This window comes from Fringilla coelebs (genome assembly GCF_963513975.1).
Source record: "Fringilla coelebs genome assembly, chromosome: 33".
Taxonomy (NCBI): Eukaryota; Metazoa; Chordata; class Aves; order Passeriformes; family Fringillidae; genus Fringilla; species Fringilla coelebs.
The window spans coordinates 621,929-687,590 of record NC_140059.1 but is presented as its reverse complement, the minus strand read 5'-3'; the positions used below and the strand labels follow the sequence as shown (position 1 = coordinate 687,590).

The 65,662-nt window shown below is 64.8% G+C and overlaps 7 protein-coding genes across 10 annotated transcripts; 2 read left to right on the top strand and 5 right to left on the bottom strand.

Moving 5' to 3' along the window:
• Positions 1–2,202: 2,202 nt before the first annotated feature.
• MRPL11 (mitochondrial ribosomal protein L11) lies at positions 2,203–4,532 on the top strand. Its single transcript, XM_084224073.1, has 5 exons — positions 2,203–2,628; positions 2,721–2,816; positions 2,892–2,985; positions 3,622–3,781; positions 4,328–4,532. Exons 1-5 carry the CDS (start codon positions 2,491–2,493, stop codon positions 4,437–4,439), a joined length of 600 nt encoding a protein of 199 aa, XP_084080199.1. The 5' UTR covers positions 2,203–2,490; the 3' UTR covers positions 4,440–4,532.
• Positions 4,533–15,313: 10,781 nt separating this feature from the next.
• On the top strand, positions 15,314–19,869 carry B4GAT1 (beta-1,4-glucuronyltransferase 1). The gene is made up of 2 exons (XM_084224015.1): positions 15,314–17,534; positions 18,259–19,869. Exons 1-2 carry the CDS (start codon positions 15,465–15,467, stop codon positions 18,448–18,450), a joined length of 2,262 nt encoding a protein of 753 aa, XP_084080141.1. The 5' UTR covers positions 15,314–15,464; the 3' UTR covers positions 18,451–19,869.
• A 1,880-nt stretch (positions 19,870–21,749) lies between these two features.
• AHNAK (AHNAK nucleoprotein) lies at positions 21,750–42,608 on the bottom strand. Of its 4 annotated transcripts, none has more exons than XM_084224066.1 (6): positions 42,485–42,608; positions 39,403–39,500; positions 38,677–38,827; positions 37,804–38,024; positions 25,774–37,288; positions 21,750–25,551 (listed from the first exon to the last, which is right to left on the bottom strand). In XM_084224066.1, the coding sequence occupies exons 3-6, from the start codon at positions 38,825–38,827 to the stop codon at positions 21,764–21,766; spliced, it is 15,675 nt and encodes a 5,224-aa protein (XP_084080192.1). In that variant the 5' UTR covers positions 39,403–39,500; positions 42,485–42,608; the 3' UTR covers positions 21,750–21,763. The 4 variants fall into 4 exon arrangements, with proteins under 4 accessions (XP_084080192.1, XP_084080193.1, XP_084080191.1 ...); XM_084224067.1 differs by having other exon boundaries at positions 21,750–25,558; positions 25,781–37,288; XM_084224065.1 differs by having other exon boundaries at positions 21,750–29,346; positions 29,569–37,288.
• A 4,049-nt stretch (positions 42,609–46,657) lies between these two features.
• EEF1G (eukaryotic translation elongation factor 1 gamma) lies at positions 46,658–55,392 on the bottom strand. The gene is made up of 10 exons (XM_084224070.1): positions 55,324–55,392; positions 54,078–54,236; positions 52,924–52,987; positions 52,381–52,523; positions 51,468–51,611; positions 51,050–51,179; positions 50,665–50,878; positions 49,895–50,067; positions 48,642–48,766; positions 46,658–47,622 (listed from the first exon to the last, which is right to left on the bottom strand). Exons 1-10 carry the CDS (start codon positions 55,336–55,338, stop codon positions 47,464–47,466), a joined length of 1,326 nt encoding a protein of 441 aa, XP_084080196.1. The 5' UTR covers positions 55,339–55,392; the 3' UTR covers positions 46,658–47,463.
• Positions 55,393–55,577: 185 nt separating this feature from the next.
• On the bottom strand, positions 55,578–60,234 carry POLR2G (RNA polymerase II subunit G). Its single transcript, XM_084224078.1, has 8 exons — positions 60,126–60,234; positions 59,859–59,968; positions 58,080–58,239; positions 57,429–57,479; positions 56,925–56,990; positions 56,374–56,445; positions 55,923–55,956; positions 55,578–55,752 (listed from the first exon to the last, which is right to left on the bottom strand). The coding sequence occupies exons 1-8, from the start codon at positions 60,135–60,137 to the stop codon at positions 55,739–55,741; spliced, it is 519 nt and encodes a 172-aa protein (XP_084080204.1). The 5' UTR covers positions 60,138–60,234; the 3' UTR covers positions 55,578–55,738.
• Positions 60,235–60,934: 700 nt separating this feature from the next.
• On the bottom strand, positions 60,935–64,602 carry INTS5 (integrator complex subunit 5). The gene is made up of 2 exons (XM_084224068.1): positions 64,520–64,602; positions 60,935–63,732 (listed from the first exon to the last, which is right to left on the bottom strand). Exons 1-2 carry the CDS (start codon positions 64,573–64,575, stop codon positions 60,978–60,980), a joined length of 2,811 nt encoding a protein of 936 aa, XP_084080194.1. The 5' UTR covers positions 64,576–64,602; the 3' UTR covers positions 60,935–60,977.
• Positions 64,603–64,764: 162 nt separating this feature from the next.
• LOC311164576 (uncharacterized protein C11orf98 homolog) lies at positions 64,765–65,519 on the bottom strand. The gene is made up of 4 exons (XM_084224080.1): positions 65,434–65,519; positions 65,196–65,260; positions 65,025–65,113; positions 64,765–64,946 (listed from the first exon to the last, which is right to left on the bottom strand). Exons 1-4 carry the CDS (start codon positions 65,467–65,469, stop codon positions 64,852–64,854), a joined length of 285 nt encoding a protein of 94 aa, XP_084080206.1. The 5' UTR covers positions 65,470–65,519; the 3' UTR covers positions 64,765–64,851.
• Between the last annotated feature and the right edge of the window lie 143 nt (positions 65,520–65,662).

Sequence of the window (65,662 nt, the reverse complement as noted above, 5' to 3'; positions counted from 1 at the left end):
GGGAGGGCTCAGGGGTCCCTGAGGGGGTTTGGGGGGGGGTCCCTGAGGGGGTCTGGGGTGTCCTGGGGGGGTTTGGGGGGTCTCAGGGGTCCCTGAGGGTTCTGGGGGGGGGTCCCTGAGGGGTCCCATAGGGACTGGGAAGGTTTAGGGGGTTCCTGCGGGTCCTTGAGGGTATTGGGGGGGGGTCCCGGGGTGGTCTGGGGGTCCCCGAGGGTTTTGGGGGGGGTCCCGGGGTGTCCCTGGGGGATTCTGGGGGTCCCTGAAGATTTTGGGGGAGTCCCTGGGGGGGTCCCGGGGGTCCCTGGGGGTTTTCGGAGGGTCCCTGGGTGTCCCTGGGGGTGGTCTGGGAGTCCCCGAGGGTTTTGGGGAGGGTCCCGGGGGGTCCCCGAAGGTTTTGGGGGGGTTCCGGGGGGTCCCTGGCTGTCCCTGGGGGGGTCCCGGGGGGTTTCTGGTGGTCCCCGAGGGTTTTGGGGGGTCTGGGGGCTCCCGAGGGTTTTGGGGGGTCCCGGGGGTCCCAGCCGTGCCCCGTCCCCAGGTGGGAGCAGGAGAACCGGCGGTACCGGGAGGAGAACCGGCGGTACCGGGAGGAGAACCGGCGGTACCGGGAGGAGAACCGGCGGTACTGGGAGCAGTTCCGGCCCCCCCGGGCCGCCCCCCGCGCCCCCCACCGGCGGCTGCTGGGGCTGCTGGTGCTGCTGATGGCGCTGGGGGGGCTGGCGCACGGGCTGGCCTACAGGTGGGACCCCCGAAATGGGGCTGGGGGCTTCCAAAGGGGGCTGGGGGATCCAAAAATGGGGCTGGGGGCTTCCAAAATGGGGCTGGGGGCTCTGAAATGGGGCTGGGGCACGGGCTGGCCTACAGGTGGGACCTGAATTGGGGCTGGGGGCTCTGAAAGGGGGCTGGGGGATCCAAAAATGGGGCTGGGGGATCCAAAAACGGGACTGCTGGTGCTGCTGATGGCGCTGGGGGGGCTGGCGCACGGGCTGGCCTACAGGTGGGACATGAATTGGGGCTGGGGGCTTCCAAAGGGGGCTGGGGGATCCAAAAATGGGGCTGGGGCACGGGCTGGCCTACAGGTGGGACCCGAATTGGGGCTGGGGGCTCTGAAATGGGGCTGGGGGCTCTGAAATGGGGCTGGGGCACGGGCTGGCCTACAGGTGGGACCTGAATTGGGGCTGGGGGCTTCCAAAGGGGGCTGGGGGCTCTGAAATGGGGCTGGCGCACGGGCTGGCCTACAGGTGGGACCCCTAAATGGGGCCGGGGGCTCCCAAATGGGGAAGACACCCCAAAAATGGGGTGGGATTAGGGGTAAATCCCCAGATTTCGGGGTGGATTTTGGGGTGAATCCCCCCGATTTCGGGTGCGTTTCGCCCCCCCAGGTACGTGGCCGGGGCTCACGCCGCCTTCCTGGACCGGCAGGACCGGGAGCTGCGCGCGGCCTACGAGAGAGCCCGGAGCCGGTGGGGACCGGGAACCGGGGAAACGGGGGGGGAAACCGGGAACGGGGGGGAACCGGGAACGGGGGGGGAACCGGGAACGGGGGGGAACCGGGAACGGGGGGGGGAACCGGGAACGGGGGGGAACAGGGAACGGGGGGGGAACCGGGAACGGGGGGGGGGAACCGGGAACGGGGGGGAACAGGGAACGGGGGGGGAACCGGGGGAACGGGGGGGAACCGGGGGGGAACCGGGAGGCGGGAAAGGGGGGGAACCGGGGGTCACGGGGGGGGCACCGGAGCCGGTGGGCACCGCGGGGGGGGCACCGGGGGGGTGTGGGAGGGGGTCCGGGGGGGCTGAAGGGGATTTGGGGGAGTCCGAGGGGTCCTTTGGGGACTGGGGGGGTTTGGGGACATTTTGGGGGTCCCTGGGGAGGGGTCTGGGGGGGTGGGGTCTGTGTCCCCTCCCCCCTCCGTGACCTTTGACCCCTGGCACGCAGGGCGGGGTCTCTCGAGGATCTCCTGAAGCGACTGCGGGAGCGGGGGAGGGGCCGGGCAGGGGGAGGGGGAGGGGGGAGGGGGCGGCGAGGGGGGAGGGGAGGGGCCCTGACCCGCCCCCCCTCCTGCCCTCGGACCCCTCCCCCCCTCCTGCCCCTCCCCCCGCTGCCCCTCCCCCTCCGCGCCCCCCAGGGAGCCCCCAGGTGAGGTCGGGATGGGGGAAGGGCGGGGATCCCCCCGGGGGAATCCCCGCGTGGGGGAGGGGTGGGGATCCCCCCGGGGGAATCCCCGCGTGGGGGAGGGGCGGGGATCCCCCTGCGCTTCCCAAGCCCCGCCCACCGCGCCGTTAGGCCACGCCCCCTCTCCAGCCGGAGTTTTCGCGCTCTTTTCTCGGCCACGCCCCCTTTCCCCTTACGGGCTCTCCTTCCCCTGCTCGGCCACACCCCTTGGCACTCCCATTGGCTCCCTCCGGCCCCGCCCCTCCCTCCCGCGCCTCTGATTGGCTCCGCCGTGTCCCCCGTGCCACGTGACCGCCGGTCCCTCACGGAGCCGCCGCCATGTCGCGGGCGGCGCGCTCGGTCCGGGCCGCGGCCGGGGCCAGGTCGGGCCAGGCCGCGGCCCCGAGGCCCGTCCGGATCCTCATCCCGGCCGGCGGGGCAGCGCCGGGGCCGCCCCTGGGGCCGGTGCTGGGGCAGGTGCGGGGATGTTCGGAGGGAACCGGGGGGGTTTAGGGGTGTCCCCGTGGCCCGACCCGCCCCGCCCCTGACCCTCCCCGCTGCTTCCTCAGCGCGGGGTCTCCATCGCCGCCTTCTGCAAAGACTTCAACGAGCGCACCCGGGACATCAAACCCGGGGTCCCGCTGAGGGTCCGGCTGCTCGTGCATGTGAGTGGGGGGGGGAGGCACCGGGATCCCCCCGGGGCACCGGGACCCCCCGTGACCCCCCCCGTGCCCCCCCAGCCTGACCGGACCTACTCGCTGACCATCGGGACCCCCCCCAGCTCCTACTTCCTCAAGGCTGTGGCCGGAGTGGAGAAAGGATCGTCCAGACCCGGTCAGGGAGGGCTTTGGGGGTCCTGGGGGAGAACGGGGGGCTGCTGGGGGGGTCCTGAGGGGGGATTTGGGGTCCTGAGGGGGATTTGGGGGTCCACAGGGGGGATTTGGGGTCCTGAGGGGGATTTGGGGTCCTGAGGGGGGGATTTGGGGGTCCTGAGGGGGGGATTTGGGGGTCCTGAGGGAGAATTTGGGGATCCTGAGGGGGGAATTTGGGGATCCTGGGGGGGATTTGGGGTCCAGAGGGGGGATTTGGGGTCCTGAGGGGGAATTTGGGATCCTGAGGGGGGGATCTGGGGGTCCTGAGGGGGGATTTGGGGATCCTGAGGGGGATTTGGGGATCCTGAGGGGGATTTGGTGGTTCTAAGGGGGATTTTGGGGTCCTGAGGGGGGGATTTGGGGATCCTGAGGGGGGAATTTGGGGATCCTGAGGGGGTTCTGAGGTGCCGGGGTCCACTTGAAGGGTTCTGGGGGGATTTGGGGGGGATTCTGATGGGGATCTGAGGTGCCTGAGGGAGTTTGGGGGATTCCTGGGGGTGATTTGGGGATTCCTGGGGGTGATTTGGGGTTCCTGGGGGTGATTTGGGTATTCCTGGGGGTTCTCTGGGGGGTCCCGTGGCGCTGACCCCCGCCCCAGGCCAGGAGCCGGCCGGGGTGGTGTCCCTGGCGCAGCTCTTCGAGGTGGCCGTGGCCAAGCAGAGGGACCCCGCGGTGGCCACCCGGGGCACGCCGCTGCCCGCCCTGGTGGGCTCCCTGGTGGGCTCTGCCCGCAGCCTCGGCCTGCTCGTGGTGCCCAGGTGGGAGCCCCAAAACCGACCCTGGGAGCCCCAAAACTGACCCTGGGAGCCCCAAAACAGCCCCCCAAAACTGCCCCTGAGCCCCCCAGCCCCCTTGTCCCCCAAGTGCTGGCTCTGAGATCCCCAAACCCCCTGAACATCACTTGGAAACTGATCCCAAACCTGGCCCTGAGCCCAAGGATGGCCCCAAAACAACCCCTGATCCCCCCAGGGACTGCTGATGTGCCCCAAACTGCCCCAAAACCATCACAAAAACTGCCCCAAAACTGGTCACCAAACCTGCCCCAGACTGACCCCTGCCCCCTGCCCCCCAGGCTGACCCTGCCCCCTGCCCCCCAGGCTGACCCCTCCCCTCCCCCAGGCTGACCCCTGCCCCCTGACCCCCAGGCTGACCCCTGACCCCTGCCCCCTAGGCTGACCCCTGACCCCCCAGGCTGACCCCTGCCCCCTGCCCCCCAGGCTGACCCCTGACCCCTGACCCCCGGGCTGACCCCTGCCCCCCAGGCTGCCCCCTGACCCCCAGGCTGACCCCTCCCCTGCCCCCAGGCTGACCCCCCAGGCCGTGGCCGATGTCCAGCGCCGCCGCCGGGAGCTCCTGGAGGCCGCGGCCGCCCCGGCCGGGCAGGAGGAGGACGAGGGGGGGGCCAGGAGGAAGTGACCCCTCCCCAGAGACCCCAAACCTGGGGGGGGGACCCCAAACCTGGGGGAGACCCCAAACCTGGGGGAGACCCCCCCAAATAAAACAACTCCTCCCCCAGGCCTGTGTCGGGTGTGTAACTGGGGAGGGGTCTCGGAATGCCCGGGGTCTTTTTGGGGCTGGGGTCTCTTTTTGGGGGGGCTGGGGTCTCTTGGGGAGATTTCTGGGGGTTGGGGTCTCTTGGGAGGGATTTATGGGGGTCTCTTTGGGGGGCTGGGGTCTCTTGGGGGGATTTGGGGGTCTCTTTGGGGGGTTGGGGTCTCTTTGGGGTCTCTGGGGGGATTTGGGGCCCCTCTCAGGGGGGTTCCCTCAATTTGGGGCTGATTTTGGGGAGGGGGCGAGTGGGAGTCCTTTAGGCCTTCATCCTCATCCTCCTCTTCATCTTCCTCCTCCTTCCTCATCCTCTACCCCTTCCCAGCTCCTTCATCCTTCTCTTCCTCATCCTCCTCCTCCTTCATCCTCCTTCCTCCTTCATCCTCCTCTTCATCCCCTTTTCCACCATCCTCATCTTCACCCTCCTCACCCTCTCCCCTTCCTCATCCTCTCCCCCTTCCCAGCTCCATCCTCATCCTCTCTCTCCCCTCTCCTTCATCCCCCCTCCCTCCTCATCCTCCCCCCCCAAACGCTGCCGTTGCCATGGAAACGCCGCCGGGGGGTGGGGGGGAACCCCGGGAATTGGGGGGGGAGGGGGGGACCCGAGAATTTGGGGGGGGGGGTCCCGAGAATTTGGGGGGTTCTCGAGCCTTGGGGGGGCTCCCGAATCCTTGGGGGGGGGCCCGGGGGTCTCCCCCTCCCCAAATCTCCCCCAAAAGGCCTCGGGGGGTCCCGAATCTTTGCGGGGGGGGGTCCCGGGGGTCTCCCCCTCCCCCGATCCCCCCCAAGGCCGCGGGGGTCCCGCCCCGCCCGGCGCGGCCCCGCCCCCCGCGCTATTTTGGGCTCCCCGCGCTATTTTTGGCTCCGCGGCTTCGGCGCCCAAATTTGGCAGCGGCGGAGCCGGGGGGGGGAGGGGCGGGGGGCGGAGCCAGAGCCGGGGGCGCCCGCGCTGGGGGGAGGGGAGGGAGGGGGAGGGGGAGAGGGGGTTCCCAAAGGCCCGGGGGGGGAGGGGGAGCTCGGCTCCTCCCCCCCGGCTCGTCCTGGGGCCCCTCCGGCCGCGATGACCCCTCCGGTGGTCACTCTGAGCCCCCCGTGGTCACTCTGAGCCCCCCGTGGTCACTCCAACCCCTCCTGTGGTCACTCCGAGCCACCCATGGTCACTCTGAGCCCCCCGTGGTCACTCCCAGCCCCCCATGGTCACTCCAACCCCTCCTGTGGTCACTCCCAGCCCCCATGGTCACTCTGACCCCTCTCTGGCCGCGCTGACCACCAGGGACCGCCCTGACCATCACTGGACCCTCTCCCTCTCCCCATTGAGCCCCATTGGCTCCTCCCTCTCCCCACAGCCCCCATTGGCTCCTCCCTCTCCCCATTGAGCCCCACTGACTCCTCCATCTCCCCATTGAGCCCCACTGACTCCTCCATCTCCCCATTGACTCTTCCCTCTCCCCACTGATCCCTTCAGCTCTTCCATCTCCCCATTGCCTGCTCCGTCTCCCCACTGACTCATCACTGACTCCTCCATCTCCCCACAGCCCCCATTGCCTGCTCCCTCTCCCCATTGCCTGCTCCCTCTCCCCACTGGCTCTTCCATCTCCCCATTGACTCCTCCCTCTCCCCATTGATCCCCATTGCCTGCTCCCTCTCCCCATTGACTCATCACTGACTCCTCCATCTCCCCATTGCCTTCTCCCTCGCCCCACAGCCCCCATTGCCTGTTCCCTCTCCCCATTGAGCCCCATTGACTTCTCCATCTCCCCATTGAGCCCCACTGGCTCCACCCTCTCCCCATTGCCCGTTCCCTCTCCACTGATCCCCATTGACTCCTTCATCTCCCCACAGCCCCCACTGCCCGCTCCATCTCCCCATTGACTCCCCACTGGCTCCTCCATCTCCCCATTGATCCCCTCAGCTCCTCCCTCTCCCCATTGATCCCCATTGACTCCTCCATCTCCCCATTGATCCCCATTGCCTCCTCCCTCTCCCCACCGACCCCTCCGACCCTCTCCCCCCTCCCCACCCCCCTGGGGCGTGTCCCTGCCCCTCCCCCGCCCCCCGCCCCGCCCCCTCTCCCCTCTCCATCTCCAATTTCGGTGCGATCCCCTCCGCGCTCGCCGCCCCCCCGTCCCCCCTCGTGCGTCAGCGTCACCGGTGACGCTCCCGCCGCGTCCCCCCGTGTCCCCCCCGCGCGGGGGGCGGCGCGGGGCCGGTGACGCGGCGCTGACGCGGGGCCCGGGCCCGCATAAAGCGGCGGCCCCGGGCGGCGGCGCGGGCGGAGGATGCTCCGCTCCACCAAAGGCGCCTCCAAGGCGCGGCGGGACCAGATCAACGCCCAGATCCGCGCCCTGCGCGACCTCCTCCCGCTGCCCGACGGCGACCGGCCGCGCCTCTCCTACCTGCACGTCATGGCCCTCGCCTGCATCTACACCCGCAAGGGCGCCTGCCTGCGGCCAGGTGCGGGGAGCGGGGACGGGACCGGGAGCGGGGACGGGGATGGAGCGGGGACGGAGCGGAGATGGGACCGGGAAGGAGCGGGGACGGAGCCGGGAGCGGGGATGGAGCGGGGACGGGACCGGGAACGGGGACGCAGCGGGGATGGGGATGGGACCGGGGATGGAGCGGGGACAGGACCGGGAGCGGGGACGGGACCGGGAGAGGGAGTGGGGATGGAGCGGGGATGGGGACGGGACCGAGGATGGAGCAGGGATGGGACTGGGAAAGGGAAAGAGCGGGGATGGGGATGGGACCGGGAACGGGGATAGAGCGGGGATGGGGATGGGACCGGGAGAGGGAGCGGGGACGGAGCAGGACCAGGATGGGAGCGGGACCGGGGACAGGACCGGGAGCGGGAATGGAGCAGGGATGGAGCGGGACCGGGGACCGGACTGGGAGAGCGAGCAGGGATGGAGCCGGGACCGGGGATGGAGCGGGGTTGGAGCCGGGAAGGGCACCAGGAAGGGAGCGGGGACCGGGGATCGAGCCGGGGACAGCACCGGGATGGGAGCAGGACCGGGAGAGGGAGCGGGGATGGAGCCGGGAAGGGATCGGGGACCGGGCTGGGACCGGCCGTGGGCACAGGATCGGGGATGGCACCGGGAACGACACCGGGAAGGGACAGGGAATGACACGGGGCTGGCAGCAGGGACGGGAGCGGGGACCGAGCGGGACGGGGACAGGGGCAGGGACAAGGACCGGGGCCGTTCAGCACCGCGGGCAGGGACCGCGGCCGGTGCAGCACCGCGGAGAGCGGCCGGAGGTTCCCGTTCAGCACCGCGGAGAGCGGCGGGGACCGGGCGGGGCGGCGGGACCGGGATCGGGGACCGGGATCAGTGACAGGGATCAGGGACCGGGATCGGGGACCGGTGACAGGGACCGCGGCTGGGACAGACGAACCGGGACAGGGACCGGGACACGGGGAGGGCTCCGGCTGCCACCGGCGGCCCCGCGGGTGACGCCTCGGGGGCGGGCGGGCTCTGACCGCTGTCCCCGCGTGTCCCCACGCCAGGCCCGAGCCGGGGGGCGCCCCTGGAGCTGCTGGGGGGGCCGGAGCTGGCCGACCTGGTGGCCTCGCTGCCCGGCTTCCTGCTGGCCGTGACCCGCGAGGGGAAGCTGGTCGGGGTCACCGACAACGTGGCGCAGCACCTGGGCCACTCCATGGTGAGCAGCGGGGCCGCCGCGGCGGGCGGGGGTCCCGGGGGTGCCGGGGGGGCCGGGGGCTCACCCCGGCCTCCCTCCCTGCCTGCCCCCCCAGGTGGACCTGGTGGCACAAGGGGACAGCATCTACGACCTGCTGGACCCCGCCGATCACCCCCTGGTGCGGCACCAGCTGAGCCTGCCCGGGCCCCCCCAGGCAGGTGGGTGGGGGTCCCGAGGGGTCCGGGGGGGTCTGGGGGGGTCTGGGGGACGGGGGAGGAGGGATGGGATGGGATGGGATGGGATGGGATGGGATGGGATGGGATGGGATGGGATGGGATGGGATGGGATGGGGCGGGATGAATGGGGAGGGATGGACAGCAGGACAGAGGGGTGGACAGACAGAGGGGTAGGCAGAAGGACAGAGGGATGCACGGATGGACAGAGGGGTGGATGGATGGACAGAGGGGTGGACAGAAGGGCAGAGGGATGGACAGCAGGACAGAGGGGTGGACAGAAGGGCAGAGGGATGGACAGAGGGACGGACGGTCGGACAGACGGACAGACGGCCGCCCCTGTCCCCGCAGAGCGCCTCTTCCGCTGCCGCTTCACCACGTCCCGCGCCTCCCGCCGCCCCAGCGCCGGCCGCAAGCTGGTGCTGCTGCGGGGGCGCTTCCAGGAGCCCCCCGGGCCCCCCGGCCCCGCCGCGCCCCCCGCGCTCTTCGTGGCCTTCTGCGCCCCCCTGGACCCCCCGCCCTGGCCCTGCCCCGACTGCCTCCTGCTGCCCGCCTTCCAGAGCCGCCACGCCCGCGACCTCGCCCTGCTCGACGTGTCCGACAGGTGGGCGGGACGGGCGCACCTGGGCGGGGGGGGGGGGCTCAGCTGGGCGGGGGAGGGGGCTCAGCTGGGCTGGGGGGCTCAGCTGGGCTGGGCTGGGGGCTCAGCTGGGCTGGGGGGCTCAGCTGGGCTGGGGAGGGGGCTCAGCTGGGCGGGGGAGGGGGCTCAGCTGGGCTGGGGAGGGGGCTCAGCTGGGCTGGGGAGGGGGCTCACCTGGGCGGGGGAGGCGCTCAGCTGGGCTGGGGGCTCACCTGGGCGGGGGGCTCAGCTGGGCTGGGGAGGGGGCTCAGCTGGGCTGTCCGTGCGGTCAGTGAGTGACCCCGCCCGGTGTCCGCAGTGTCCTGGTGCACCTGGGCTACGGCCGGGCCGAGCTGCTGGGCCGCTCCTGGTACCGCCTGCTGCACCCCGAGGACCTGGGGCACGTGGCCCGCCAGCACCTGCGCCTCGGTCAGTGTCCCTGGGGTCCCCTGGGGGTCCCTGTGCCCCCCCCCATTCCCGGGGTCCCCTCTGTCCCTCCCCTGTCCCTCTGTCCCTCCCCTGTCCCCCTGTCCCTCCCGTGTCCCCCTGTCCCTCCTGTGTCCCCCTGTCCCTCCTGTGTCCCCCTGACCCTCCCGTGTCCCCCTGTCCCCCTGTCCCTCCCCTGTCCCCCTGACCCTCCCCTGTCCCCCTGTCCCTCCCCTGTCCCCCTGTCCCTCCCGTGTCCCCCTGTCCCTCCCGTGTCCCCCTGTCCCTCCCCTGTCCCCCTGTCCCCCCCCGTCCCCCTGACCCTCCCGTGTCCCCGCAGCTGGCGCGGGGCCGGAGGCGCGGGGCGAGGTGGTCACTCGGCTGCAGCGCAAGGACGGCCTGGGCTGGACGTGGGTCTACGCCCGCCTGCGGCCGGAGGGGCCGGCCCTGCTCGGCCACAACTTCGTCATCAGGTCAGTGCCCAGTGGTCAGTGGTCAGTTCCCGGTGGTCAGCGCCCGGCCGCCCCTGGTGACCCCCGGTGGCCGCAGCCCCGCTGACCGCCGTGTCCCCCCGCAGCGAGGCCGAGGCCTGGTGCCTGCGGCAGCAGCTGGCGGCCGAAGCCCCCCCGGGACCCCCGGAGCCCTTCGGGCCCGGCCTCGACTTCCCCGGCGCCGACCTCGGGCCCGGCCTGGAGCTGCCCCCGGGGCCCGGCCTGGGCGGCGGCGTGGGAGCGGCGGGGCTGGCGGTCAGCGGGCTGGGGGCCGACGGACACGGCCTCGGACACGGCCTCGGACACGGCTCTGCGGCCACTGCTGACCCCGGCCTGGGGACCGCCCTCGGACACAGCCTCGGACACGGCTCTGCGGCCAGCGCTGACCCCGGCCTGGGGACTGCCCTCGGACACGGCCTCGGACACGGCACTGCGGCCACCGCTGACCCCGGCCTGGGGGCTACGCTTGGACACGGCCTCGGACACGGCACCACGGCCACTCCTGACCCTGGCCTGGGGACTGCCCTCGGACACGGCCTCGGACACGGCCTCGGACACGGCACCACGGCCACCACTGACCCTGGCCTGGGGACCGCCCTCGGACACGGCCTCGGAGCTGCCCTGGGCAGCGGCGTGGAGCCCGGCCTGGGGGCTGCCCTCGGACACGGCCTGGCAGCCAACGCCACAGCCACCATTGACCCCGGACTTGGGGCCACCATCGGACACGGCCTTGGGGTCACCGCTGTGGCCACCACAGACCCTGGACTTGGGAGTGGCATCGGACACGGCCTTGGGGTCACCGCTGCGGCCACTGCTGACCCCGGACTTGGGGCCACCATCGGACACGGCCTTGGGGCCGCCACCACGGCCACCGCTGACCCCGGCCTCGGGGGGTCAGTGGCCGCCAGCGTCGGCCACGGCCTGGGCTCGGATGCCGGCGTGGGCCTCGGCGTTGGAGGCGGCCTCAGAGTGGACATTGGCCTGGGCGTGGCGGCCGGAGCCGAGGTGGGCCCCGCGCTGGGGGCCGAGCTCGGGCCGGGCGGCGCGGCCGAAGTGACCGCCGGCGTGGCCCTCAGCATCGGGCCCGGCGCCATCCGGGCCAGCGTGGGGCTGGGCATCGGCGCGGCCGCGCTGCCCCCGGACATCGGAGTGACCGTCGGGGCCGGGCCCGCGGCCGGACTCGCCCTCGGAGCCGCCCTGGGAGCCAACGCGGGCTCGGCGCTGCCGTCCGGCACCGGGCTGGGACACAGCGCTGGGCTGGGACAGAACCCTGGGCTCGGACACAACGCTGGACTTGGACAGAACCCTGGGCTGGGACAGAACCCCGGGCTGGGACAGAACCCCGGGCTCGGACAGAGCCCTGGCCTTGGACACAATGCCGGCTTTGGACACAACCCTGGACTTGGACACAGCGCTGGGCTCGCACAGAACCCTGGACTCGGACAGAACCCCAGCCTTGGACAGAGCCACAACCTTGGACAGAGCCCTGGACTTGGGCAGAACCCCGGGCTTGGACACAGCCCCGAGCTCGGACAGAACCCTGGACTTGGACACAATGCTGGCTTTGGACACAACCCCGGGCTCGGACAGAACCACGGCCTCGGACAGAACCACAGCCTCGGACAGAACCCCGGGCTTGGACAGAGCCCTTCGCTCGGACACAGCCCCGGGCTCGGACAGAGCCATGGCCTCGGACAGAATCCTGGACTCGGACAAAGCCACAACCTCGGACCCAGCCCCGTGCTCGGACCCAGCCCCGGTCTCGGCTCTGCACCGGGCCTGGTGTCCGGAGCCGCGCTGGGGCCCGAGCTGGACATTGGCCTGGCCGTGGACATGGTGCCCGGGCCGGGCTCCGGCCGCTGCTCGGACGCCGGCCCCGGGCTGGGCTCGGCGCTCGCCTTCGCCGTGGGCGCCGCGCTGGGCTCCGGGCTGGCCCCGCCCGACCTCGGCGCCGACCCCGACCTGGGGCTGGGCGCCCCCCTGGCGCCCCCCGCGCTGGGGCTGCTGCGCCTGGGGCTGGGGGCGCCCGAGACCCCCGGCGCGGGGGGCGCCGAGACCTGGACGCCGCCCTACACCCCGCGGCAGGCGCCGCCCTTCGCCTTCGGGCCCCCCGAGCCCCCCGAGGCCGCCCCCGAGAAGCTCCCGCCGAGCCCCGAGAGCCCCGGCGGCGGCGGCGGCGGCGGGGCGGGGGTCCCGGGGGGCGCCCCCGGCTCCCTGCCCACCCCCGAGACGTCGCCGCCGCCGCCGCCCCCCGCGCCCCCGGCGGCGCCCGCGCTGCGGCGGCTGCTGCGGGGGCTGGCGGCCATCGCCGCCCGCGGGGGGCCCCGGGGCCGCCCCCCGGCCCCCGCCCGCGCCCCCGCGCCCCCCGCGCCACGGTCGCCCCGCGACCCCTTGGCTGCTGCTGCTGCTGCTGCTGCTGAGTTGTATCAACTCCCCCAGAGCCGCCTGCAGGACGCCTTCCGCAAAGGTGAGCGAGCGAGCGAGCGAGCGCGGCGGGACCGACCGACGGACGGACGGACGGACGGGGATGGACAGGGGATGGACAGAGGGACGGGGGGACGGGGATGGACAGGGGATGGGGATGGACAGGGGATGGGGACGGACAGACGGACGGGGATGGACAGGGGATGGGGATGGACAGAGGGACGGGGGGACAGGGGATGGACAGAGGATGGGGATGGACAGGGGATGGGGATGGACAGAGGGACGGGGATGGACAGAGGGACGGGGGGACAGGGATGGACAGGGGACGGGGATGGACAGGGGATGGGGATGGACAGAGGGACGGGGATGGACAGAGGGACGGGGGGACAGGGATGGACAGGGGACGGGGATGGACAGAGGGACGGGGGGACGGGGATGGACAGAGGGACGGGGATGGACAGGGGATGGGGACGGACAGAGGGACGGGGATGGACAGAGGGACGGGGGGACGGGGATGGACAGGGGATGGGGACGGACAGAGGGACGGGGGGACAGGGGAAGAGGGGATGGGGATGGACAGACAGACAGACGGGGGGACGGACGGGGGGACACCAGGGTTTTTTTTGGGGGCGGGTTTTGGGGGTATTTGGAATGGGTTTTGGAGTTTTGGGGTTCTCGGGGCGGTTTTGGGGTTTTTGGGGGGTTTTTGGGGGGTTTTTGGGGTTCTCGGGGCGGTTCTGGGTTTAGCGGTGATTTTGGGGCGGTTTTGGGGTTTTTTGGGGGGTTTTTGGGGTTCTCGGGCGGGTCCGGGTTTAGGGGTATTTTGGGGGGTTTTTGGGGGGTTTTGGGGGGGTTTTTGGGGTTCTCGGGCGGGTCCGGGCCCCGCCGCCCGTCGCTGACGCGTCCCCGTGTCCCCGCAGCCGGAAGCCAGCGCGCCCCGTCGTTCTGAACTAAGTCTGTGACGCGACTTGCCCCCAGTATGGCATATTGTCATTGTCACCCCGGCCCGGGCCAGCGTCCCCCCGGCCCCGGCCGCCCCCGCCGCCCCCCGGGGCCGCTCGTGCTAATTTAACTCGTAACGAGTCTCTAAGGTAATTGGGGGGGGGCTGGTGGCCCCCCCCGCCCCCAGCCCGGACGCCTGGGGACCGTCCCTCGTGTCCCCCGGCCCCCCCCGCAGTGTCACCGTCCCTGTCACCTCCCCCGCCTCGGGCTCTGCGTTTTTGGCAGGGTCCCCCCCCAGAATTGTGTCCCCTCCCCCCCCCCCGGGTGTCACCCTCAATGTCCCCAACGCGGGGGACCGAGGCACGATGTGGCTTGATGTCCCCAAAGCCCCCAAGGATGTCCCCAAAGTCCCCAACAATATCCCAAATGATGTTCCCACTGTCCCCACGGTCCCCAACGATGTCCTCAAAGTCCCCAGCGATGTCCCCACTGTCCCCAGTGATGTCCCCAGTGATGTCCCGGCTGTCCCCAAGCCCTGGGGCTGAGGCACAATGTGCCTCGGTATCCCCAATGTCCCCAACGCCCTCTGAGGGACATCCTGGCCTGATGTCCCCAATGTCCCCAACACCCCTGATGTCCCCAAATGTCCCCAATGTCCCCAACACCCCTGATGTCCCCAAATGTCCCCAATGTCCCCAATGTCCCCAACGCTCCCGATGTCCCCGATGTTCCCAATGTCCCCACGATGTCCCCTCAGTGTCCCCAGCGCCCCCCCCACGTCGCAGCGCGATGTCACCGACGCCGGGACCGCCCCGGCTCGATGTCCCCAAGGTCCCCAAGGGACTCGGGCTCCTCGTCACCGCCTCGGCCGCAGCTCCGTGTCCCCAAACGTGTCCCCAAACGTGTCCCCAGCCCCACGGACTGAGCCTGACCAGCGTCCCCGGTGCCACCGATGTCCCCAAAGGAGGGGGGGCACCGTCCCCACCCCGCTCCAAGGACTGAGACCCCCCCCACTGTCCTGATGTCCCCAAGGGACGGGGACGCCGCCACCGCTCACGGGACCGAGTCCCCAACGTGTCCCCAGCGTGTCCCCAACATCCCCAGCGTGTCCCCAACATCCCCAGCGTGTCCCCAACGTGTCCCCAGCGTGTCCCCAACGTCCCCAGCGTGTCCCCAGTGTCCCCTGGCAATAAAAGTGTCCCCCAAGGTCCCCGTGCCTGCGGCAGCTCCTTTGGGGAGGGGGACAGAGGTGGGGGAGGGGGGACACTGGGGACAGCTCTGGGGTTTGGGGGGGACAAAAAACTGGGGGGAGCCCCAGGGGAGGAGCCGGGGGTCGTGATGAGGCGGGATGGGGGCGATTTGGGGGGGACTTGGGGCCATTTGGGGGATTTGGGAGATTTGGGGGGATTTTGTGGGGATTTTGGGGGGGATTTGGAGGATTTGGGGTCATTGGGGGGATTTGGGGGGTTTTGTGGGGGATTTCGGGGGGATTTGGGGTCATTGGGGGGATTTAGGGGTATTTGGGGGGTTTTGTGGGGGATTTCGGGGGGATTTGGGGTCATTTGGGGGTCCCAGAGGTCCCGCCGGAGCCGCCAGGCCCCGCCCTCAGCGCATAAACCACGCCCCCGAGACGAAACCGCGCCCACAACGCAGCACGGGCTAATCTGCATAACCCCGCCCAGTGCCATTGAGACCACGCCTCCCCTGCCCCGCGCATGCGCAGCCCCTCCCGGCGCGGCACAGGGCGGTGAGTCCCGGAGCGGCCCCGGCGACCCCGGACCGGGACCGGGGACCCCCGAACGGCCCCAGACCCTCCCCCAACCCCTAAACCGGGACCGGGGACCCCCGAACGGCCCCAGACCCCCTCCCAACCCCTAAACCGGGACCGGGGACCCCCGAACGGCCCCAGACCCCCCCCCGACCCCCGGACCGGGACCGGAGACCCCCCGAGCTGTCCCCAGACCCTCCCCCCATCCCCCGGACTGGTCCCAGCATGCCGGGCTGGTCCCGGTGACCCCCAGAATCCCCCCAGTGACCCCCAGAATCCCCCCAGTGACCCCCAGAATCCCCCCCAGTGACCCCCAATCCCCCCCCGCCCCCCAATCCCCCCCCCAGCCCCCCCATGTCGCGGGCGCGGTTTTTGGGGGGCTGTGCCTGGCTGCTGGGGGGGCTGGCCCTGCTGCAGACCCTCTACCTGCGCTCGCTGCCCGCCCCGCGCCCCCCGCCCCGCGCCCCCCGCGCCCCCCGCGGGGTCCTGGACGCCTCCGGCTCCTTCCGGGTCTATTGGGACGTGCTGGGCGCCCCCCCGGGCTGGGCCCGCGCCCCCCGCCCCGAGCTGGTCCTGGCCACGCACGGGACCCCCGGGCGGGCGGCGGCGGCGCTGGGGCGGGGGTCCTGGGGGGGGCCGCTGTCGCTGGCGGTGTTTGGGGAGCCCCGGGGGGGGCTCCGGGAGCTGCTGCGGCTGCTGGGGGGGCCCTGCCGGGGGCTGCGGCCGCGGCTGCGCCTGCAGGTGGTGCAGGGGGCGGCGGGACCCCCGCCCCGCCTGCCGCCCCCCGCCCCCCCGAGCGCCCCCCGGGAATCGCCCGCGGGCTGCCGGGGGGCGCTGGCCCGGCTGGCGGCCGCCGACCCCCCCAGCTACGATTTGGGGGTGCCGTACCCCGGGAACCTGCTGAGGAACGTGGCCTGGCAGGGGGCGGCGGGGGGCGGCCCCGCGGCGGGACCCCCCCCCAAATCCGGGGGGCGTTTCGTGCTCATGGTGGACGCGGACGTGGAGCCCAGCCCGGGGCTGAGGGAGGGGTTCCTGGAGCTGCTGCGGGGCGGGGGGCTGGACCCCCGCAACTGGGGGGGACAGGGGGGGACGGACCCCGAAAACGGGGGGATGGACGCCAAAAACGGGGGGGGACAGGACCCCAAAAACGGGGGGGGACAGGGGGGGACGGACCCCCGCAACTGGGGCACGGACCCCCGGAACTGGGGGGGACAGGGGGGGATGGACCCCAAAAATGGGGGGATGGACCCCGAAAACGGGGGGATGGACCTCAAAAACGGGGGGGACCAGGACCCCCAGAACTGGGGGGCACTGGGGGACCCCCAATCTCTGGGGTCCCGCGGTGGGCTGGGGGCCCCCAACTCCTCGGGGGTCCCCAATGGCCTGAGTGACCCCCAGGCCGTGAGTGACCCCAGTGTCCTGAGTGACCCCAGCGCTCTGGGGGTCCCCAAGGTCCCAAAGAACCCCAAAAGTTCATTGGGCCCCAACGACCCCAGGGGTCACCAAGCCCTGAGTGACCCCAAAACTCTGAGTGACCCCAACGCTCTGGGGGTCCCCAAAACCCTGAATGACCCCAGTGCTCTGAGTGACCCCAATGTCCAGAGTGACCCCAAAACTCTGAGTGACCCCAACGCTCTGGGGATCCCCAAAACCCTGAATGACCCCAATGCTCTGAGTGACCCCAATGTCCAGAGTGACCCCAAAACTCTGAGTGACCCCAATGCCCAGAGTGACCCCAATGCCCGGAGTGACCCCAAATCCCTGAATGACCCCAACGCTCCGGGGGTCCCCAACGCTCTGAGTGACCCCAATACCCCGAGTGACCCCAAAGCCCCGAGTGACCCCAAAGCCCTGAATGACCCCCATGCCCTGGGTGACCCCAATGCCCTGAGTGACCCCAACGCCCTGAATGACCCCAACGCTCCGGGGGTCCCCCATGCCCTGAGTGACCCCAAAACCCTGAGTGACCCCAACACCTGGAGTGACCCCAACGCTCCGGGGGTCCCCAACGCTCTGAGTGACCCCAACACCCGGAGTGACCCCAACACCTGGAGTGACCCCAACGCTCCGGGGGTCCCCCCCCCGCCGGGCGCCCCGCCCTGGGCCCGGGCCCTCTTCGTGCTGCCCGCCTTCGAGCTGCGGGGGTCGCGGCGCCCCCCGGGCTCCAAGGCGGAGCTGCTGCGGCTCTGGGGGGCGGGGGCGGCGCGCCCCTTCTACGGGGGGCTGTGCCCCCGCTGCCAGGCCCCCACGGCCTTCGGGCGCTGGCGGGCGCTGCCCCCCGCCCCCCCGGGCGCCCCCCGGCTGCGCGTGGCCTACGAGGTGCCCTGGAGGGACCCCTGGGAGCCCTTCTTCGTGGCCCCCGCCCGCGGCGTGCCCCCCTTCGACGAGGGCTTCCTGCAGTACGGCTTCAACCGCATCAGCCAGGTGGGGAGGGGGCTGGGGGGCGGGGGGGGCGGGGGGGGGCTGGGGGGGCGAGGGGGGGGGGCTGGGGGGGCGAGGGGTGGGGCTGGGGGGGTCCTGGGGGGGCACGGGGGTCCTGGGGCTGGGGACAGTGCCCGTGGGGTGGGCACAGGGGGCTGGGGGTGCTGCTCTGGGGGGTCTCTGGGTGCTCTGGGGCTGCCCTGAGGGGGTCTCTGGGGGGGTCTCTGGGCTCTCTGAGATCTGGGGGGGTCTCTGGGGGGGTGCACAGGGGTATGGGGGTGCTCTGGGGGATCCATGGATGGTATAGGGGGTCTCTGAGTGTCTGGGGGGGTCTGAGGGGGGTCTGTGGGGGGTCTGAGGGGGTCTGGGGGTGTTCTGGGGGGGATCCATGGATGGTACAGGGGTTTGTGGGGTCTCTGAGTGTCTGGGGGGGAGGTCTGGGGGTTTCGTGGGGTTCTGGGGGGGTCCCTGGGGGTTCTGGGGGTGTTCTGGGGGTGCCCTGGGGGGGTCCCTGGGAGTTCTGGGGGCTCCCTGTCGGTTCTGTGGCCCCGTGGGGGTCTCTGTGGCCCCGTGGGGGTCTCTGGGGTCTGGGGGTGTCCCTGTGGGTTCTGGGGCCCCGTGGGGGTCCCTGTGGCCCCGTGGGGGTCTCTGTCAGTTCTGTGGCCCCGTGGGGGTCTCTGTGGCCCCATGGGGGTCTCTCCGTGCCCCTGACCCCCCCTGCCCCCAGGCCTGCGAGCTGCACGTGGCCGGGTTCCGGTTCGCGGTGCTGGACGGGGCCTTCGTCACCCACCGGGGCTGGAAGGAGCCGGGCGGGTTCCACGGGGGCCGCGAGGCCGAGCTGGGCCGCAACCGGCAGCGCTTCAGGGACTTCAAACGGGGACTAAAACTGAAATATCCCAACTCTGAGCGGCGCTGCTGAACACCTGGACACACCTGGGACACACCTGAGCACACCTGGGACAGCTGGGACACACCTGAGCACACCTGGGACAGCTGGGAGAGCAGGGACAGAGCTGGGCCACAACCGGCGGCGCTTCAGGGACTTCAAACGGGGACTCAAACTGAAATATCCCAACTCTGAGAGGCGCTGCTGAACACCTGAGCTCACCTGGGACACACCTGAGCACACCTGGGACAGCTGGGACAGCAGGGACAGAGCTGGGCCACAACCGGCAGCGCTTCAGGGACTTCAAACGGGGACTCAAACTGAAATATCCCCACTCTGAGCGGCGCTGCTGAACACCTGGACACACCTGGACACACCTGAGCACACCTGAGCACACCTGGGACAGCTGGGACACACCTGAGCACACCTGGGACACACCTGGGGACAGCTGGGACAGCTGGGAGAGCAGGGACAGAGCTGGGCCACAACCGGCAGCGCTTCAGGGACTTCAAACAGGGACTAAAACTGAAATATCCCCACTCTGAGCGGCGCTGCTGAGCACCTGGACACACCTGGGAACCCCCAATGGACACCTGACACACCTGGGATACACCTGGGACACACCTGAGCACACCTGGGCACAGCAGGCTCCACTGAGGGCGCAAGGCCGAGCTGGGCCAAAACCGGCAGCGCTTCAGGGAATTCAACCGGGGGCTGAGAGAGAAATATCCCAACTCTGAGCGGCGCTGCTGAGCTCACCTGGCACACCTGGGACACACCTGAGCACACCTGGGACAGCTGGAACACACCTGGGCACAGCAGGCTCCACTGAGGGCGCAAGGCCGAGCTGGGCCGCAGCCGGCAGCGCTTCAGGGCCTTCGAAGAGGGGCTCAAACTGAGGCGCCCCAACTCTGGGACACCTGGGGACCTTCCATGGACACCTGAGGACACCCAGGGCCGCTCCTGGCACACCTGGGGACACCCAGGGCCGTTCCTGGCACACCTGGGGACACCTGAGGCCCCTCCTGGCACACCTGGGGCCCCTCCTGGCACACCTGGCCGCCCCCCGGACACGGGGGCCCCGTACCCAGGATGCCTCTGTGCCGGTGACGTCACGGGGGCGGGGCGAGCGCGCGCGAGGCCGGGACCCCGCCCGGGCCGTTCACCACGGCAAACTACAGCTCCCAGCATGCATCCGGTGCCAGCATGGCCGAACTTCCGCCCGCATTTGAAAACCGCAGCTTCCAGGATGCATCGGGGGAGGAAATGGCTGCACGCCACTTCCGGTTTGGCCTCTAAATTTGAACTTCAGTTCCCATCATGCATCGGAAGCGCGTGGCCGGAAGTGTGGGTCATTTATGGGACTACAGCTCCCGTCATGCATCAAGGTAACATGGCTGACTTCTGGCCCGGCATTTCCGGGGGGGGGCGCAGCAGCGCCCCCTGGCGGGCGGGAAGACCAAGGCGGGGGTGGGGGGGGACAGGATCCCAAATTTGGGGGGGGGAGGAAGGGGAGGGGGGTGTGACCCCTCCCCCAAATCCAGCGGGAGGATTTGAGCGAAAAACCCCGAATCTGACCCCAAAAACGACCCGAGGTGCGCCAAAGCCGCGGTTAATAAACAAATTTTATTTGAGTTTCCACCCCGGGTCCCCCCGTCAATCGGCGTTAAAGTGCTGCAAAGGGAAAAGGTTTCTTCCGGTTTTAAATTTAAATTCAATTTATTTAAACTCCCCACCCAAAAAGAAAAATCCTCACCAAGGAAAACTCCTGATAAACTCTGGGGCGAAACGAGACGGAAATGGGAAAATTCATCAAATTCTGGCACGGGGGGTGTCACAAACACAACAAAAAACGGACATAAAACAGCTGGGAAAAGGGGAAAAATGAAATAAAATAAAATGAAATAAAATGAAACCAAGCTCGGGGGACACGGAGCCGGCCCAGAGGTCACAGTTGGGTTCTTTCCTTTGGTTTTAGTCACAAATCCACGGGTTTTGGTTTATTTTATTAATAAACCCTTTTTTTTTGGTTTTTATTTTATTAATAAATCCTTTTTTTTTGTTAATTTTATTATTAACTCAATTTTATTGGTTTATTTTATTAATAAATCCCTTTTTTAGGTTTATTTCATTAATAAATCCCTTTTTTTTTTTTGTTTATTTAATTAATAAATCCCTTTTTTTGTTTATTTTATCAATAAATCCATTTTTGGGGGATTGTCCTGCTCAGTAAATCCACATTTTAGAGTTTATTTCTTTGGCTAAATCCATTTAATTTTATTTTTTAATAATTCCCCTTTTCTTTGGTTTAGTTTCTTAACAGACCCATTTTTGCCTCTCTTAATTCTTTATTTTATTTTTATTTTAATTTCTTCAATAAATCTTTTCTTTAAACAGATCCCCAGCTTTGCTTTGTTTTTTTTTTTAGCAATCCCATTTTATTTGGTTTCTTTTTCTGGTAAATCCACATTTTTGCTTAGGTTTATTTTTTTAATAAATCCACAGTTTGGGTTGGGTTTTTTTAAATAAAAAATTCCACAGTTTTGCTTTCATTTCTTTCACAAACCAAAAAAAAACCCCAAAAAACCAAATTTTGAATAAATCCATAAATCTTTTGGCCCAGCGGAACCTCCAGCCCCGCAAAAAAAAAAAAAAAAAAAAAAAAAAGAAAAAAAAAAAAGGTTAAAACTGAGGGGGAAAAAAAAATTAAAAAAAAAATTTATAAATTCTTTTCAACGAACCAAACACTGAAAATATTTTGGGAGGAGGAGGAGGAGGGAGGAAGAAAATGGGGGCCACAAAAATAAACCCCAATAAAAATATCAAAAAAAAAAAAAAAAAAAAAGATAAATTGGGAGAGAAGAAGAGTGAGAAGCTCTCGGCACGGGGGGGGGGGAGGGACCCCAAAATCCGGGGGGAGGGGAGGGGGGGAACCCCCAGCCCCTCCCCCACCCCCCTCTGTACACGTGGGGGTCCCTCGGTGCAGGGCTATGTACAACCCCCCCGGGGGGGCACTGCTGACCACGCCAGGGGTCACTCAGGACATCCAGGGGTCACTCAGGACCTCCAGGGGTCACTGCTGACCACCCAGGGGTCACTCAGGACATCCAGGGGTCACTGCTGACCTTGAGGGGTCACTCAGGACATCCAGGGGTCACTGCTGACCTTGAGGGGTCACTCATGACCTCCAAGGGTCACTCATAACCTCCAGGGGTCACTCCCCCAGCGGTCACTCCCCACCCCTGGCGGTCACTCCTGACCCCCCCAGCGGTCACTCCCGACCCCCGGTGGTCACTCCCCACCCCCGGTGGTCACTCCCCACCCCCGGTGGTCACTCCCCCAGCGGTCACTCCTTGCGCCTGCCCACGGCCAGCTCCAGCCCGGGCAGGCGGATCGCGGCGCCCTCGGACAGCGACGACGACGAGGGCAGCCGGCCGGCCCGGGGCGACCCCTGAGTGACCCCCGCGGTGTCCCCGTCCCCGTGGCCGGCCGTCACCTCGTAGCTGCCCTTGCCCTTGGAGCCGATGCCCCCGAAGGTCCCGAACTTGCCCCGGGGCTGCCGGGCGCCCTCGGGCTCGGCCTCGCCGAAGGACGACGAGCGCGGCCGCGGCTTCTTGGGGCGGAACAGCGAGAACTTGGCCCTGCCCGCCTCCGCCTCGCCCTCGGCCAGGCCCAGGCTGCCCCGGGAGCTCTGCAGCTCGGCCCTGGAGCCCGACGCCCCCTCCTCGGGGCAGCCCCCGGCCCGGCCCCTCTGCTTGGAGAAGTTGAACTTGGGCATCTTGAGCTTGGATCGCTTCAGCCGCGCCTCCGCCTCGTCCGCCTCCGCCTCGGGGAACTCCACGTCCACGCCGAGCTCGCGGCCCTTGGCCTCGGGCTCCGAGAAGACGAATTTGGGCATCCTCAGCTTGGGGAAGGACACCTTGACCTGGCCGCCCTCCTTGGGGCAGGAGGGCTGGAAGGTTCCGGAAGCGGCGCCGACCGAGGGCGGCGTCGCCTCCACCCCGCCTTTCACCTTCGGCCCTTTCACGTTGAGGTTCAAGCCCGAGCCGGACGCTCCCGCGGCCGGAGCCTCCGGCTGGACGGCGACCCCTCCGTGAGGGGCTTCCACGCCGACCTTTGACCCTTTGATGTCGCCGGCCACGTCCGCGTTTGGTCCTTTCAGCCTCAGGTCGGCGTCCGGCGAGGAGAATTTCGGCCCTTTCAGCTCCGCCTCGGGGCCTTCCAGCCCCGCACCGGAGCCCTTCAGCCCCCCCTTGACCTGGGGGCCCTCCAGAGCGACCCCTCCGTCCACGCCGGGGCTGGAGATGCTGAACTGGGGCAGCTTCAGCGACGGCAGCTTGATGGTGCCCCCCAGAATCTCGAAGCCGGCGTCGTCCGCCGAGCCCGGGGGGGATTTGAGGCCGACGTCTCCTTTGACCTTTGGTCCTTTCGTGCTGACATCCACCTCGGGGCCGGAGACGTCCAGCGAGGGCCCCTGGAGGTCCAGGCTGGCCCCCGGGGACTGGACGGAGCAGGGGAGGCCCCCCTGGACCTCCAGGGTCGGGCTCTTCACCGTGGGCAGCTTCACCTTCCCGCCGAGGTCCGGGGCGGCGCCGGGCCCTTCCGCCGAGCCCGAAATGTCCAAATCTCCCTTTAACTTTGGTCCTTTCAGGTTCCCCTCCAACTCAGCCCGGGACATTTGGGGCCCTTTGAGCTTCAGGTCCCCCTCCAAGCCCACGTCCGGCATTTCCAGCCCCAGACCCCCCTTGGGCCACCCCAGGTTCACCTCGGGACCTTCCAGTTGCGCTCCGACCTCGCCCTTCGCTTTTGGTCCTTTGGCGCCGCCATCGATGCCGGGGGGGCCCTTCAGCTCCCCCCCGAGTTTCACCTCCCCCGTGCCCACCTGGACCCCGGGGAGCTTCACTTTGGGGCTTTTCAGGTTCACCTCGGGCCCTTCCACCTCCGCCTTGAGGTCGCCCTTGACCTCCAGGTCGCCCTCGACTTTGGGGAGCCCCGCCGAGGCGTCCCCGCGGGATTTGTGCGATTTCAGGTCGAACTCCACGTCGGGGAAGGAGATCTTGCCGAACATGGGCTTCCTGCCCTTGGGGGACTTCACGGCCACCTCGGGGCCGGCGGCGCCGGGCTCCGCGTCCAGCTCGGCCCCCGCCGCGCTCACCTCGAACGCCCCCTTCTTCCCCTTCACTTTGGGGCCGCTCATGTGGATTTTGGGCATCTTGAACTTGCTCTTCTTGCCCTTGGCCGACAGGTGGGCCTCGGGCGGCTCCACGCTCAGCTCCGCCTCAGGTAAATCCGCCTCCGCCTTGGGGCTCCTCATTCCGAACCCGAATTTGGACTTTTTAAACTTGGGAGCTTTGATGTTGGCTTCCGACACCTCGATGTTCACGTCGGGACACTCAGCGTCAACTTCGGGGCCTTTCACCCCCAGTTCGGGGCCTTTGAGGTCGACCTCGGGGCCTTTCAGGTGAGCTTCCACCTTGGGGGTGCAAACATCAAAGCCGCCCTTGGTTTTGTGGCCTTTCAGGTTCAGGTCTATCTCGGGCATGGAGATTTTGGGGACGTTCACGTGCATTTCGGGCATTTTCAGTTTAGGGCCTTTCACTTCGACGCTGACGTCCGGTGGGCTGAGATCGACTTTGGGGCCAGACAGATCCAGTTCAGCCTTTGGCAAATTCACATCCACCTCGGGACCTTCCCCCTTCAGGCCAAATTTGGGCATTTTCATTTTGGGCAGCTTCACTTTCCCCTCCAGACCATCGACGTCGACCGCCGGGCACTCGATGTCCACTCTGGGGCCTTTGATGTCCACCTCGGGGCCCTTCAGACCCCCCTCGAGCTTGGGGCCCTGCAGGTCAGCGTCACCTTTGACCTTGGGGCCCTTCAGGTGCAGGTCGATGTCGGGCAAGGAGATCTGCGGGGTCTTGGCCTGAATTTCGGGCATCTTGACCTTGGGCCCTTCCAGGGTCACGTCCGGAGCCTGAATGTCCACTCTGGGGCCCTTCAGGTTGACATCTGGGCACTGCAGGTCACCCTCCACCTTGGGGACAGAGAGGTCGATGTCACCCTTGACCTTGGGGCCCTTCAGGTTCAGATCGAAGTCGGGCATGGAGATCTTGGGGGCCTTGATGTTCATCTCGGGCATCTTGAACTTGGGGCCTTTGATCTTCCCCTCGGGGCCCTCCAGCTCCACATCGGGGAGGTCAACGTCCACTTTGGGGCCTTTGATGTCCATTTTGGGGCCTTTGATGTCAATTTCGGGGGCTTTCAGGTCTCCTTCAACTTTGGGGAGGGAAACATCCACGTCCCCCTTCACCTTGGGGCCCTTCAGGTTGAAGTCGACGTCGGGCATGGAGATCTTGGGGGCCTTGATGTGCATCTCGGGCATGGAAAATTTGGGACCTTTGCCCTTCCCGTCCACGCCCAGCTCAGGAGCCTCCAGCTCCAGGCCGGGCCCCGAGACGGCCGCGTCGCCCTTGGGGAGGGCCAGGTCGGCATCCACCCCGTCCCCCTTGAACCCTGGCATGGAGAATTTGGGCATCTTGAACTTGGGCAGTTTGAATTTGCCCTCGGGGCTGTCGATGGCCACCTCGGGGGCGGTGACGCTGACCTCGGGACCCTTCAGCTCCCCCTCCACGCCGGGCAGGGACACGTCCACGTCCCCCTTCACCTTGGGGCCCTTCAGGTTGAGGTCGATGTCGGGCATGGAGATCTTGGGGGCCTTGATGTGCATCTCGGGCATCTTGAACTTGGGGCCCTTCACCTTCCCTTCTGGCAGCTCCACGTCCACCTCTGGCCCTTCAATGTCCACCTTGGGGCCGGAAACATCCAGGTCTCCTTTGGGGAGGTTCACCTCCACCTCGGGGCCTTCCACTTTGGGGCCAGAAAAGCCGAATTTGGGCATTTTGAACTTGGGCATTTTGATTTTCCCTTCTGGGCCGTGAATGTCCACATCAGGGGCTTCAATGTCCACTCTGGGGCCTTTGATGTCCAGTTCTGGCCCCTTCAGGTCACCCTCCAGCTTGGGGACAGAGACATCGATGTCCCCCTTCACTTTGGGGCCTTTCAGGTTGAAATCCACGTCGGGCATGGAGATTTTGGGGGCCTTGATGTGCATCTCGGGCATCTTGAACTTGGGGCCTTTGATCTTCCCCTCAGGCCCTTCCAGCTCCACATCAGGGAGATCAACGTCCACTTTGGGGCCTTTGATGTCAATTTCGGGACCTTTCAGGTCACCCTCGAGTTTGGGAAGGGAAACATCGACGTCCCCCTTCACCTTGGGGCCCTTCAGGTTCAGGTCGATGTCGGGCATGGAGATCTTGGGGGTCTTAAAATGCATCTCGGGCATCTTGAATTTGGGACCCTTCACCTTCCCTTCTGGCAGGTCAATGTCCACCTCTGGCCCTTCAATGTCCACCTTGGGGCCGGACACATCCAGGTCTCCTTTGGGGAGGTTCACCTCCACCTCGGGGCCATCTCCCTTCAGCCCAAATTTGGGCATCTTGAACTTGGGCATCTTGAATTTCCCCTCGGGGCCGTGAATGTCCACGTCAGGTGCCTCAATGTCCACTTTGGGGCCCTTGATGTCCAGTTCTGGCCCCTTCAGGTCACCCTCCAGCTTGGGGACAGAGACATCGATGTCCCCCTTGACTTTGGGCCCCTTCAGGTTGAAATCGACGTCGGGCATGGAGATCTTGGGGGCCTTGATGTGCATCTCGGGCATCTTGAACTTGGGGCCCTTCACCTTCCCCTCAGGCCCTTCCAGCTCCACATCAGGGAGATCAACGTCCACTTTGGGGCCTTTGATGTCCAGTTCAGGACCCTTCAGGTCCCCTTCCACTTTGGGGACAGACACATCAACATCTCCCTTCACTTTGGGGCCCTTCAGGTTCAGATCGAAGTCGGGCATGGAGATCTTGGGGGCCTTGATGTTCATCTCGGGCATCTTGAACTTGGGGCCCTTGATCTTCCCCTCGGGCCCCTCGATTTGCACATCTGGGGCAGAAACATCGAATTCTGGGCCTTTCACGTCCACCTTTGGTCCTTTGAGGTCTCCTTCCACGCTCGGCAGGGACACGTCCACGTCTCCCTTCACTTTGGGGCCCTTCAAGTTCAGATCAAAGTCGGGCATGGAGATCTTGGGGGCCTTGATGTGCATCTCGGGCATCTTGAACTTGGGGCCTTTGATCTTCCCCTCAGGCCCTTCCAGCTCCACATCGGGGAGATCAACATCGACTTTGGGGCCTTTGATGTCGATTTCGGGACCTTTTAGGTCCCCTTCCAGTTTGGGAAGGGAAACATCAACGTCCCCCTTCACTTTGGGGCCCTTCAGGTTGAGGTCGATGTCGGGCATGGAGATCTTGGGGGTCTTAAAATGCATCTCAGGCATCTTGAACTTGGGGCCCTTCACCTTCCCTTCTGGCAGCTCCACGTCCACCTCTGGCCCTTCTATGTCCACCTTGGGGCCGGACACATCCAGGTCTCCTTTGGGGAGGTTCACCTCCACCTCAGGGCCATCTCCCTTCAGCCCAAATTTGGGCATTTTGAACTTGGGCATCTTGAATTTCCCCTCAGGGCCGTGAATGTCCACGTCAGGTGCCTCAATGTCCACTTTGGGGCCCTTGATGTCCATTTCAGGCCCCTTCAGGTCACCCTCCAGCTTGGGGACAGAGACATCGATGTCCCCCTTGACCTTGGGCCCCTTCAGGTTGAAATCCACGTCGGGCATGGAGATTTTGGGGGCCTTGATGTGCATCTCGGGCATCTTGAATTTGGGACCCTTCACCTTCCCCTCTGGCAGGTCAATGTCCACCTCTGGCCCTTCGATGTCCACCTTGGGGCCTTTGATGTCGACGTCCGGCAAGCTCAGGTCCCCTTCGATTTTTGGCGCGGACAGATCGACGTCCACCCCCCCTTTGCCCTTGGGCCCTTTCAGGCTGAGGTCCAGCTCGGGCATGGACAGGTTGGGAGCTTTGATGTTCATCTCGGGCATTTTGAACTTGGGGCCTTTGATTTTCCCTTTCGGACCTTCCACGTCGGGAACGTCCACGTCCACCTGGGGCCCCTTCAGGTCCACCTGGGGCAGGGACAGGTCCACATCCCCCTTCACCTTGGGGCCCTTCAGGTTGAGGTCGATGTCGGGCATGGAGATCTTGGGGGCTTTGATGTTCATCTCGGGCATCTTGAACTTGGGCCCTTTGAGCTTCCCCTCCGGCCCCTCAATGTCCACCTCCGGCCCTTCAATGTCCACTTTAGGGCCGGACACGTCCAGTTCTCCTGAGGGCAGGTTCACGTCCACCTCTGGCCCCTCCCCTTTAAATCCAGGAACCCCAAATTTGGGCATTTTGAACTTGGGCATTTTGATTTTCCCCTCCGGGCCGTGAATGTCCACGTCGGGGGCCTCGATGTTGACCTTGGGGCCCTTGATGTCCACCTCAGGACCCTTCAGCTCCCCTTCCAGTTTGGGGGTGGACAGGTCAAACTCCCCCTTCATTTTGTGCCCCTTCAGGTTCAGCTCCACGTCCGGCATCGAGACTTTGGGCGAAGAAATGTTCAGAAAAGGCATTTTGAATTTGGAGCCCTTGGATTTTCCCTGCACGTCCAAATCCGGAGCCTGCACCTCGACCTTCGGGCCGGACAGTTCCACCTCAGGTTTTTTAAGCTTCACATCCACCTCGGGGCTTTGAACTTTCGGGCCAGAAAAGCCAAACTTGGGAAGTTTAAACCTGGATTTTTTGGCTTTTCCTTCCAGGTCAACCTTCGGCCCCTCCAGCTCCAGCTCCGGCCCCTTGATGTCCACTCTGGGGCCCTTCAGCTCGCCCTCCACCTTGGGCAGAGAAGCATCGAGGTCCCCCTTCACCTTGGGGCCCTTCAGGCTCAGGTCGATGTCGGGCATGGAGATCTTGGGCACGTTGAACTGCAGCTCCGGCTTCTTCACCTTGGGGCCCTTCAGTTTCCCCTCGGGCCCTTCCACCTCCAGCTCGGGGACAGAAACGTCGACTTTGGGACCCGAAAGGTTGACCTCGGCCTCGGGGAGGTTCACGTCCACCTCGGGGCCTTCCACTTTGGGGCCAGAAAAGCCGAATTTGGGCATCTTGAACTTGGGCATTTTGATTTTCCCCTCTGGGCCGTGAATGTCCACGTCAGGGGCTTCAATGTCCACTTTGGGGCCTTTGATGTCGATTTCGGGGCCCTTCAGGTCACCTTCCAATTTAGGGACAGAGACATCGACGTCGCCCTTGACCTTGGGGCCCTTCAGGCTGAAGTCGACGTCGGGCATGGAGATCTTGGGGGCCTTGATGTGCATCTCGGGCATCTTGAACTTGGGGCCTTTGATCTTCCCCTCAGGCCCTTCCAGCTCCACATCGGGGAGATCAACATCCACTTTGGGGCCTTTGATGTCAATTTCGGGGGCTTTCAGGTCTCCTTCAACTTTGGGAAGGGAAACATCAACATCTCCCTTCACTTTGGGGCCCTTCAGGTTGAAGTCGACGTCGGGCATGGAGATTTTGGGGGCCTTGATGTGCATCTCGGGCATCTTGAACTTGGGGCCCTTCACCTTCCCCTCTGGCAGGTCAATGTCCACCTCTGGCCCTTCAATGTCCACCTTGGGGCCGGACACATCCAGGTCTCCTTTTGGGAGGTTCACCTCCACTTCGGGGCCTTCTGCCTTGACCCCGGGCATCCCAAATTTGGGCATCTTGAACTTGGGGAACTTGACTTTTCCTTCTGGGCCCTGAATGTCCACGTCAGGTGCTTCAATGTCCACTTTGGGGCCCTTGATGTCCACTTCAGGGCCCTTCAGGTCACCCTCCAGCTTTGGGAGGGACACGTCCACGTCACCTTTGACCTTGGGGCCCTTCAAGCTGAAATCCACGTCAGGCATGGAGAACTTGGGGGCCTTGATGTGCATCTCGGGCATCTTGAACTTGGGGCCTTTGATCTTCCCCTCAGGCCCTTCCAGCTCCACATCAGGGAGATCAATGTCCACTTTGGGGCCCTTGATGTCCAGTTCAGGCCCCTTCAGGTCACCCTCGAGTTTGGGAGCAGAAACATCGATGTCCCCCTTGACTTTGGGGCCCTTCAGGTTGAAATCAACATCGGGCATGGAGATCTTGGGAGTCTTAAAATGCATCTCGGGCATCTTGAATTTGGGACCCTTCACCTTCCCCTCTGGCAGGTCAATGTCCACCTCTGGCCCTTCGATGTCCACCTTGGGGCCGGACACATCCAGGTCTCCTTTTGGGAGGTTCACATCCACCTCGGGACCTTCTGCCTTGACCCCGGGCATCCCAAATTTGGGCATCTTGAACTTGGGCATCTTGAATTTCCCCTCAGGGCCGTGAATGTCCACGTCAGGTGCTTCAATGTCCACTTTGGGACCCTTGAGGTCAATTTCGGGACCTTTCAGGTCACCCTCCAGCTTCGGGAGAGAGACATCGACATCTCCCTTCAGTTTGGGGCCCTTCAGGTTCAGGTCGATGTCGGGCATGGAGATCTTGGGGGCTTTGATGTGCATCTCAGGCATCTTGAGCTTGGGGCCCTTCACCTTCCCCTCTGGCAGGTCAATGTCCACCTCTGGCCCTTCAATGTCGACTTTAGGACCGGACACATCCAGGTCTCCTTTGGGGAGGTTCACGTCCTCTTCGGGCCCTTCTCCTTTCAGCCCAAATTTGGGCATCTTGAACTTGGGGAACTTTATTTTTCCTTCTGGGCCATGGATGTCCACATCAGGTGCTTCAATGTCCACTTTGGGGCCCTTGATGTCCAGTTCTGGCCCCTTCAGGTCACCCTCCAGCTTTGGGAGGGACACATCCACGTCGCCCATGACCTTGGGGCCCTTCAAGCTGAAATCGACGTCGGGCATGGAGAACTTGGGGGCCTTGATGTGCATCTCGGGCATCTTGAACTTGGGGCCCTTGATCTTCCCCTCAGGCCCTTCCAGCTCCACATCGGGGAGATCAACGTCCACTTTGGGGCCTTTGATGTCGATTTCGGGACCTTTCAGGTCCCCTTCCAGTTTGGGAAGGGAAACATCGACATCCCCCTTCAGTTTCGGGCCCTTCAGGTTGAGGTCGATGTCGGGCATGGAGATCTTGGGGGTCTTAAAATGCATCTCGGGCATCTTGAACTTGGGACCCTTCACCTTCCCCTCGGGCAGGTCAATGTCCACCTCTGGCCCTTCAATGTCCACCTTGGGGCCGGACACATCCAGGTCTCCTTTGGGGAGGTTCACCTCCACCTCGGGGCCATCTCCCTTCAGCCCAAATTTGGGCATCTTGAACTTGGGCATCTTAAATTTCCCTTCAGGGCCGTGAATGTCCACGTCAGGTGCCTCAATGTCCACTTTGGGGCCCTTGATGTCCAGTTCAGGCCCCTTCAGGTCTCCCTCGAGTTTGGGAGCAGAAACATCAATGTCCCCCTTCACCTTGGGCCCCTTCAGGTTGAAGTCGACGTCGGGCATGGAGATTTTGGGGGCCTTGATGTGCATCTCGGGCATCTTGAACTTGGGGCCTTTCATCTTCCCCTCAGGACACTCCAGCTCCACATCGGGAAGGTCCACATTGACTTTGGGACCCTTGATGTCCAGTTCTGGGGCCTTCAGGTCACCCTCCAGCTTTGGGACAGAGACATCAACGTCCCCCTTCAGTTTTGGGCCCTTCAGGCTGAGGTCGATGTCGGGCATGGAGATCTTGGGGGCCTTGATGTGCATCTCGGGCATCTTGAACTTGGGGCCCTTCAGTTTCCCCTCAGGACACTCCAGGTCAACGTCAGGAAGGTCCACATTGACTTTGGGGCCCTTGATGTCCAGTTCAGGCCCTTTCAGGTCACCCTCCAGCTTTGGGACAGAGACATCAACGTCCCCCTTCACTTTGGGGCCCTTCAGGTTCAGATCAAAGTCGGGCATGGAGATTTTGGGGGCCTTTATGTGCATCTCGGGCATCTTGAACTTGGGGCCTTTGACCTTCCCCTCAGGACACTCCAGCTCCACGTCAGGAACCTCCACGTCCACCTTTGGACCTTTCAGTGACACCTCCGGCCCCTTCAGGTCCCCTTCGAGCTTCGGCACGGCCACATCGACGTCGCCCTTGACCTTGGGGCCCTTCAGGTTCAGGTCGAAGTCGGGCATGGAGATCTTGGGGGCCTTGATGTGCATCTCAGGCATCTTGAACTTGGGGCCCTTCACCTTCCCCTCTGGCAGCTCAAGGTCCACGTCGGGAGCTTCGATGTCCACCTTGGGCCCTTTGATGCCCACGTCTGGGCCCTTCAGGTCACCTTCCAGTTTTGGGGCAGAAATGTCCAAATCCCCCTTTAGTTTGGGGCCTTTCAGGTTGAGGTCGATGTCGGGCATGGAGATTTTGGGGGTTTTGAAGTGCATCTCGGGCATCTTGAACTTGGGGCCTTTGAGCTTGCCCTCAGGACACTCCAGGTCGACGTCGGGGAGATCCACATCCACCTTGGGGCCTTTGATGTCGATGTCGGGGGCCTTCAAATCTCCCTCCATTTTCGGGACAGACACATCAACATCTCCCTTCACTTTGGGGCCCTTCAGGTTTAGATCGAAGTCGGGCATGGAGATCTTGGGGGCCTTGAAGTGCATTTCGGGCATCTTGAACTTGGGGCCCTTGATCTTCCCCTCGGGGCCCTCCAGTTCCATCTCGGGGACATCCACGTCCACTTTGGGTCCTTTCAACTCCAGATCCGGCACTTTTACCTCACCTTCTATTTTTGGGGCGGACACGCCCACGTCTCCCTTCACTTTGGGACCTTTCAGGTTCAGGTCGACATCAGGCAGAGAAAATTTCGGCGCCTTGATGTTCATCTCGGGCATCTTGATCTTGGGGCCCTTCCACTTCCCCTCGGGACCCTCAACGTCCACCTCAGGAACGTCCACATCCAACTTGGGACCTTTCACGTTCACATCCGGCCCTTTCAGGTCACCCTCCAACTTGGGGACGGAGACGTCCACGCCGCCCTTCACCTTGGGGCCCTTCAGGTTCAGGTCAATGTCGGGCATGGAGATCTTGGGGGTCTTGAAATGCATCTCAGGCATCTTGAACTTGGGGCCCTTCACCTTCCCCTCTGGCAGGTCAATGTCCACCTCTGGCCCTTCAATGTCCACCTTGGGGCCGGACACATCCAGGTCTCCTTTGGGGAGGTTCACCTCCACCTCGGGGCCTTCTCCCTTCAGCCCAAATTTGGGCATCTTGAACTTGGGCATCTTGAATTTCCCCTCGGGGCCGTGAATGTCCACGTCAGGTGCCTCAATGTCCACTTTGGGGCCCTTGATGTCCACTTCAGGGCCCTTCAGGTCACCCTCCAGCTTTGGGACAGAGACATCGATGTCCCCCTTCACTTTGGGGCCCTTCAGGTTGAAATCCACATCGGGCATGGAGATTTTGGGGGCCTTGATGTGCATCTCAGGCATCTTGAACTTGGGACCTTTGATCTTCCCCTCTGGCAGGTCAATGTCCACCTCTGGCCCTTCAATGTCCACCTTGGGGCCGGACACATCCAGGTCTCCTTTTGGGAGGTTCACGTCCACCTCGGGGCCTTCTGCCTTGACCCCAGGCATCCCAAATTTGGGCATCTTGAACTTGGGGAACTTGACTTTTCCTTCTGGGCCGTGAATGTCCACGTCAGGGGCTTCAATGTCCACTTTGGGGCCTTTGATGTCCAGTTCTGGCCCCTTCAGGTCACCCTCCAGCTTGGGGACAGAGACATCGATGTCCCCCTTCACTTTGGGGCCCTTCAGGTTGAAATCGACGTCGGGCATGGAGATCTTGGGGGCCTTGATGTGCATCTCGGGCATCTTGAACTTGGGGCCTTTGATCTTCCCTTCTGGCAGCTCCACGTCCACCTCTGGCCCTTCAATGTCCACCTTGGGGCCGGACACATCCAGGTCTCCTTTGGGGAGGTTCACCTCCACCTCGGGGCCTTCTCCCTTCAGCCCAAATTTGGGCATCTTGAACTTGGGCATCTTGAATTTCCCCTCAGGGCCGTGAATGTCCATGTCAGGTGCCTCAATGTCCACTTTGGGGCCCTTGATGTCCAGTTCAGGGCCCTTGAGGTCACCCTCCAGCTTTGGAGCAGAAACATCGATGTCCCCCTTTACCTTGGGGCCCTTCAGGTTCAGGTCGATGTCGGGCATGGAGATCTTGGGGGTCTTAAAATGCATCTCGGGCATCTTGAACCTGGGGCCCTTCACCTTCCCCTCTGGCAGGTCAATGTCCACCTCTGGCCCTTCAATGTCCACCTTGGGGCCGGACACATCCAGGTCTCCTTTGGGGAGGTTCACCTCCACCTCGGGACCTTCTGCCTTGACCCCAGGCATCCCAAATTTGGGCATCTTGAACTTGGGCATCTTGAATTTCCCCTCGGGGCCGTGAATGTCCACGTCAGGTGCTTCAATGTCCACTTTGGGGCCCTTGATGTCCAGTTCAGGCCCCTTCAGGTCTCCCTCCAGCTTTGGGAGGGACACGTCCACGTCGCCCTTGACCTTGGGGCCCTTCAGGTTGATGTCCACGTCGGGCACTGAGATCTTCTGGGTCTTGATGTGCATCTCGGGCATCTTGAACTTGGGGCCTTTGATCTTCCCCTCGGGCCCCTCCACATCCACCCCGGGCACCTCCACCTCCACTTTCGGCCCTTTAACCTCCACTTCTGGAGCTTTCCATTCCCCTTCCACCTTGGGCAGGGACACGTCCACCTCTCCCTTCACCTTCGGTCCCTTCAGGTTCAGGTCCACGTCCGGCATCGAGATTTTGGGGGATTTGATGTTGAGTTTCGGCATCCGGAATTTGGGACCTTTCCACTTCCCTTCCGCTCCTCCAACGTCCACCTCCGGACCCTCAAGGTCCACCTCGGGCCCGGAGACGTCCACCTCTCCTTTGGGCAGGGTCACCTCCACCTCGGGCCCCTCCATTTTGGGGCCGGACACGTTGAAATGAGGCAATTTCACTTTGGGCATTTTCAGTTTGCCCTCCGGACCCTCCAGGTGGACGTCCGGCACCTCCACGTCCACCTTCGGCCCCTTGATGTCACCTTCCACCTTGGGCAGGGACACGTCCACCTCCCCCTTCACTTTGTGTCCCTTCAGGTTCAAATCCACGTCCGGCATCGAGATTTTGGGGGATTTGATGTTGAGTTTCGGCATCCGGAATTTGGGGCCTTTCATCTTCCCTTCTGGACACTCCAAGTCCACCTCGGGCACGTCCACATCCAACCTGGGACCTTCCACATCCAACTTGGGACCTTCCACATCCAACCTGGGACCTTCCACATCCAACTTGGGACCTTCCACATCCAACTTGGGGCCTTTCACGTCCATTTTGGGACCTTTCACGTCCATTTTGGCACTTTCCACATCCACTTTGGGGCCTTTCACGTCGATTTTGGGGCCTTTCAGCCCAGAAATTCCCACGTCCCCTTTCAGTTTCGGGGCCTTCAAGCCCAGATCCACATCGGGCATGGAGAGTTTTGGGGTCTGAACGTTGAGTTCGGGCATTTTCAACTTGAGGCCTTTCCCTTTGACCTCCGGCCCTTCCGTGTCCACGCCAGGGACGTTGATGTCCACCTTGGGGGCAGAAATGTCCACTTTGGGGGCAGAAATATCCATTTTGGGGGCAGAAATGTCCACTTTGGGGGCACAAATGTCCACTTTGGGGGCAGAAATGTCCACCTCGCCCTTGGGGAGCGCCACCTCCAGGTCGGGGCTCTCTCCCTTCACCCCAAATTTGGGCATTTTCATCTTGGGGAACTTCAGTTTGCCCTCGGGCCCTTGGATGTCCAAATCTGGGGCTCCGACCTCGACTTTGGGGCCTTTGATGTCCAGCTCGGGGGTCTTCAGCTCCCCTGCCAGTTTTGGGGTGGAAACGTCCAAATCTGCCTTGACTTTGTGCCCCTTGAGGTTCAGGTCGATGTCGGGCATGGAGATCTGGGGGGTTTTGACGCCCACCTCGGGCACCTTCACCTTGGGGCCCTTCAGGTCCCCGCCGGGACCCGAAACCTCCGCTCCCCCCTTGGGCAGGGTCACCTCCAGGGCGGGGCTCTCTCCCTTCACCCCAAATTTGGGCATTTTCATCTTGGGGAACTTCAGTTTGCCCTCGGGCCCTTGGACCTCCAAATCTGGGGCTCTGACCTCGACTTTGGGGCCTTTGATGTCCAGCTCGGGGCCCCTCAAACCCGGCACGGACGCGTCCAGCTCGCCGCCGGCCTTGGCGCCGTTCAGGGTCAGCTCCACGTCCGGCACGGAGATTTTGGGGGCCTGGAGGTCCAAACTCGGCGCCTCAACGTCCACCTTGGGGCCGGACACCTCCACGCCGCCCTTGGGGAGGTTCAGGTCCAGTTCGGGACCCTCTGCCTTGACCCCGGGCATCCCAAATTTGGGCATCTTGAACTTGGGCATCTTGAATTTCCCCTCGGGGCCGTGCACGTCCACGTCAGGCGCCTCAATGTCCACTTTGGGGCCCTTGATGTCCACGCTGGGGACGCTGACGTCCACCTCGGGGCCGGAGACGCCCACCCCCCCTTTGGGCAGGGTCACTTCGACGCTGGGGGTCTCTCCCTTCACCCCAAATTTGGGCATTTTCAGCTTGGGGAACTTCAGTTTCCCCTCGGGCCCCTGGATCTCCATTTCTGGGCTCCCAACCTCGACTTTGGGGCCTTTGATGTCCAGCCCGGGGGTCCTCAGCTCCCCTTCCAGGTGTGGGGCAGAGACATCCAGGCTGCCCTTCCCCCCTTTGAGGCTCAGGGCGACGTCGGGCACGGACATTTGGGGGGTCTCGACGCTCACCTGGGGCGCCTTCACCGCGGGGCCCTTGATGTCCACTCCGGGCACCTCCGCCCCGACCTGGGGCCCTTTAATGTCCAGCTGGGGCCCCGTCCAGTCACCCCCCACGCCGGGCACGGACACGTCCACTCCTCCCTTCGGCCCCTTCAGGTCCACGTCCACCTCCACGCCCTTCAGGCCACGCCCTGGCCCGGCCACGTCCACCTGGAGCCCCTTGGGGCCGAGTCCTTTGGGGTCCCCTTCCCCTCTGGGGCCCCTCAGGTTCAGGTTCACGTCCGACAGCGAAATCTGGGGCGTTTCCACCTTCTTGAAGGTGGGGCCTTTCCATTCTCCTTCCAGGGCCACCTCGGGGACGGCCACGCCCTTGGGGACATCCACGCCCTTGGGGACATCCACGCCCTTGGGGATATCGGCGGTGGCAGCGGCGTCACCCTGGGCGGTGAATTTGGGGAAGGCCAAGTGCGGGAATTTGATTTTGCCCTTGCTGCCATCCGGGGCTGGCACCTCCACGCTGGGGACGTCCAGTGGAGGGGAGGGGACCTTGGTGGCACCTTTGACCGCCACGTCCGCCTGCGGCACCGGCGGGGCTCGGCCGGACGGCGACGAAACGTCCACTGCGGGCGGGCAGGCGACGTCCACCTGCGGGGCCGCGGCCTCACCGCCGGCCTGGACCCCGAATTTGGGGATCTTCAGCGTCGGGATCTTGATTTTCCCCACGTCCACGCCGAGCTCTCCGTGGGGACAGGGAGCCCCGCCGGCCGCGTGGAGCGACCCGTCCAGCTCTCCAAACTGTCCGTTGGCCTCGACCCGGGGCGGCCCCGGCAGGGCTGCGGGGCCCTTCCAGCCCGGCAGGCATTTTCCAGTTTCTCCAGCAGGAATTTGGCTCAGGTGAAGCCCCTCAGGCGTCCCGGGCATGAGGCCGAGGTCGCCGTCGTGGCCGGTGACGTCCACGGTGTAGGCGGTGACCCTGCGGGTGACCGTGATGGTTCTGCTCTGCGTGCCCTCGGCCTCCGGGCCCTCCTCCGACCTGAGCCGCGGCTTGATCTTGGTGGTGTAGATGCGCCGGTACTCCTCGTCATCGCCGCTCTGCGGGGACACGGCGGCGTCAGCGCCCGGCCCCATCCTCATCCTCGTCCTCATCCTCATCCTCATCCTCATCCTCGTCCTCGTCCTCGTCCTCGTCCTCATCCCCATCCTCATCCCCATCCTCATCCCCATCCTCACCCTCTTCCTCATCCCTGTCCCCATCCTCATCCTCATCCTCATTATCACTGTCATTGTCATCCTCATCCTCATCGTCATCCTCATCCCCATCCCCAGCCTCATCCTCATCCTCATCCTCATCCTCATCCCTGTCCCCATCCCCATCCTCATCCTCATCCCTCTCCCCATCCTCATCCTTATTTTCATACTCATCTTTATCCCCATCCTTGCCCTCATTCTCATCCTCCTCCTCCTCATCCTCTTCCCCATCCTCATCTTCCTCCTCATCCCCCTCCTCATCCTCCCCATCATCCTCCTCCTCATCATCTTCACCTCCATCTTCACCCTTATCTTCATCCCCATCCCCTCCCTCCTCCCTCCTCCTCCTCCTCACTCACCAGCACAACCTCGGGGCTGCCGGGCGCGGTGTCCGTGTGGCCGCAGCCGTGGCCGGGGTGGCCGCAGCCGTGTCCGTGGCCGTGTCCGGCCGTGGGCGAGCGGTCCCCGCGGCGCTGCAGCCGCAGCCCCAGCGTGTGCTGCCCCATGCTCTGCAGCAGCTGCGCCGCCTCCCCCGACTGCAGCTTGTCGAAGTAGACGGTGGCGCTGACGATCTGATCCCCTGGGGACAGCGAGGGGACAGCGAGGGGACAGCGAGGGGACAGGGAGCCGGGTCAGGGCTGGGGGGACAGCGGGGGGGACCCCCCTGTGCCCACCCGAGGGACCGCGGGGTGGTCAGAGCAGGGAGAACCTCCTGAGTGCCACCAAAATGGGCCAAATAACCCCAAAAATCCCATTCTGAACCCCAAAACTCTCAGGGAGAACCCCCCTGTCCCCACCCCAGTGACCGCGGGGTCATTTCCCACAGGGATGGAAAAATAAACGCCCCAAGTGCTACCAGGATGGAGGAAAAAGCCCCAAAAATCCCATTTTTGACCCCAAACCCTCAGGGATGGGCAGGATTTGGACCCCCAGCACTTGAACCGCGGGGTCACCACCCACGGGGACAGAGGCAGAAGCTCCTGAGGCACCCCCAGGTTTGCCCAGGTGTGCCCAGGTGCTCCCAGGTGTGCCCAGGGGCTCCCAGGTGTGCCCAGCTGTGTGCCCAGCTGTGTGCCCAGCTGTATCTCAGGTGTGCCCAGGTGTGCCCAGGTGTGCCCAGCTGTATCTCAGGTGTGCCCAGGTATGCCCAGGTGCCCTCAGGTGTGCCCAGGTGTGTCCAGGTGCCCCCAGGTGCCCCCAGCGGTGCCCCCAGGTGCCCCAGGTGCGCCCACCTTCCTGCACCACGCCCATGCGGGCGGCGGGCGAGTCCTGCTGCACGCGGCGCACGAAGACGCCGTCGTCGGTCTGGGCGATGGTGATGCCGTGGGAGCCGCTGCCCTCCCAGCTGGGCAGGAGGATCTCGCGCGTCCCCTCGGGCTCCATCTGCACGGGCGGGGCGGGGTCAGCGGGGAGGGACACCGGGAGGGACACCGGGAGGGACACGGGGCTGGGGGTCAGCGGGGAGGGACACCGGGAGGGACACGGGGTCAGCGGGGAGGGACACCGGGAGGGACACCGGGAGGGACACCGGGAGGGACATGGGGCTGGGGGTCAGGGGTCAGCGGGGAGGGACACCGGGAGGGACACCGGGAGGGACACCGGGAGGGACACGGGGCTGGGGGTCAGGGGTCAGCGGGGAGGGACACCGGGAGGGACACGGGGTCAGCGGGGAGGGACACCGGGAGGGACACCGGGAGGGACACCGGGAGGGACACGGGGCTGGGGGTCAGGGGTCAGCGGGGAGGGACACCGGGAGGGACACGGGGATGGACACGGGGATGGACACGGGGTGAGGGGTCAGGGTGGGGCTGGACACAGGGATGGACACGGGGATGGACACGGCCAGGGGTCAGCGGAGATGGACACACGGCTGGACATGGGGTCAGGGGTCAGGGTGGGGCTGGACACGGGGCTGGGGTCCGGCCGGGGGCGGGAGGGGTCGGAGCGGCCCCGCTGACCTTGGCGGGGTCCCGGTGCCGGTCCCGGCCGGATCCGCCCCAGGAATCCTCGGCCCTCGCTCGGGAACCTCGCGGCGGCTCCGGTGTCACCTCCCGGCCTGGAGGGGACAGAGGGGACACGGTGGGACACGGGGACACGGTGGGACACGGGGGACACCCCCGGGACACTTTGGGGACACCCCCGGGACGCGGGGGGACACTCGGAGCCCGCGGATTTTTGGGATTTTTGGGATTTTTGGGATTTGCGGCGATTCCGGAGCTGGGGGGGGGGGGGGGGGGTGGGGAAGGGCGGGGGTGTCACCTGTCCCCTGTCCCCTCTCCCCTGTCCCCTGTCACCCCCCCCCGCGAAGTTCTGAGGGAATTCTTCCGCTTTCAGACAATTTCGGGGATTTTGGTTTTTTTTTCTCCTTTCCCTGCTCCCCCCCCCCCGAGAAAAACCGGGGAGGGGGACACGGGGAGGGGGGGGGGGTGACACCGCCGGGACTGTCACACCCTGGGGACAACAGCGCGGAGCTCTGGGTGTCCCCGGGGGGTGGTGGCACCTGCGGGGGGGGGCTGGTGGCACCTGCGGGGGGGGTGGTGGCACCTGCGGGGGGGGGTGGTGGCACCTGCGGGGGGGGGGTGGCACCTGCGGGGGGGGGCTGGTGGCACCTGCGGGGTGGGGGGTGGCCCTGCCCGGTGTCCCCCGGGTGTCCCCCCCGCGCCGGGGGTGTCCCCAGCAGGGCCCGCTCGCGCTCGGAAGGCTCTGGAAGGCTCCGCTCGGTGGCGGCCAAACTGGTTGGTGACTCAGAGCGGGGCGGGGGGACCGGGGGGGACACGGGGGGGCCCGGGGGTGACTCAGAGCGGCCCCGAGCGCTGGGAGCGGCCGGGGCCCCGCGGGCGCTGCCCCGCGCGCCCCGAACGCGCCCAAAATTCGCCTTTTCCGCCCCGTTTTTCGCCGCCCGTCCCCCCTTGCCGAGGTCTCCGCGCGGCCGGGGGGGGGACACGGGCCCCCCCGGCTCGGTGACCCCGGGGACAGCTCGGCGTGTCCCCGCAGCAATGCCGCCCCCCCGCGCCGCCCCCCGCGCTATTTTTGGGGTGCCAACCACGTGCGGCCCCCGCCCGGTATTTTTAGTGGCCTCGCGCCCCCCCCGCACCCAAAAAGCCGCAGAGGGACGGGGGGGGCGGGGGGGGAGGGGGCAGATGTCACCCGTGCCACCCCCCCTGCCCCCCCCCCCCGCTGTCACCGCGGTCCCCACGGCCACAACCCCGGGGGGGACACGGGGGGGACACCGGGACCCCCCCGGGGCCGTTCTGGGGACACGGGGACAGCAGTGGGACCCCCCCACCCCCCCTTGGGGACCCCCCATCCCCCCAGGGTTGTTTTGGGACCCCCCCCGGTGCCACCTCCTGCTGTCACTTTGTCACCAAACCGGGGGTCCCCGACCCCCCCCCCCCCCGCAGCAGCGACCCCCGCCCGGGGTAGACCCGGATTTGGGGGGGGTCCCTCAGATTCGGGGGTCCGGGGGGCCCTGACCCCCCCCCAGCCCGGGCGGGGCCGGTGAGGCGCGGCCTGGGACCATCCCAGGAAACGGCAAATCCCGGAAAACCTTCCCCAAAAACGGGGGAAATTGGGAAAAATGGGAAAAAATGGGAAAAAAAATGGGAAAAAATTGGGAAAAAATGGGAAAAAAATGGGGAAAAAATGGGAAAAAAAGGGGCAAAAAGCCCAGGACCAGGAGGAGGAGGAGGAGCGGGCGGGGCCCGCGGCCGGTACCGGTCGGACCGGCTGGAGCGAGAGTCCCGCGGGCGGCGGGGACCGCGCGGCTCCGGGAGGGTCCCGGACCGGTTCCACCGGGTCCGGCCCGGCCGCTGCCCGCGGCCACACGCGGTGGCGCCGGGACACTCCGGGGGTGTCCCCGGCCCCGCCCCGGCCCCCTCCCCAAACCTCCCCCGGGAGCGGGCAGGGGGCGCGGAGGAATCGCCCCCGCCCCAGTGGAATTTGGGGGGCCCCGGGGGGCCTCGGGGTGGGGGTGGGGAGGGGGTGTCCCCAAACTGGGGGGGCAGAGGGGGAAGTGGCGCCCGGAGCGGCCGCGCCCCAAAAACCGCAGCGGCCGCGGGGGGGGCGGAGGGGGTGAAGGAAGGGGGGGATCCCCCCTCCCCCTCCCCAAACCCCCTCTCTGGGGGGGCCGGGGACCCCGAAATCGCCGCTTCGCCCCCCGCCCTCCCCGAGAGCGCCGCCCCCGCGCTGAAACCGGCGCTGATGAGCGTTAATTACCGAACCCTCATTAACCGAGCGCCCACGCGCGGCCGCGCCCTCGCGGGATCCCGGGGATCCCCCCCCGGCTCCCCCCGCCCCAAAAGCTGCACCGGGACCCCCCCCTGGGGTCCCCCCGGTCCGGGCGGGGCCGGGAGTGGAGGGGGAGGGGGGGGGAACCGCGGCCCCGCCCCCACCGGGGACTCCCCGGGCGCGGCCGGAGGGGGGGGCGGGGGGGCCACGCCCTGAGCGCGCCCGGGACTCCCCGGGACCCCCGGGACCCCCCCGGGGCGGCCCCGCCCGGCCCGGGAGACCCCCGGGACCCCCCCCGAGCGGTCACGGGACTCGCGTGGGTTCCACCCCCACCCCCCCCCCCCACCCCGCGCAGTTCGCGGCGCTCCCAGAGCCCCCCGGCACAACCGAACCCCCCCGAACCCCCGGCGGTACCGGAACCCCCCGAGACCGGCACGGGACCCCCCTCTGCACCCCCACGGCGGTCCCGGGACCGGCGGAACCCCCCGGGACCGCCGGAACCCCCCAGGACACTCCCGGGACCACCGGAACCCGCCCGGACACCCCCGGGTCACTCTCGGGACCACCGGGACCAACTCCCGGCGCTCCCGGAACCCCCCGGGCCCGTCCCGGGACCACCGGGATCCCCCCCTGCCCTCCCGGGGCTCCCGGAGCCCCCCGGGACTCCCTCGGACCCTTCCCCGGCAGCTCCCGGGACCACCAGAACCCCCCGAAACTCTCCCGGGACCGTCCCGGGACCCCCTCCCGCCCTTCCCGGAGCCGCCGCCCGTCCCGGTCCGGTCCCGGTCCGGTCCCGGCGCCCTCCCGCGGTACCTGCGCGCTGCGGGCTCAGCGGCCGGGCCGGGCCATGGCCGGTGCCGGGTCTGGCGGTGCCGGTGCCGGTGGTACCGGAGCGGCCCCGGCGGGTCGGTCCGTGCGGAGTGGCCGCGCCCGGGCGGCTCCCGGCTCTTGTAGGGCGGCGGAGCCTCCCCCGCCCCCGGGGAGGGCCCGGCCCGGCCCGGCCCCGGGACAGGGAGCGGCCCGGGACAGCCCCGAGCGGCAGCGGCAGCGGGAGCGGCCCCGGCGCGCCCGGCTCCGGGAACGGGGCGGGACGGGCGGCTCCGGGCCCGGCGCGGGGCATTCCTGCGCCCGCCACGGTCCCGGTTCTGGGACCGGACCGGAGCGGTTCTGGGCCCGGGACGGGGCGGCTCTGTCCCGGTTCTTGTCCCGGTCTTGTCACGGTTCTAGTCGTGGTCAGGTCCCGGTCCTGGTCCCAGTTCCGGGCCCGGTCTAGTCCCGGTTCTGATCCCGGTCTGATCCTGGTCCTGGTCCCGGTCTAGTCCCAGTTCTGGCCCCGGTTCTGGGCCTGGTCCCGGTCCCGATCCCGTCCCAGTTCCGAGCCCGGGCCCTCTCCGGGGCCGGTTCTGACCCCGATCCTGGGCCGGTTCTGATCCCGGTCCGGTCCCGATTCTGAACCCAGTCCTGGTCCCATTCCGGTCCCGATCCCGATCCGGTCCTGCTCCTAAACCTGATGTGGTCCCGGTTCTGATCCCGATCCGGTCTCGGTCCCCGGTCTGATCCCAGTCCGGTCTCGGTCCCGGTTCTGATCCCCAATCCGATCCCGATCCAGTCCCGGTCCCGGTTCTGATCCCCGATCCAGTCCCGGTTCTGATCCCAGTCCGGTCCCAGTCCCGGTTCTGATCCCAGTCCGGTCCCGGTCCCGGTTCTGATCCCGATCCGGTCCCGGTTCTGATCCCCGATCCAGTCCCGGTCCCGGTTCTGATCCCAGTCCGGTCCCGGTCCCGGTTCTGATCCCAGTCCGGTCCCAGTCCCGGTTCTGATCCCAGTCCGGTCCCGGTCCCGGTTCTGATCCCAGTCCGGTCCCAGTCCCGGTTCTGATCCCGATCCGGTCCCGGTCCCGGTTCTGATCCCCGTCCGGTCCCGGTCCCGATCCAGTCCCGGTCCCGGTCCCGGCTCCGTTGCACAGTCCCGGACCGGGACCCCCGGCCCACCCCAAAATCGAGGGAGGCCCCTCCCCCCCCCCTCCCCCTCCCCCCGTTCCTTTCCCGGGGAGTCCCAAATCCGGGGGGGGAGGGGGGATTCCCAAAACCCCCCAGACTGGGGAGACTGGGGGGGACTGGGGGGAACTGGGGGGAACCGGGATGGAACTGGGGGGAACTGGGAGAGATTGGGGGGCACTGGGGGGGACTGGGGGGGACTGGGAGGGATACTGTGGGGGACTGGGAGGATACTGGGGGGCACTGGGATGGAACTGGGGGGCACTGGGAGGGACTGGGGGAGAGTGGGGGGCACTGGCGGGGGACTGGGGGGGCACTGGGGGGGAGTGGGATGGAACTGGGGGGAACTGGGATGGAACTGGGAGAGATTGGGGGGATACTGGGGGGCACTGGGAGAGACTGGGGGGGGACTGGGGGGCACTGGGGGGGACTGTGGGGGGACTGGGAGCACTGGGGGGCACTGGGATGGGACTGGGGGGATACTAGGATGGAACTGGGGGGCACTGGGGGCGCTGGGAGGGACCGGGATGGGACTGGGGGGGACTGGGGGGCACTGGGATGGGACTGGGAGCACTGGGGGGCACTGGGGGGGGCACTGGGATGGGACTGGGGGGCACTGGGGGGGGGCACTGGGAGCACTGGGGGGCACTGGGATGGGACTGGGGGGGGACTGGGGGGACTGGGAGGGACTGGGGGGATACTGGGAGGGACTGGGGGGATACTGGGATGGAATGGGGGGCACTGGGGGGACACTGGGGGGCACTGTGAGGGACTGGGATGGGACTGGGGGGCACTGGGAGCACTGGGGGGCACTGGGATGGGACTGGGGATGTCGGGCCCCTCAGGCGCTGCTCCCAGTTTGGCCCAGTCCATACTGGGAGCCACAATTTTCCCAAAATCCGGGACTTTTCCCACCCTGGAAAATCCAATTTCCCCAAATCCTCCCGAATTTCCCCCAAAGTCTCCCGAATTTCCCTTCCCGGTCCCTCTCGCCCCACCGGCGGCTCCGGGGCCGGTCCCGGTTGGGATCGGGGCCGATCCCGGGGCTGTTCCCGAGTGGAACCGGGACCGATCCCGGGATGGTTCTGGGCCCGGTCCCGGGGCTGCTCCCGGGCGGTTCCGGGCCCGTTTTGGGGCCGCTCCCGGGGCTGTTCTGGGGCCGTTCCCGGGCACTCCCGGTGCCGATCCCGGGGCCGTTCCCGGTGCCGATCCCGGGCCCGTTCCCGGGCACTCCCGGGGCCGTTCCGGGCCCGTTCCCGGGCTCTCCCGGGGCCGTTCCGGGCGGTCCCGGAGCCTCCGGTGCCAAATCCCGGCGCATTCCCGAGCGCTGCCTCATCCCCCCCGCCCCCCCCGCCCCGCCCCGGGCCCCGCGCCCCGCCCGGGGGGACACCGGGGGACACCGGGGGGACACCGGGGGACACCCGCGACCCCCGCCCCGCCCGGGGGTCCCCGCGGGCCCGGGGGTGGGGGCGGGGCGGGGCCGCCCCCCCAAAAAGGCGGATGGGGGGGGAGGGGCGGATCCGCCGCCACCTCCAGATGTGGCGGCACCGCTGGCAGGGCCGGGGGGGGCGGGGGTGGCACCGCCCGGGGGGGGTTGGGGACACGAGGGGACCCCCCCGGGGCGGCGGAGGGGGGAGGGGCGGGCGCGGGAGGGGGGAGGGGCTGTTTGGGATTTTGGGATGTTTGGGATTCCGCGCTGGCCCGGGGCCACCGGGGCCGCGCCGGGGACACGCGGGCGACAGCGGGGGGCGGCAGGGGGGCCCGGGGGGGGCGGCGGGGGGACCGCGGGGCGCCCCGGAACCCCCGAAATCCCTGAAATCCCCCGGAATCCCCCAAAATCCCCCGGAATTCACAATTCCCCCGGAATCCCCGAAATCCACAATTCCCGAAGTTCCGGGGAGCCGCGGGACGGGGACAGGAGGGGACAGGGGTGGTGGCACCGAGGAGGGGACAGGAGGGGACAGGGGTGGTGGCACCGAGGAGGGGACGGGAGGGGACAGGAGGGGACAGGGGTGGTGGCACCGCCCAGGGCCGCTCGGGCGGTGCCGGCTCACCCGGGGACACCTGGTGGCACCTGGGTGGCACCGGGCGTGGCACCGCCCGCGGGCGCTCCTGGTGACACTCTGGTGACACCCCTCCTTTGGTGACACCCCTTTGGTGACACCCCTCCTTTGGTGACAGCGGGGCGTGGCCCGGCCCCGGGGATCCCCTGGCGGTGCCACCACACCTGGGCCAGGTGTCCCCTCCCCCCCACGGTGTCCCCTCGTGTCCCCTCCCCCCGCGGGGTTCGGCACGGGGGGGGGGGGGGGGCGCTGGGGACACCCCGGGGGGGGAGGGGACAATGGGGGGGGAGGGGGGGGCGCTGTCACCGCCCGGGGGTGACTCAGGAGGGCGCGGCCGGGGGGGGGGGGAAATGGGAGAGAACTGGGAGGAACTGGGACCGGACTGGGACTGAACTGGGACTGAACTGGAAGGAACTGGAATCAAACTGGGACTGAACTGGGAGGAAATGGGAGGAACTGGGATCAAACTGGGAGGAACTGGGACCAAACTGGATCCAGATGTGGCCGCGGTGGGGGCGGGGCCACATCTGGCGCTGCGCGGGGTGGGGGAGGGGACGCCCCGGAAGGAAATGGGGGGGGGGGCTCAAACTGGTTTGGGGGGCGGTTACTGGTTTATACTGGGAGGGGCCCCCCAGATGTGGAGGAGGGGAATCCAAGAAAATTCCAGAATTTTGCCCCAAATTCTTCGGGATTAGGAGGATTTTTTTTTTGTTTGTTTGGTTTTTTTTTCCCCGGGTTTTTTTTGGGCTGGGGTCACCCCGGGACCCCCCGAAATTCCCGGGCCTGCCCCAGGTTCTCGTCCTGATTGAAGCTTTGGAGGGATTTTAAGGAAAAATTGGGAATTCTGGACCTCCTGCAATCCTTTGGGACCCCCTGGAACGTCCCAAAATCCCCCCCCAAAATCCCCAAACCACTCCAAACTCTCGTCCTGTCCCAAACTTTTTATTGGATGGAGAAGCAAAACTCCCAGAGGGCCCCGAAATCCCGGGATCTGAGCCCAAAATTCTGGGATTTCAGCCCAAAATTCCAGGGGGTCACTTGAAGATCTCGCTGTGCTTGAAGGGCCCCGAAATCCTGGGATTTGAGCCCAAAATTTTGGGATTTGAGCCCAAAATCCTGGGATTTGAGCCCAAAATTCTGGGATTTGAGCCCAAAATCCTGGGATTTGAGCCCAAACTGATTTGAAGATCTTGAAAGGCCCCAAAATCCTGGGATTTCAGCCCGAAATTCAGGGATTTGAGCCCCAAGTTCCAGGAATTAAACCCCAAATCCCCGGATTTTGACCCATTTTATCCGAAGCTCTCGCCCTGGCTGAAGGGCTCTGAAGCCCCAGGATTTTTGCCCAAAACCCCAGGAATTTGTCCCATTTTATCTGAAGATCCTGCCCTGCTTGAAGGGCTCTGAAACCCAAGAATTTTTGACCCAAAACCCCGGGATTTCTGCCCAAACCCATGGGATTTTCTTTGAAGGTTTCCCCCTGGTTGAAGAGCTGCGAAACCCCGGGATTTTTACCCAAAATCCCCGGATTTTAACCCAAATTTCACTCAAAGACCCTGCCCTGCTGGAAGGGCTCGGAAACCCTTCCCTTTTTGACTGAAAAAATTTGAATTTTCGACCGAAAACCCCGAGGTTTTTGCCCAAACCCAGGGGATTTTCCGTGCAGGTGTTTCCCTGCTGGAAGGGGCTGTGAAATCCCGAATTTTTGCCCGAAATCCGCGGGTTTTGCCCCGTTTTATTTGAAGATCTTGCCCTGGTTGAAGGGCTTGCCCACGTGCCTGAACTCGCCCTCCCACAGGAAATATTCCGTCACCAGCGTCCGGCACTCGGCGCTGTCGGGGTCCAGCTTGCGCCAGGTGTAGGACTCGTAATCCACCTGCCAGTCCGGGCACAGCTGGGAAAATGGGGCAAAAAAATGAGAAAATGGGAGTCAGTTACCAAAAATGTAAAGTTATCAGAAAAAACTGCAGAAAAATCCGATATTCCCATCAAAAACCACATGGAAATCCAGGATTTTGGGGGGTTTTTGGGGTGTAGGACTCGTAATCCACCTGCCAGTCTGGGCACAGCTGGGAAACGGGGCAGAAAACGGGGAAAATGGGAGTCAGTTACCAAAAATCACAACTTTCTGCAAAAAACTGCAGAGAAATCCGATATTCCCTTTAAAAACCACATGGAAATCTGGGATTTTGGGGGTTTTGGGGTGGTTTTTGGGGTGTGGGACTCGTGATCCACCTGCCAGTCCAGGCACAGCTGGGAAATGGGGCAGAAAAATGGGAAAATGGGAATTAGTTACAGAAAATCACAACTTTCTGCAAAAAAATTGGATATTCCTAGGAAAAATAGCATGAAAATCGGAATTTCCCTGGGGTTTTGGGGTTTTTGGGGGATTTTTGGGGTTTCTGGCAGGTGTAGGAGTTGTGATCTACCTGGGCACAGCTGGGAAATGGTGCAGAAAACAGAGAAAATGGGAATTATTGACAAAAATCACAATTTTCTGCAAAAAACTGCATGGAAATCGGAATTTCCCTGGGGTTTTGGGGGTTTTGCCATCCCGTGGATTTTCCTGGGGAATTTTGAGGGGATTTGGGGAATTTTTGGGGTTTTCTCACCGTGAGGGCAGCTCCTGCCCCTGGAGTTTGGGCTATTTTGGGCCGTTTTGGGCTGTTTCAGTGAGGATTTTTGGGGTTTTCTCCCCAAAATCACTACCCCACTGATTTTTTGTGGTTATTTTTGAATTTTTTGGGATTTCCTCACCGTGAGGGCAGCTCCTGCCCCTGGAGTTTGGGCCATTTTGGGCCGTTTTGGGCTGTTTCAGTGGGGATTTTTGGGGTTTTCTCGCTCTGAACTCCACCCTGGTGGTTTTTGGGGGACGTTTTGGGGCCAGTTTTGGGGTTTTTGGGATCTCCTCACCGTGAAGGCCAGCTCCTGCCCCCTCATCACCCAGACCCCCGAGATGCTGCTGTCGTGGTCCTTCCCAAAGAGCACCACGGAGGCGAAGGCGTTCTTCCTCAGCTTGTCCAGGCGCTGGAACATCCCTGGGACGGGGAAAACGGGGGAAAACGGGGAAAAACGGGGAAAAGTGAGAGAAAGGGAGAGAAAGGGGACCTGTGAGGGGCTGGGGGGCTCTGGGAGAGGGGAAAAATGGGAATGATGGACGGGAAAGTGAGAGGGAATGGGAGAGGAAAAAGGCAAAAAGAGGGAAAAGGGAAAAAGAAAAATGGAAAGAGAAGGGACAGACAATGAAAGGAGAGGGAAAAGGAAAATGGAATTGGGAAAAGAGACTGGAAAAGTGAGAGAAAGGAGAAAAAACCAGGAAAAAGGAGAAAAGGGGGACGGGAGAGGGAGGGCAGGAGAAGGGGGAGGGGAACGGCAGAGAGAGAGAGGAGGGAAAATTGGGGGAGAATGCGGAAAAAGGAGAGAAAGGGAAAGGAAAGGAGAAAAAATAGGGAAGGAAAAACCAGGGGAAAAAGGGCAGGGAGGAGGAAGAGGAGGATGAAGAAGATGAAGAGGATGAAGGGGTAGAGAAAGAAGAGGAGGAAGAGGATGAAGAAGAGGAGGAAGAGGATGAAGAAGATGAAGAGGATGAAGGTTTGGGGGGGCTCCTCGGGGTGGGGAAGGACAGAGATAGGAAGGATGGGGGTGGGTGACAGCAGGGACAGGGATGGGGATGGGGGTGAAGATGAAGATGAAGACAGTGAAGATGAAAATGAGGATGATGATGAGGATGATGATGAGGATGATGAAGATAATGAAGATGAGGATGAAGATGAGGGTGAAGATGAGGATGAAGGAGAGGATGAAGTTGAGGATGAAGATGAAGATGAGGATGATGACGAGGATGAAGGCGCACCTGTGATGAGGTTGCAGCTCATGAGGGTCTGGCTCAGCTCCTCGGGGTGGGGAAGGGTGGGGATGGGGATGAAGATGAGGATGAAGGAGAGGATGAGGATGAAGGAGAGGATGAAGAAGAGGACGAAGATGATGAAGATGATGCTGAGGATGAAGGCGCACCTGTGATGAGGTTGCAGCTCATGAAGGTCTGGCTCAGCTCCTCGGGGTGGGGAAAGGTGGGGATGGGGATGAAGATGAGGATGAAGGAGAGGATGAGGATGAAGATGAGGATGATGAAGATAATGAAGATGATGCTGAGGATGAAGGCGCACCTGTGATGAGGTTGCAGCTCATGAAGGTCTGGCTCAGCTCCTCGGGGTACCGGTACTGGCAGTACCACAGGGACCAACCCTCGCGGTCAAAGTGCTCCCAGAAGTGCGGCAGGGCCACGCCCAGCGTGTCCTCGTTGGAGTACTTGCGCTTGAACTCGTCCAGGACAAACGGACTGGGGACGGACAGACGGACAGAGTGACCCCTGACCCCTCACAGTGACCCCAGGGTGACCCTGAACCCCTCAGTGTCCCTGTGTCCCCTCAGTGTCCCTCTGTCCCCACGCCCAGCGTGTCCTCGTTGGAGTACTTGCGCTTGAACTCATCCAGGACAAACGGGCTGGGGACGGACAGACGGACAGAGTGACCCCTGACCCCTCACAGTGACCCTGAACCCCTCAGTGTCCCTCTGTCCCCACGCCCAGCGTGTCCTCGTTGGAGTATTGCGCTTGAACTTGTCCAGGACAAACGGACTGCGGACAGATGGACGGACACAGGGGAGACCCAGAGTGACCCCACAGTGACCCTAAAAGCCTTGGAGTGTTCCCCAGGTGTCCCCCAGCTGTGTCCCCAGGTATCTCAGGTGTGTCCCCACCTCTTGGGCAGGTGTGCAAAGGGGTCCTTGGCCTTGGGCTCAGCTGCCAGGACCTGCCAGGTGTGTCCCAGCTGTGCCCAGGCGTGTCCCTAACCCCCCCCAGGTGTGTCCCAGCTGTGCCCAGGTGTGTCCCTAACCCCCCCAGCTGTGTCCCCAGGTATCTCAGGTGTGTCCCCACCTCTTGGGCAGGTGTGCAAAGGGGTCCTTGGCCTTGGGCTCGGCTGCCAGGACCTGCTCGCACTCGTCCAGCTCCTCCTCGGGCTGCGGCCGCTTCTCCTCCTTCCGGGGGGGCTTCTCCTTCTTGGGGGGCTCCTTCTCCCTCTCCCCCTTCCTGGGGGGCTCCTTCTCCTTCTCCTTCTCCTTCCGGGCCTGGCTCTCCGCAAACTTCTTGGCTTTATTTGACAAAAAAATAAAAAATTCCCATTATTTTGGGGCTTCTTAAGTCAAAAAACGCCCAAAATTTCACATTTTCTTGGCTCAAAAAAAGGACTCGGTTCCCCCAGGTGTGCCCAGGTGTGTCCCACCCCCCAGGTGTGCCCAGGTGTGCCCCCAGGTGTGCCCACCGTCGAACTGGGCCATCCTCTGGCACAGCTGCACCTCGCCCAGCACGGCCTTGAACTGGGGCTGGTTCAGGCAGGTGAGGAACCAGCGCGTGACGTTCCCGAAGGGGCCCCGGAAGGCGGGGTCCAGCACCTGCGGAGAGAAACACCTGAGATACACCTCAGATACTCCTGGGGTACAACTCAGATACACCTGGGTACAACTCAGATACACCTGGGATACACCTGAGATACACCTCAGATACTCCTGGGGTACAACTCAGATACACCTGGGTACACCTGGGATACTCCTGGGGTACACCTGAGATACTTCTGGGGTCCCACAAATGCACCCTGACCGCACCCCAAATACACCTGGGAGCCCCAAAACCACCTCCAGGACACCCCCAAACCCCCCCAAACCCCCCAGGTGAGGCCGTACCTGTTTGTAGAGCCAGAGCAGGGCGCAGACCAGGCTGATGTCGGCCAGGCTCACCCTCTCCCCCACCAGGAAGGTTCTGGTCCTCAGGTGCCCGTCCAGGACCCCCAGCACCTTCCGCACCTCCTCCTTCGCCACCTCCGTGGCCTGGGACCCCAAAAACAGAGGGGGACCCCGAGTCGGGGAGGGCACCCCAAAACCCGGGAGTGCACCCCAAACCCCGGGGGGGCACCCCAAAATTGGGGAATGTACCCCCAAACCAGGGAATGCACCCCAAAACTGGGATGGAGACCCCGAAATCAGGGAGTGCACCCTGAAATTGGGGAATGCACCCCAAAAATGGGATGGGGAACCCAAAATTGGGGAGAGGAAAATGAAACTGGGGAATGGACCCCAAAATCGTGGAGGGAAACCCCAAAAGTGGGGAATGCGAGCCAGAGTTTGGGAGGGGAACCTCAACATTGGGCAAGGGACCCCAAAATTGGGATGGGGAACCCCAAAACCACCCCTGACCCTCCCAAATCCCCTCAGATCTCCCCCAGGACCCCCCAAAGAAACCCAAAATCCCCCAAAATGGCCCCCCCCGTTCGCTGTAGTGCAGGATGCCCAGCGTGGGGAAAACCCCAAAAAACATTCAAAAATATCAGGAAAAATTCAAAAAAATCCTAAAAAATTCCCCAAAAATCCCAAAAAAATCCCCAAAATTCCCCAAAACTCCCCCAATCCTCCCCAGGGGAGGAGGCCCCACCTGTTTGTTGTAGTGCAGGATGTCCGGCGTGGGGAACACCCCCAAAAATATTAAAAAAAATCAAGAAAAATTCAAAAAAACCCTAAAAAATTCCCCAAAAATCCCCAAAAAAACCCCCAAAAAATCCCAAAATTTCCCAAAAATCCCCCAATCCCGAGGAGGCCCCACCTGTTTGTTGTAGTGCAGGATGCCCAGCGTGGGGAACACCCAGGTGCTGGCCGGGGGCACGACGTCGCTGTCGGCGAAGTTCACCCACTGCAGGACGGCAGCTGCGGCCTCGGGGGTGCTGCCCCGCAGCTCCTCCGTGCTCACTGCTCAGGAAAGGGTTAATCAATTAGCAAACAGGGTCGTTAATTAGGGCAGGGACCGGATGGAGGCCAGGAGAAATCGTTAATGAGCAAAGGGACATCGTTAAGGGGGGGGATAAAGTGATGAACTTGGTGCTCACTGGGTGGGAAAGGGTTAATTAATTTGCCAGCGGGGTCGTTAATTAGTCAGCGGGGTAGTTAATTAGGGCAGGGACCCGTTAGAGACCAGGAGGAATCGTTAATGAGCAAAGGGGATCGTGAAGGAGCCATCAGTGACTGACTCTGGGCTCCAGTGCAGACAAGAAAGGGTTAATTAATTAATTAACTAATTAATAACCAAGAGAAAGGAACCCAACTAAGAGCGGAGGGCGCTAATTAAGGCCCAATCAGGCTAATTACCCACCATAGTAGGCGATGGCGTTGCTCTCAAAGACGCAGAATCCGTCGTCCCCCTCGAAGGCCGGGACCTGCAAGGGAGATTTGGGGTGAAACCCCCAAAATTCTGACCCCAAACCCCCAAATTCTACCCCAAAACCCCAAATTCTGACCCCAAACCACCAAACTCGGACCCAAAAACTCGAAATTCTGACCCAAACCCTCCAAATTCTGACCCAAACCCCCAAATTCTGACCAAGAATCCCAAATTCTGACCCAAAAACCCCAAATTCTGACCCAAAACCCCCAAATTCAGACCCAAAACCTCCAAATTCTGACCCAAATTGTGACCCCAAACCCCCCAAAACCCAAAAAACCTCAAGTTCCCTCCCCAAAACCCAAATTCCCCAAACCTCAAATTCTGTTAAAGCCAAACTTCCCAAATTTTGGTGTTTGGGGTTTTTTTTGGGGTCACGACGCACCTTCCCCAGCGGGAACTTCCCGAGGAGCTGGGGGAGGGAACCTCCCAAACCCCAAATTTGGGGATCTCAGGGGGGAATGCCAAACCCCACACCCCAAATCCCAAACCCCAAAGCCCCCAAATCCCAGAGCCCCCAAACCCAATTTTGGGCTGGTTTTGGGGTGTTTTGGGCATTTTTTACCTTCCCCAGCGGGAACTTCCCGAGGAGCTGGTGGGGGGGAACCTCCAAAACCCCAAATTTGGGGATCTCAGGGTGGAACCCCAAATCCCAAAGCCCAGAGCCCCAACCCTGATTCTGGGCAGTTTTTGGGGTGGTTTTGGACGTTTTACCTTCCCCAGCAGGAACTCCCTGAGGAACTGGGGATCTGAACCTCCCAAACCCCAAATCCCAATCCCCCCAAACCCCAATTCTGTTCTTAGGGTGTTTCTGGGATGTTTCTGGGCTGCTTTTGGGGTATTTTTGGGGTGTTTTGCCTTGCCCAGAGGCAACTTCTTGAGGAACTGGGGGGTCAGAACCTCCCAAACCCCCAAGTCCAGAGCCCCAATTCTGTTTTTAGGATGTTTCTGGGCTGTTCTGGGGGTTTTACCTTGCCCAGAGAGAACTTCTTGAGGAACCGGGGGATCCGAACCTCCCAAACCCCAATCCCCAAGCCCCAATCCTGTTTGTAGGGTGTTCTGGGGTGAATTTTGGGGTGTCTTACCTTGCCCAGAGGGAACTTCTTGAGGAACTGGGGGCTGCGGTTGGTGTGGCCGAAGCTGAAGTGCGGCGGGGCCGAGAGCACGCGCAGCCGGGCGCCCGAGTACTGCGCCGCGATCAGCGCCTTGAAGGCGCGCCAGTTCTCGGGGTACGTGTACAGGGTCTGGGGGGCAACAGAGGGTCCACAGTGTCCCCAGAGGGTCCCCAAAGTGTCCCCAAAATCTGGGATACGGGGGTGGCACGGGGGGTCCTGAATTGGGGACTCAAAGTTGGGCCCACAGTGATTGCGGTGCGAAATCCTCCCCGGGTTTTGGGGTACGGGATGTCCAGAGGGTCCCAAAACATCCCCAAAATGTCCCTTAAAGTGTCCCTAAAGTGTCCCCAAAATGTCCCTAGAGATTCCCCAAAGTGTCCCCAAAATCCGGGATACGGGGGTGGCACAGGGGGTCCCGAGCTGGGGACTCAGAGCTGGGCCAGCAGTGATTGGGGTGTGAAATCCACCCCAGATTTTGGGGTACAGGATGTCCAGAGGGTCCCCAAAATGTCTCTTAAGTGTCCTTTAAAGTGTCCCCAAAATCTGGGACACGGGGGTGGCACAGGGGGTCCCCAATTGGGACTTTAAATTGGATCTGCAGTGATTGGGGTGGGAAATCCCGCCAGATTTTGGGGTACAGGATGTCGAGAGGGTCCCCAAAGTGTCCCTTAAGTGTCTCCAAAGTGTCCCCAAAATCCGGGACACGGGGGTGGCACGGGGGTCCCCAACTGGGGACCCAAAGCTGTGACTGGGGTGTGCAGACCCCCTGGTTTTGGGGTCCAGGACACCCGGAGGGTCCCCAAAGTGTCCCCAAGGTTTGGGCCCGGGGTGGCCGCGGGGTCCCGAACCGGGGGCACAGCCTCGGGTCCCACAGCGGCGCCGCCTGAACCCCCCGGATTTTGGGGCTACCGGGGAAGGAATGGGGGGGAAATTGGGCCAGGGGGTCCCCAAAGTGTCCCCAAGGGTGTGACACCCCCCGTCCCCCCCGCCCTTCATGAGGGAACACCCCCGCCCCCCCCCCCCAACCCCGGCTCCCCTCAGGGCTCCCCCCCCCCCCCTTCCCGCCGCCATCCGCGCCCCCCGGAGCATCCCCGCGGCTCCGGACCCGGCTGAGCCTCATCCCCACTGTCCCGCGGCTCTCCCGGTGGCGGCGGGGAGGCGGCGGAGCGGCGGGGGAAGGAGGATGGCGGCGGATGGCGGCGGCGGCCGCACTCACCCCGGACACCGCCATCTTGGAGAGCGCGGAGAGAAGGCCGGGCCGCGGCCGCAAAGCGCGGAAGGGGGAGAGGGGGACAGCGCGACAGTGGCGCGCGGCGACGCAAAGCGCGGTTGCCGTGGAAACGGGGGGGGGTGCACTTAAAGGGGCGATGCCGCCTTAAAGAGGCAATAGCGCTGTGGGGCCCGTTCCGAGGTAAAGACCCCCCCCCCCCAAATTCCCGGACCCCCCAAAAGAAGCAGAAAAGGCGGAAAATGGGTAAAAAAAGCTTTTATTGGGAATGTGGCGGGGAAAGGTGGAGCCTCCCCAGCTCTGGGGGTGGCCCTGCCACCAGAGCCCCCCAACCATGGTGGAGAGAGACCCCCAAAATTTGGGGGGACAGAAACTGGGGAGGGGTCCCGGCTGCTCCTGGGGCTCAGCTGACCAGGCCTGGGGAGAGAAGGGGAAGGGATGAGGGGGAGGGACCCCAAATCCCCTCCCCCGAATTCCCCTCGAGGTCCCCCCAGCCCTGCGCCCACCCAGGGACCCCAATCTCCCCCCGGGACCCCCAAACCCCCCCCGGGACCCCCGAAATCCCCCCGGGACGCCCCAAAACTCACCCAGGTAATCGTCCATCAAGGAGCCGATGGCAAACTGCGGGGGGAGGGAAGAATTTCAGGAATCCCCCCCAGATTTTGGGATTTCCCTCCCCCAAATTTTTGGATTTTTTTCCCCCAAATTTTGGGATTTTTTCTCCCCAGATTTTGGGATTTTCCCCCAGATTTTTGGGGTTTCACCCCCCAGCCAGCCCCCAGTTTTGGGGTCCCCTCAATTTGGGATTTTTCTCCCAGATTTTGGGATTTTCCCCCAGTTTTTTGGGGTCCCCCCCCGGTTTTGGGGTCCCACTGACAATGTCGTTGGTATTTTTGGGGTTTCTCCCCCCAGCCCCCCCGGTTTTGGGGTCCCCCCCGTTTTTGGGGTCCCACTGACGATGTCGTTGGTATTTTTGGGGTCCCCCCATTCCAGCCCCCCCGGTTTTGGGGTCCCCCTCGGTTTTGGGGTCCCACTGACGATGTCGTTCTTGTCCACGCGCGTCCCCACGATCTTCAGCCGGATCTCGTCGTCCTGCTGGATCACGATGTCCTGGGGGGCACGGGGGGCATTGGGGACCCCCTGACACCCCCAGGACCCCCCCAGAACCCCCCCAGGACCCCCTTGAACCTCCCCAGACCTTCCAGAACCCCCTCAAGATCCCCCAGGACCCCCCAAGACCCCTCCAGGAGCCCCCCTAAACCCCCAGGACCTCCCCAGACTCCCCAGACCCCCCCCAGGACCTCCCCCAAAACCCCCAGGATCCCTCAAATCCCCAGTTTCCCCCAGGACCCCCCCAAGTATCCTCAGGGACCCCCCCCCAAAATCCGCCTGGGCCCCCAACCCCCCCCTGGACCCACCCAGACTCCTCAGGACGCCCCCAAAACTCCCCAGACCCCTCCCAGGACCCTCCAGACCCCTCCCAGGACCCCCCAGACCCCTCCCAGGACCCCCCAGACCCCCCCCGGACCCCCAAGATGCCCCCAGGACCCCCTCCAGACCCCCCCCAGCCCCCCCCCAGCCCCCCTCACCTCGTCCACGGTTTTGTAGCAGGGGGGGTTGGAGTTGGGGTCGAATTCCATCTCGGAGGGGATGGACTGGGGGGGCAGGGGGCCTCAGGGGGGGGGTTGGGGTCCCCTTCCCCCCCTGGTGACACTTCTGGGGGGTCCCCTCCCCCTAATGACATTTTTGGGGTGCCCCCTCCCCCCTTTGGGGTGTCCCCTCCCCCCTCAGTGACATTTTTGGGGTGTCCCCTCCCCTTGTTGGGGTATCCCCTCCCCCCAGGTGACATTTTTGGGGTGTCCCCTCCCCCCTCAGTGACATTTTTGGGGTGTCCCCTCCCCTTGTTGGGGTGTCCCCTCCCCCCAGGTGACATTTTTGGGGTGTCCCGCCCCCCAGGTGACATTTTTGGGGTGTCCCCTCCCCTTGTTGGGGTATCCCCTCCCCCCAGGTGACATTTTTGGGGCGTCCCCTCCCCCCAGGTGACATTTTTGGGGTCTCCCCTCCCCTTTTTGGGGTGCCCCCTCCCCTCTCACGTGGCGGGAGATGAAGCAGGACATCGGCCCGATCTCGGTGAACAGCCCGACCTGGGAACGGGGCAAAAAGGGGCAGGAATGGGAAAAAGGAACAGAAATGGGGCAAAAAGGGGCAGGGATGGGAAAAACTGAGAAAAACGGATAGGAAGGGGCAGGAATGGGGGAAAAATGGGACAGAAATGGGGGAAAAGGAACAGAAATGGGGCAAAAAGGGGCAGGGATGGGAAAAACTGAGAAAAACGGACAGGAAGGGGCAGGAATGGGGAAAAATGGGACAGAAATGGGGGAAAAGGAACAGAAATGGGGCAAAAAGGGGCAGGGATGGGAAAAACTGAGAAAAACGGACAGGAAGGGGCAGGAATGGGGAAAAATGGGACAGAAATGGGGAAAAGGGGCAAAAATGGTGCAAAAAGGAACAGAAATGGGGCAAAACGGGGTGACCCCGGACCGTGTTGACCTGGGTGCCCCCTGGGTGCCCCCTGACCCCTGACCTTGTTGACCTGTGTGACCACGGCGTGACCCCTGCTGACCCCTGACCCCCCTGTGGGTGCCCCCTGACCTTGTTGACCTGGGTGACCACGGCGTGACCCCTGCTGACCCCTGACCTTGTTGACCTGGGTGACCACGGCGTGACCCCTTGTGCCCCCTGACCTTGTTGACCTGGGTGACCACGGCGTCCACCACCTCGCCCTTGAAGGGGCGGAACACGATGGCCTTGTAGCGCACGGGGTAGAGCACGAAGCCCCGGCCCGGCTGGATCACCCCCGCCCCGATGTTGTCGATGGTGGTGACTGCAATGACGAACCCATACCTGAAATGGGATTTATGGGGGATTTATGGGGTTATTTATGGGGTTTATAGGGGATTTATTGGGGTTTATTGGGGCTCAGATCAGCCCCGGCCCGGCTGGATCACCCCCGCCCCGATGTTGTCGATGGTGGTCACTGCAATGACAAACCCGTACCTGAAATGGGATTTATGGGGGATTTATGGGGTTATTTATGGGGTTTATATGGGATTTATTGGGGTTTATATGGGATTTATTGGGGTTTATTGGGGTTGGAATCACCCCCGCCCCGATGTTATCAATGGTGGTCACTGCTATCACGAATCCATACCTGAAACAAGGGGTTTGTGGGGGATTTATGGGGTTTATATGGGATTTATTGGGATTTATTGGGGTTTATTTGGGATTTTAACGGGATTTATTGGGGTTTATTGGGGTTTAGATGTCATTTATTGGGGTTGGGATCAGCCCTGGCCCGGCTGGATCACCCCCGCCCCAATGTTGTCGATGGTGGTGACAGCAATCACGAACCCATACCTGAAACAAGGGGTTTGTGGGGTATTTACGGGGTTTATATGGGATTTATCGGGGTTTATATGGGATTTATTAGGGTTTATAGGGGATTTATTGGGGTTTATAGGGGATTTATTGGGGTTCAGATCACCCCCGCCCCGATGTTGTCGATGGTGGTGACAGCTATCACAAATCCATACCTGGAACAAGGGGTTTGTGGGGTTATTTATAGGATTTATATGGGGTTTATATGGGATTTATCGGGGTTTATATGGGATTTATTGGGGTTTATAGGGGATTTATTGGGGTTTATATGTCATTTATTGGGGTTCAGATCACCCCCGCACCGATGTTGTCGATGGTGGTGACAGCAATGACGAACCCGTACCTGGAATGGGATTTATGGGGTTTATTTGGGGTTTATATGGGGTTTATCGGGGTTTTATCAGGATTTATTGGGGTTTATTGGGGTTGGGATCACCCCCGCCCCGATGTTGTCGATGGTGGTCACTGCTATCACGAATCCGTACCTGAAATGGGACTTATATTAAATTTATTGGGGTTTATATGGGATTTATTGGGGTTTTATATGGGATTTATTGGGGTTTATTGGGGTTGGGATCAGCCTGGGCCCGATGCTGTCGATGGTGGTGACTGCAATCACGAATCCGTACATGGAATGGGATTTATATTAAATTTATTGGGGTTTATATCGGAATTATTGGGGTTTATATGGGATTTATAAAGGATTTCTTGGGGTTTACTGGGTTTTATTAGGATTGATTGGGTTTTATTGGGGTTTATACAGGATTTACATAGGGTTTATTGGGATTTATTGGGGTTTATTGGGGTTTATTGGACATTTGGAGCTCCCTCGGGCGTTTTGGGGTTGCTTTGGGTGGATTTGGGGTTTCTTGGGGGGGATTTGGAGTTTTTTTGGGTGGATTTGGGTTCCTTTGGGGTGTTTGGGGTTTGCTTGGGGCCGTTTTGGGCATTTTGGGGTTCCCGGGAAGGCCGCGGGGGTGCCCGGGGCGGGACTCGGGATTCCCGCCGCTGTTTTTGGGGCTGTTCCGGCGATTTTCGCTCCCTCCCGGTTCCCCCCCCCGCCCCCCGCCGGTGCCCGCGCTCACTTCCCGGTGCAGGTCCCCTCCACCTCGGTGAAGAGCTTCTGTTTGACGGTGTTGAGCAGGTTGGGCCCGAAGTACCGGGGGTGCAGGAGGATCTCGTGCTCCAGGGAGATCTGGCGGCACCGGGAGGCACCGGGGCTTACCGGGAGCGCTCCGGGAGGGCCCCCACGGGCGGGGACACCCCCGGGACCCCCCAGGGGACCCCGAGGCCGCCCCCCCGGTGCCACACGTGACCCCCCGGTGCCGCACGTGACCCCCGGTGCCGCTCACGTGGTAAAACATCCTCGGGCCGCCGCCGCCGCCGCTTCCGCCGGAAGTGACGCTCTCCCGCCAGAGAGCGCGGCGCTGATTGGTCGCGAACGAGCGAGGCCCCGCCCACCCAGCCGAGAGCGGCGCGCCTGGAGAGGGCGGGGCTACTTCCCGAGAGAGGGCGGTGATTGGCCGCTTATGAACGATGGGCGGGAACAGACGGGTGATTGACAGGGCGGGGACCAGGAGCGCCCCGGGAGCCCCAAAGACCCCCCAGGACCCCCAAAACACCCTTGGGACACCCCCAAACCCCCTCTGGACACCCCCAAAAACCTCCCGAACACCCCCGGACCCTCCTGAGACCCCAATACAGCCGGGGACCCTCCCGAGACCCCCAAAACACCCCTGGGACCCCCCCAAACCCCCTCTGGACACCCCCAAGTACCCTGGGACCCTCCCCAGACCCCCCCAACCCCCTCTGGACACCCCCCGACCCCCCTGAGACCCCCCCAAACATCCCTGAGACCCTCTCAAACCCCCTCTTGGACACCCCCAGGCCCCCTCTGGACACCTTCAGACCCCCCTGAGACCCCCAACACACCCCTGAGACCCCCCCAGACCCCCTCTGGACATCCCCAAACCCCGTCTGGACACCACCAGACCCCGCTGAGACCCCCCAAATCCCCTCTGGACACTGCCAGACCCCCCTGAGACCCCCCAAAACACCCCTGAGACCCTCCCAAACCCCCTTTGACCACCCCGGCACCCTCCCAACGCCCCCCCAACCCCCGTCCCACCCCCACAGTCCGCACTCCTCCTCCTTTCTGCCCGTTTTTATTACAAATCCGCGCCTCCCCCGCGCCCCCGTCCCGCTCAGGGGTAGAACCTGGCGGCCAGCAGCCCCAGGCGGTGGATGTTGCGGTGCAGCACGGCGTGCAGCACCGCCAGGTGCTTGCCCAGCTCGCCGTCGCGCCCGAAGTCGCGGCGGAAGACGCCCAGCTCGGGCTGGAAGGTGAACTTCTGGGGCAGGGGGCTGTTCTCGCGCAGGTAGCCCCAGACGCTGAGCAGCAGCAGGTGCACCTCGAAGGGCGCCAGCTCGGGGAACAGCTCGTGCATGTTGCCCAGCACGGGCGGCAGCAGCGAGCCCTCGGCCAGCAGCGCCACCAGCGCGCACGAGGCCCGCAGGTGCCAGGGCGAGGCCAGCGTGCTGCCGTCCCTGCAGGCGTCCCAGTGCGCCACCAGGCCGGCCAGCAGCCCGCGCAGCAGCACCGAGCAGTAGCAGAGCGCCGGCCGCCCGCCGGCCACCAGCCGCAGCAGCGGGAAGAGCAGCGGGTGCTGCCGGAAGCGCCGCAGGATGCGCAGGTCGCGCTCCACCGTGGCGCGGGCCAGCTCCTCGGGCGGCCAGGCCAGCTCGGCGCCCGCCGCCTCGGGGCACACGGCCTCCACCAGCGCCGCCGCCACCGCCTTGGCGGCCTCGGCGCCCACGGCGGGCCCGGAGCCGCGGCAGCAGCGCAGCACCAGGCTCAGGAAGGTCTGCGTGTTGCGGCTCAGCTCCTCGGCGCTCCTGCGGCCGCCGCCGGGCGCCGGCTTCAGCCCGCGGCCGATGACGCCGGCGTGGAACACGGACCAGACGCCGCCCGAGGCGTTGGGGCCGGCGGTGAAGCGGCGGTTGGTGTCCAGCAGCGAGACGGCGGGCGGCGCGGGCGCGGCGCCGCTCTCGGGGCCCGGCGGCTCGGCGCTGCCCCCGAAGAGCTCGGCGTCGCGGCCGCCCAGCGCGCCCTCCACCAGCTGCGCCAGCACGGCCTTGGCGGCGGCGGGGCCGACGGCGCTGAGCCGCGCCAGCAGCCGCACGCCGGGCGCCAGCGCGGCCGCGTCGCCCTGCCGCAGCCCGGCGAAGAAGCGGCGCACGGCGGCGCGCACGGCGGGCAGCAGGTGCGCGGGCGGCGGCGCCCGGGGCAGCGGGCAGGCCGCCAGCAGCCGGCAGGCCGCCTCCGCCACCTCGGCGCGGGGGTGCAGCAGCAGCTGCGCCAGGTCCGGCAGGTGCCGCGCCAGCGCCGCGCCCAGCGCCGCCTCGCCGGGCTCGCCGTCGTCGCGGGGCTGCTGCAGCAGCAGCGCCAGGTTGCGCAGGAGCTGCGCCAGCTGCGGCTCGGGCAGGCGGCCGGCGTGGATCTGCGCCACGGCGGCGGCCACGGCGGCGGGCAGCGGGTCGGGCAGCACGGCGCGCAGCCCCGCGCGCAGCTGCGGCGCCAGCGCCAGCTCCTCGGGCGTGCGGGCCAGCGCCAGCAGGAAGAAGAGCGCCTCGGCCGCGCCGTGCGGCGCCGAGTGCACCGCCAGCAGCGCCAGCAGCTGGTGCTGCCACAGGCAGCGGCGCCGCTCCAGCCGCAGCGTGTCCTGGCACAGCTCCCGCACGTGCGGCCGCAGCGCCTCCAGGAAGGGCACCGGGCGCGCCGGGCCCTCGGCGGGGCCGGCCGAGCCGCGGCCGTGCACCAGCTTCTGCAGGTGCAGCAGCAGCAGCTGCAGCAGGCGCTCGCAGGCCTCGCGCACGCCCTCGTGCAGCGCCGGGCCCGGCGCCGTGATCACCGAGGCGGGCGCCGCCGTGGCCAGCAGGAAGCGCAGCGTCCGCAGGGCGCCCGCCGAGGTGTGGCACAGCAGGTGCACCACCACGCCCACCACGCCCTCCAGCTCCTCCCGCGGCACGGCCGAGAAGTGCTGGTGCAGCTGGTTGAGCACGGGCGGCTTGAGCGAGTCCACCAGCTCGGGCGAGACGGCGGCCAGCAGCGCGGGGGACATCAGCGCCAGCTGCAGCAGGAAGGGCACCGTGGCCTTGTGGTGCTCGCGGGGCGAGCCCAGGCTCTCGTGGAACATCCTCAGCAGCTCCTGCTTGATGCTGCCGGCGTGGCGCGAGGCCAGGTGGCCCAGGATGCCCACCACCGAGGCGATCTTGGGCGCGCGCTTGTCGCCCGCCGCCGCGCCCGCCGCCTCGGCGCCGCCGTGCGCGCAGAAATCCTTCAGGCCGCAGGAGAGCACGCGGCTGATGATGGTGCCGGGGAAGGAGGAGCCCACGTGCGCCACCACCCAGTCGAAGTGCGGCGAGTGCTGCACCGAGGTGTCCAGCAGCGCGTCCACGCAGGCGTCGGGGCAGCTGCCCGCCATGGCCGCCAGGCACTGGCTGTAGATGTCCAGCAGCGCGCGCGTGGCCGGGCAGGCCATCCACAGCTGCAGCAGCTCGTTGAGGCTGGCGGCGGGCGGCACGCCGGGCCGGTTGGCGTACTTGCTGCTCAGCTGCCCCATCAGCTCGCTGGCCCAGGCGGCCACGCCGGGCGCCCAGGCCCGCGGGTTGGCGGCCACCAGCTCGGCCAGCGCCCGGCGCGCCTCCTGCAGCACCTCGGCGCCGGGCGTGGCCTTGGGGGCGGGCCCGGGGGCGGGGCCCTCGCGCTGCAGCAGGTGCTGGCACACCTGCTCGTCGAAGAGGCCGCGCAGGTGCTGCAGGGCGGCGTGGCGGGCGGGCGGCAGGCAGCGCAGCAGGCGCAGCGCGCAGCGGGCGTGGGCCGGCGGCGACAGCGGCGTGCCCTGCACCGGGTCCAGCCCGCTCAGGAAGGCCTTCACCTCCTGGGACAGCTCCTGGGCGCTGGGGAGAGAGAGAAAATGGGGTGAAACGGGGGAAAATGGGGTTAAAATGGGTTAAAATGGGGGAAAATGGGGTGAAAATGGGATTAAATAGGGTTAAAATGGGGTTAAATGGGGGAAATGGAGGTAACATGGGGTTAAAATGGGGGAAAATTGGGTTAAAATGGGGTAAAATGGAGTTAAAATGGGGTAAAATGGGGTAAAATGGAGGTAAATGGGGTTAAAATGGGGGAAAATTGGGTTAAAATAAGGTTAAATAGAGTTAAAATGGGGTAAAATGGGACAGTGGCATGCCCTGCACAGGGTCCAGCCCACTCAGGAACGCCTTCACCTCCTGGGACAGCTCCTGGGCGCTGGGAAGAGGGGAAAAATGGGCTAAAAGGGTGTAAAATCAGAATAGAACGGGTTAAAATGGAGGTAAAGGGGGAAAAATGGGGTAAAATAGGGATAAAATGGGGTAAAGTGGGGCAGAGAGCGGTAAAATGCGGCTTCAGGCGAAAAAGGGGGGGAACCGGGTAATAATGGGTTTAAAAGAGTTAGCGGGGGGTAAAAGGGTTAAAGAGGGATAAAAATAATTTAAAAAGGTTTAAGGGGGGTTTAAAAGGGTTGGGACACCCAGAGCGGCCGCCAGGAGCGGAAAGAAGCGGGAGGGTCCCGAACGCGTCTGAGGAGGGGGCTCCCACCGGGGGCGGCACCGGGGCTCGGGCCCAGCTCCGCGGCTCGCCGCCCCCACGCCCAGGGAGGTTTCCTGGGGCTCTCCCGTCCCCATCCCGGGGCTCCCCCGGTACCTGAGCGGCGGCCGGGGAGGGCTGGCGGCGCCGGGGGGGTCGCAGAGCGCCGACATGGCGGCGGCGGCGGCCGGGCCGGGCGGCTGCGCATGCGCCGAGACAGCCCACACAGGAGACGGCCCGCCCGCCCCCGCGGCCGAGCGCGATGGTTCCGCCCCGCGCGGTGTCACCGCGAATGGCTTCCCCCCGGGAGGGGGCGGCTCCGCTCCCCCACCCGGGACAGAAACGGGCACGGAGATCAAAGGTCAAAGGTCAAAGGTCATTTATTGGGGACACCGGGACACAACGGCGGCCGCAGCACGGACACCGGGGGGGCACCGTCGGCACCGGGGTCACTCCGCCGCCGCCTCCGCCATCTCCACGTCGCCGTTCCCGCTCCCCGCCTCCTCCCGCGGCCTCTTCGCCTCGGTCACCGCCGCCTTCAGCGCTGGGGACACCCGGGAGGGGCTCAGGGCTCCGGTGCCACCGCCCGGTGCCCCCGCCCGGTGCCCCCTCCCCCGCTCACCCCTCCGCGACGACCCCCGCAGCCGCTTCAGCTCCTTCCGCAGCCGCTTTCCCCACACCGGGGCCGCAACCGCCGGCACCGACAGCGACCTGAACGGGAGAGCACCGGGACCCCCCTCGGTCACCGGGGGACTCCGGGGAGACACCGGGGGGGCATCGGGGGGAAGCTCACCGCCGCTTCTGCCGCCGGCCCCGCGCCCGCTCCCGCCGCCGCTTGAAGAGCTTCTTGCGCAGCTCCTGCGGGGCACAAAGGGATCACCGGGAGGGCCCCGCCGTTACCGGAGCCCCATCCCAGCACCGGTTACCGGGAGCCCGGGTGATGATCGGGACTGCCGCCACCCGCGCGGGCTGTCCCTGCCACCGGGTCACCCCCCGAGCCCTCCTGGAGCCGCCCGGTGCCCCCCGGTCACCGTTCGGGGCCGGTTGATTTTGCCTCCGATCCCCATCGCTCCCCGCGCGTGCGCCCGCCGCCACTTCCGGTCCGGCCGCACTTCCGGTCGCCAAGCCCCTCCCAACGTGCCCCTTATGTCGGATATGATTGGCTTGTGGGCGCGCGAGCTGCGCTATGATTGGCCGAAATGGCGAGTGCTCCGCTTATATTAAAATCTCTTTTATGCCCGCCTTCTTTTTTTCTTTCCT

Bases quoted from the DNA above. Each gene is read 5' to 3' on its own strand.
- B4GAT1 (XM_084224015.1), top strand. From the start codon at position 15,465: ATGTCGCGGGCGCGGTTTTTGGGGGGCTGTGCCTGGCTGCTGGGGGGG. The intron at 17,535-18,258 runs GTGGGGAGGGGG...CCCTGCCCCCAG, and splicing joins GCTTCAACCGCATCAGCCAG to GCCTGCGAGCTGCACGTGGC.
- LOC311164576 (XM_084224080.1), bottom strand. From the start codon at position 65,469: ATGGGGATCGGAGGCAAAATCAACCGGCCCCGAACG. The intron at 65,261-65,433 runs GTGACCGGGGGG...TGTGCCCCGCAG, and splicing joins AAATCAACCGGCCCCGAACG to GAGCTGCGCAAGAAGCTCTT. The intron at 64,947-65,024 runs GTGAGCGGGGGA...GGGTGTCCCCAG, and splicing joins GCGGGGGTCGTCGCGGAGGG to CGCTGAAGGCGGCGGTGACC.
- POLR2G (XM_084224078.1), bottom strand. The intron at 58,240-59,858 runs GTGAGCGCGGGC...ATCCCATTTCAG, and splicing joins GAGGGGACCTGCACCGGGAA to GTATGGGTTCGTCATTGCAG. The intron at 56,446-56,924 runs GTGAGGGGGGCT...CGTGCCCCCCAG, and splicing joins GCTACAAAACCGTGGACGAG to GACATCGTGATCCAGCAGGA.
- AHNAK (XM_084224064.1), bottom strand. From the start codon at position 38,827: ATGGAGCCCGAGGGGACGCGCGAGATCCTCCTGCCCAGCTGGGAGGGC. The intron at 38,025-38,676 runs GTGGGCGCACCT...CGCTGTCCCCAG, and splicing joins CATGGGCGTGGTGCAGGAAG to GGGATCAGATCGTCAGCGCC. The intron at 37,289-37,803 runs GTGAGTGAGGAG...GTGTCCCCGCAG, and splicing joins GCAGCCCCGAGGTTGTGCTG to AGCGGCGATGACGAGGAGTA.
- EEF1G (XM_084224070.1), bottom strand. The intron at 50,068-50,664 runs GTGGGGACACAC...GTCCGTCCCCAG, and splicing joins TTTGCACACCTGCCCAAGAG to TCCGTTTGTCCTGGACGAGT. The intron at 48,767-49,894 runs GTGCGCCTTCAT...TCCCCGTCCCAG, and splicing joins GAGCTGCAACCTCATCACAG to GGATGTTCCAGCGCCTGGAC.
- MRPL11 (XM_084224073.1), top strand. From the start codon at position 2,491: ATGTCGCGGGCGGCGCGCTCGGTCCGGGCCGCGGCCGGGGCCAGGTCG. The intron at 2,629-2,720 runs GTGCGGGGATGT...CTGCTTCCTCAG, and splicing joins TGGGGCCGGTGCTGGGGCAG to CGCGGGGTCTCCATCGCCGC. The intron at 2,986-3,621 runs GTCAGGGAGGGC...CCCCCGCCCCAG, and splicing joins GAAAGGATCGTCCAGACCCG to GCCAGGAGCCGGCCGGGGTG.
- INTS5 (XM_084224068.1), bottom strand. From the start codon at position 64,575: ATGTCGGCGCTCTGCGACCCCCCCGGCGCCGCCAGCCCTCCCCGGCCG. The intron at 63,733-64,519 runs GTACCGGGGGAG...CTCTCTCCCCAG, and splicing joins CCTCCCCGGCCGCCGCTCAG to CGCCCAGGAGCTGTCCCAGG.